The sequence below is a fragment of the Muntiacus reevesi genome, chromosome 1 (genome assembly GCF_963930625.1).
Source record: "Muntiacus reevesi chromosome 1, mMunRee1.1, whole genome shotgun sequence".
Classification (NCBI taxonomy): Eukaryota; Metazoa; Chordata; class Mammalia; order Artiodactyla; family Cervidae; genus Muntiacus; species Muntiacus reevesi.
The window spans coordinates 168,959,416-169,019,817 of NC_089249.1; the positions used below are offsets into that span (position 1 = coordinate 168,959,416).

General features: G+C 40.4%; 1 protein-coding gene across 2 annotated transcripts; it reads left to right on the forward strand.

The window, feature by feature from the left end:
- The first annotated feature begins 23,619 nt into the window (after nt 1–23,619).
- On the forward strand, nt 23,620–39,544 carry SFPQ (splicing factor proline and glutamine rich). 2 transcript variants are annotated; one of them, XR_010660506.1, is made up of 12 exons: nt 23,620–24,555; nt 25,240–25,428; nt 25,727–26,028; nt 26,131–26,226; nt 27,016–27,212; nt 27,310–27,394; nt 27,698–27,815; nt 28,193–28,241; nt 28,322–28,443; nt 37,098–37,146; nt 38,034–38,117; nt 39,460–39,544. XR_010660506.1 is itself a non-coding variant. In XM_065916696.1 (10 exons), exons 1-10 carry the CDS (start codon nt 23,728–23,730, stop codon nt 30,997–30,999), a joined length of 2,124 nt encoding a protein of 707 aa, XP_065772768.1. In that variant the 5' UTR covers nt 23,620–23,727; the 3' UTR covers nt 31,000–31,866. The 2 variants fall into 2 exon arrangements, 1 of the variants encoding a protein (XP_065772768.1); XM_065916696.1 differs by lacking the exons at nt 37,098–37,146; nt 38,034–38,117; nt 39,460–39,544 and adding an exon at nt 30,862–31,866.
- The last annotated feature ends 20,858 nt before the right edge of the window (nt 39,545–60,402 follow it).

The following is a 60,402-nucleotide window of genomic DNA, read 5'->3' on the forward strand; positions in this document are numbered from 1 at the left end:
CTCTAGTTGCAGCGATGGTGGGGGCGACTCTCCGTTGTGATGTGCAGGCTTCTCGCTGTGGTGGTTTCTCTTGTTGCTGGGCGCAGGCACTAACATACAGGCTTCAGTAGTTGCAGAGCAGGGGCTTAGTTGCTCAGCAACACGTGGGGTCTTCCTGGACCAAGCATAGTACCCGTGTCCTTTGCATTGGCAGATGGATTCTAAAACACTAGATCATCAGGGAAGTCCTAAGAGAATTTGTCTATGTTAGCAACTTCTCTGTAATCTAAATCTACTTTAAAATAAAGTTTACTGAAAAAATAATAAAATATAATATGCCTTAAAATGTTTTAAAAAAATTACATGCTACATTTCAGAAAATTTGAAATACAATGAAATTTTAAATTTTAAAAATCATCCCAAATTCCCCAGCTGTCAGGGGTTAGTACTGCACTCTCACTGTGGAGGGCCTGGGTTTAATCCCTTTTTAGGAAACTACAATCCCACAGTCATGCAACACAGCCAAAAGAAAAAAAAAAAAATCCCAAACAACAAGGTCCTACTGTAGAACATAGGGAACCATATTCGGTATCCTCGACTGAATCGTAATGGAAAAGAATGTTTAAAAGAATGTATATATATATATATGTATAACTGAATCACTTTGCTGTACAGGAGAAATTAATGCAAAATTGTAAATCAACTATCATTCAATTAAACAAGAAAATAATCCCCCAAATTTTGCTGTGTCTGTGTCTGTGTGTGTTTTTAATGAAAACTACCATACTGTATACACAGTTTTCTGTCTTGATTATTTTACTTAACATTTATCATTAAGCATTTTTATGCATATTCATTTTCGAGCCCTTCAAGAGCACCAGAAGCAATGACAGTACAAGAACACTGAATATACTTGGAACCAGGAACTCTTAGAGAAATGACTGATCGCTGAAAGAGAATGAGCCTGCAAATGTTTTGTTGTGCCAGAAACTAAGCAGTGCTCAAAGAATGATGTGATATTCAAAAGTACACATGAGCCAGCTTAAAGGAGCTTCCCCTGGTCAAGTCTAGAATAATTTGAAAATCAATACTCATTGATTAGTCAATCATTAGTGACAGCAATGAAAAATAACTCAGGGAATAAAATGAGAAAGCAGTTCTAACAGTTTCCTCTATTTCCCCATTCCCTTGCCAGTACTTGATAGTAGCACTATTTTATGTTTTGCCAACCAAAGGATAAAAAGGAGTAGCTCACTATTATTATAGTTTTAGAAATCACTACTTACTAGCAAGGAATATTTACTGAACATATGTGTTTATTTCTTCGGAGAATTTTTGATCATATTCTTTGCCAATATTTCATTTGGATTATCTGCATTTTTCTTATTGATTTTAGAAACTCTTGCTGTTGTTCAGTTGCTAAGTCATGCATGAGGCTTTGTGATACCATGGACTACAGCACACCAGGTTTCCCTGCCCTTCACTGTCTCCTGGAGCTTGCTTCAAACTCACATCCATTGAGTTGGTGATGCCATCTAACCGTCTCATTCTCTGTCGGCCCCTTCTCATCCTGCCCTCAATCTTTCCCAGCATTAGGGATTTTTCCAATGAGCCGGCTCTTCATATCAGGTGGCCAAAGTATGGGAACTTCAGCTTCATACTACCTGATCAGTCCTTTCAATGAATATTCAGGGTTGATTGCCTTTAAAATTGACTGGTTTGATCTCCTTGCTGTCCAAAGGAGACTCAAGACTCTTCTCCAACACCACAGTTCGAAAGCATCAATTCTTCAGCCCTTAGCCTTCGTCTCAGTCAGTTCAGTGTCTGACTCTTTACGACTCCATGGACTGCAGCACGCCAGGCTTCCCTGTCCATCATCAACTCCTGAGGCTACTCAGACTCATATCCATTGCGTCGGTGATGCCATCCAACCATCTCATCCTCTGTTGTCCCCTTCTCCTCCTGCCTTCAACCTTTCCAGCATCAGGGTCTTATCCAATGAGTTGGTCCGTCACATCAGGCGGCCAAAGTATTAGAATTTCAGCTTCAGCATCAGTCCTTCCAATGAATATTCAGGACTGATTTCCTTTAGGATAGACTGGTTGGATTTCCTTGTAGTCCAAGGGACTCTCAAGAGTCTTCTCCAACACCACAGTTCAAAAGCATCAATTCTTTGACACTCAATTTCCTTTATATTCCAACTCTCACATTCATACGTGACTAATGGAAAAACCATAGCTTTAACTAGACAGACCTTTGTTGGTAAAGTAATGTCTCTGTTTTTTAATATGCTGTCTAGGTTGGTCACAGCTTTTCTTCCAAGGTGCAAGCATCTTTAAATTTCATGGCTGTAGTCACCATCTGCAGTGATTTTGGAGCCCTCCCCCCCAAAATAATCTCTCACTGTTTCCATTGTTTTCTCCATCTATTTGCTATGAAGTGATGGAACCAGATGCCATGATCTTAGTTTTTTGAATGTTGAGTTTTAAGCCAACTTTTTCACTCTCTTCTTTCACTTTCATCAAGGGGCTCTTTAGTTCTTCTTCGCTTTCTGCCATAAGGGTGGTGTCATCTGCATATCTGAGGTTATTGATATTTCTCCCAGCAATCTTGATTCCAGCTTGTGCTGCATCCAGCCCGGCATTTCACATGATGTACTCTGCATATAAGTTAAATAAGCATTTTGAAAATACACAGCCTTGATGCACTTGTTTCCTGATTTGGAACCAGTCTGTTGTTCCATGTCTAGTTCTAACTGTTACTTCTTGACCTGCATACAGATTTCTCAGGAGACAGGTCAGCTGGTCTGGTATTCCCATCTCTTTAAGAATTTTCCACAGTTGTTGTGATCCATACTGTCAAAGGCTTTGGCAAGGTCAATAAATCAAAAGTAGATATTTTTCTTGAAGTCTCTTGCTTTTTCAACGATCCAACGGATGTTGGCAATTTGATCTCTGGTTCCTCTGCCCTTTCTAAATCCAGCTTGAACATCTGAACATTCTAAATCCAGTCTTCCTCTAGAAATTCTTAATTGTTATAAATATTAAGGCTTTGTCTGCTACATATATTGCAAAATTTCTCTCCTAGTCATTTGATTATTTAAAAAAATTTTTTACAGTATTTTTCAAGGGTAACTGTAATACAGTGGTTGAGAACATGGACCCTGGAACTAGGCTGCATGAGATCTAATCTGAGGCTCCACAATTTAGTAGCTGATCTTGAGCAAAGTATTTAATCTTGTTGAGCCTCAGTTTCATTATATGTAAAAGGGAAATGATAATAGTGCCTGCATCATAAGATTATTAGGGTGCATAAATGCATTAAGAGAAATAAAATGCTTAGAACAGAAGCTGGAACAATAAACTGACATATAAGTGCTGGTTATTATTATTTTTCAGGTGGAAAATTCTGTGTGTGTGTGTAGTCAGTCTTGGCTTCTTGATTTTCTTTTTGTATAGAAAGGTTTCATGCCCTCCAAGGATTTAAAGATAAATGTTTTCCAATATTTCCTTGTAATATTTTTATAGATTGTTTTCTATGCTTAAAATCTATAACAACATATTAGGCATTGTGTTGGTTTCCATGGATACAAGGATAAGCCAAGCCTGAAGACCTGTTCCTTGCCCTCCTGGAGCTTATATTGTAGTGGAGTAATGGACGAAACCAAGAAACCAATTACTAAAAAGATAAAGTAGATATGCATCAGGAAAGAAACAAAAACATTATTAACTTTTCTACATATTTGAAATCTGTTACCTCCTCCACAGAAAGGTCTCTCCTCTTTGTAATGTAGTTTATACTTAGCATTAAAGAAAGCAAATAGATGAACAACAAAGACCTACTTTATAGCACAGGGAACTATATTCAATACCTTGAGATAAACCATAAGGTAAAAGAATATGAAAAAATATATAGGTATAACTGAGTCACATTGCTATACAGCAGAAATTAGCACAACATTGTAAGTCAACTATATTTCAATTGACAAACAAACAAGCAGACAAAAAAAGCAAGGACTCCCTGGTGGTCCAGTGGCTAAGACTCCATGCTCTCAATGCAGGAAGCCTAGGTTCGGTCCCTAGTTGGGGAACTAGATCCCACATGCTGCAATGAAGGCCCAGAGCAGCCAAATAAATAAAATAAATTTTTTTAAAAAGCAAATAGAAAAAAAAAGGGGGAGTGGAGAAAATAAGTCTGGCCCAGCAGCTTTTGGTAGACTTCATCCCTTTTGCTCCATCTTTTCTGGCCTATGTATTATCTCCATTGTTTTTTGTTGTAGTAAAGCTTCTTTGTAACCTTAAAAAGATTTTTTTTTCATTGAAATATAATTAACATATAACAGTATATTAATTTCATGTGCACATAATAATTTGATTTTTGTATCTATTGTGAGGTAGTGCTAGTGGTAAAGACCCTGCCTACCACTACAGGAGACATCAGAGACATGAGCTTCATCCCTGGGTTGGGAAGATTCCTTGGAGAAGGAAATAGCGAACCACCCCAGTATTCTTGCCCGGAGAATTTCATGGACAGAAGAGCCTAGCAGACTACAGTCCATGGGGTCACAAAGAGTCAGACAAGAATGAAGTGACTTTGAAAGAAAGTGAAAGTGAAGTCGCTCAGTCATGTCCGACTCTTTTCCATCCCATGGACTGTAGCCTACCATGCTCCTCCGTCCATGGGATTTTCCAGGCAAGAGGACTGGAGTGGGTTGCCATTTCCTTCTTCAGAAGTGACTTTACACACACATTTATTGTGAAATGGCCACCACAATAAGTCTATCTAACATTCATTACCACACTTAGAATTTTTTTTCTTATGATGAGAACTTTTACCTTGTAACCTTTCTTTCTTTTTTTGACCTCACATTGAGGTTAGCTGTCGGGAGCCATTATGGGAGGTCTCGCCCGTGACGAGGTCATGTAGAAAATACTAGGCAGGCAAGGCCGTCTAGGATAGGGACCCTCCAGGTTGGCCTCGGCCTCTACCCCACCCTGTATCCTCCCCCCTTTTCTGCTGTTGTTCTTGTTTGCCCTGTTGCAGATTCTTGTGTTGCTTGCCGAGAGCTCTCCTGCTCCTCTTTCACTGAATGAGGACCAACTTAAAACCCTAATTAATAAATCTCCTGGACGCTGGTACCCTATGAAGGGGCCAGGGATGAAGGAAATGCTTCAATTCAAACCCTTTTGCTGGCATTCTGGCTTGTTTGATAAATATTTGCTCTCATTGCACAAAATGCTCATGATTGTTCTAAACATCCTAAGCACAGTACACTAACAAAAGAAACTATTAAGCATAGGTCCCTCCGCGGGGTGAGAAAAGCCCCACAAATGTTATAGCCACATATACGCCCAATAAAAAATAGTATAGATAGAGATTAGCCCCCTTGCAGGTAATTAACTTTTGGACTAAGAGCCTGTTTTGTGCCATATCTGCTGTTTTTGCAATCCTTTGCATTTCTGTTCTGTGAAAATGTAATCCTATCTAGTTCCCTTGGAGATGACACCTAATAGAAAGAAAATAGATTAACCACAAAAAAGACAGGGTCGGCTACTGAAGTTGCTTAAAGTTGCACCAGGTGCAAACCATAAATTGTCAACAGGCCTGAAAACCAAAAGATATTATACATAGAGATTAACCATTAAAAAGGCCCTAATAGGCACAGAGCCCTTTGGGGGGTGAGGAAGCCCTATTAGAAAATACAAAAAATATTGTTTTAAAAGTGGTTATTAGATCAACGTTTGATTGATGTTAATGTGCTGAGGTTGTGCAGTGGAAACTATTATTAATATAGTTAAAGATGTAGTAAAATAAGAGTTTAGCCCTAGTGTAAAAACAATAAGATAATTGTTAATTTTAACCAAGAGCGCTAAACATGGGCTGCCTCACCAGAGCCGCAGAGTCTTTGTGTGTTAAACTTTTTAGATAAATCTAGCTGAGAATTTCTGCAAAAAAGACTGACTTTTATGTTAACAGGATTGTATTTCTATTATGTTGCAATTTGCTGTACCATGAGACTGCCAATTTTCTGTTTTCTGCTAACCTCAAGGCCAAAAGATAATGTACAAAAAATCTATGGGGAAAACCTCTCATAAACAAAAAAAAATACAGAGCACACCTGGTTTCGTGAAGGACAAGCTGATGTAATGTTAAACTAAGTCTGTATGCTTATCTGTCCCTTAGAAATGTACCAACTTAGGGTATAAAGGCGATGATGAAAAATAAAGCAAATGCCAGACTCTGCCGCACCTTCCTGGTCTGGTCTCTCTCTCTTTTTGTTTCTTTCTCTCTCTCTCTCTCTCCCTAGCAGATTTGGCCTTCTCAAGGCCAGTCCTACGTGTCTCTCTCTCGCCGACGCCGTTCATCCTGAGGGTTCCCCTGGATCCTGCTGGGGCAGGACCCCGGCAGCTAGCCACTGCAGTGAAAACGCTGAGTCCTAACCACTGGACTGCCAAGGAATTCCCCCTTTCTTGTATCCTCTTGCCATTGTCCCATGGCTCGAAGGCTTTGGTGCAGACTCACAAAGAAATTACAAATACTGAAGAAGGATAAGAAGTAAAGAAAGGTGGGGACTGCATCAAAAGGGACATCAGTGACTTTTTCAAAGTACCAGAAGCTGAATTTCAAGGCATTGAAACTCATCTTTTGTTTGTGTGATTATGGATTCTGTGGATGCTTCTAATTCACAGGTCAGTCCTTTGTCTTCCTTTTGAGAGCTGCTTTTCATTCAACTCTGCTAACGATCTCATTTCCATAAATTGAAATCTCTTCAAACCTAGAAATGGAGCCACTTCAGTTTCATCAAAACAGAAGTTCTGACCTGGAGGGGTTCATTTCTCTTCTTTCAAGGGTAGAAGGCACTTGACTCTTGAAAGAACAAGCATTCAGGTGGCCAAGTAGGAGAATGGTAAAAGGTTTGTATGAATTGAGAATGGTGGTTTGTCACAAAGTATCAGAGTGGCTGAGCATTTAAAGATCTAGAATACAAGTCCCAGTTGTCTTCTATATATAATGGAGTTCAAAGTTACTTTCTAGTAAAATCATAGACTATGTCTTTATAGCAGGTCTCATGTACTGTTCTATATGCTTTAAATGTTCCCTTAATCCTCCTAATTCTAAAAATAAGTATCAATACCATTATTATCATCCCTGTATTACAGATAAGGAAATCTCCCTCAAGGCCTGGAGATGTTAAGAGACTTGACAAATGCATATAACTAGTGAGCAGTAGACTCAAGATTCAAACACACAGTCTGGTTTTAGAATTCTGTGTACTGCTTAAAAGCTATGCTGACCTCTCAGGAGTGAGTTTTGTCTGTCCCGAAACATTTTTGGTTTTGTTGTTGTTTTTCTTTTATAAAAAAGGAACCCTCCTCCCCCGCCAAAAAGAAACCGATTTCTTTTAAAAGACATACAAAAGACATCTAGGGTAGACAATTTCTTGTGAATTTTAAGAGAATGAGAAACAAGGGATAGAGCAGTTTTCTTATGGAGTTGGACAAACCTTCCCAAGAAAAGATGCTAATATTTCAGATAAGAATTAAGAGTTTTGAACTTTTCCAAAATCACTCTTTCAGACTTGTGAAACTGAGGTAACTTTCTGAAAAACAACAGCAACAACAAAAAATTGAGTTTTTAAAATGTATTTATTTTGGTTGTGGGTGTGTGGGATCTTAAGATTCCCGACCAGGGATTGAACTCAGGTTCCCTGCATTGGAAACATGGAGTCTTAACCACTGGTCTGCCAGGGAAGTCCCCTGAACATCTTTATAACTTTGTAAAAGACAATAAGGTAGAAGAGGCCATTCTCCCCTGAAGGGCAGTGGGAAGGCGACGGGAATAGGAAAGGGGGGAGTGGACACTGGCAGATGAGTCCCAGAATGATAACCCACAGGGGTTGGGAGAGGGTGACAGATCTAATCCAGTTTTGTGAATAAACTGGTCAGAATTTTAGCCCATTTCCTCCTAGCATCATCTCTTGCGTGACTGCTTCGTTTCCCCCCAAATAAACGGAGCCGATGGTCGAAAACAGAAGAAGGCTGTTCGTGCAGTGGATTCCCCGGCTGCTTCAGAAGCATCCTATTCTCACTCCCGCGAGGATTCTTAAGAGGCAGTTCAGGGTCTAAATTCAGCAGCCGAGAAAAGGCAGTGGGGGAGGGACGGCAGCGGGTAATGCAAGACCCGGGGAGGAGCTACTGAGCAACCTAGGGATCTGGCCTCCATGGGCACTCTGAGGAATCTCTCTCCGTTTGCCTGTCAGGCTTACTTTGCTGCTCATCTTTTATCCTCTGTCCAATAGGATTCGTGTTTATTTAAAGTCCCAGCCCTTGCTGCAGCCATTCACCAGGCCCGATGAATCTTGAGTCATATTGCCAGCCTTTTACTGGTTTAGAGAAGCCCCAGGGGGGAGGAGGACCAGGGTTTATTAAGATATGTGAAGAGATGTTGCTGCCTGAAGTGGGGGAGTGAAGCTCCTGCCCAGGCTTTCCCTCCTGAGAGGAGTGTTCCTTGAATTAACCCCAAGGAGAATGTATTTTCATCCATTATGGTAGAATAGCAGAGAAGACTTAATTAAGCTCAGTAATAACACATCAGACTCTTCTTCAGCTAAACACCCATTGTTTAGCCAGAGACATCATTGCATTACTTTACATTTATCTCATATCTCCTTACTTCATGAGAATTTTACAAATGGGGACTTAAGAGTCCAGATTTGCATTTTCATTTCTTTAGTGTATTAGTGTAAATTCAGTTTACAGTAGGAACTCAGATACTGAGCACCTAAAATTGGCCAGATTTTGGAGGGGGGAGGAATATGTTTTTTCTCACATTATTCTACTTAATCCTCACAGCAATGTTTGGAGGGAGTTACAGGTCACCCTTCTTTTGGGGGTAAGGAAAGGGAACCTGTGAGCAAAGTGACTTACTAGGGACACAGCTTTATTCCCAAGGTTAAGATTCATATCCAGATCTATAAAAATTCCACAATGCATACTTTTTTCAATGTGCTTTGCTTTATTTAACAGTCATGAAACATTCATAATGCATCTAAGATATGATTTCACAGGCTGAATTCACAGATAAAGGATGTAGTCTCAGACTTCTAAGAACTCATAGCCTTGTGGAGGTAATCTGCAAGTCAGCAGACCATAGAAATGCAATGCAGAGTGATCAAGCACAATGACAGACCCAGAACAGAGTGTTTAGGAACAAAAAAGGAGCAAGTGACAGGCCCTGCCTGAGAAAGGCCAGGGAAGATGACCTTTAATCAACCAATGTCTGCTGCATTCCAGGTCGTGGAGCATGGGGATGCACAGGAATAACAGTCAAAATTTTGTAGTGGGCATTGTACTAAATATGTATTATCTATCTCATTTAATCCTTATAGCCTTGAGCCCGAGTTAAACTTTGAAAAACGGCAAAGGGAAGTGGAGGCAGCCTCCTCCTGCTCTCTCCCGCCCATGGTACTAACTCTAGGCTGTTGGGAGAATATGAAAATCTTGAATAGTGGGACTTAACCTAGAGCAAAGGCCACATTCTGGGCCTGTCTGAGGGCAGGCAGATGAGACAAAGGCTCTTTTGCTGCTCCTGCAGTTCCAGTGACTAGCAGGGGAGGGCCAGTACCCAAGCTGGCTTTCACTAGTGTCAAAAGTCCAGGAAGATATTGTGGTCTGAAATATTAAAATTCACTCCAGCTTGCCCCAGATACACCCCGGCAGTGTGTAGCATGCCTGCCAAAAACCAACCAGCCTTGATGATCTTGCCTGCTTTGTCCTACCCTTCTAGATTATTCCTTTGCGTTCTGTTGGGGAAACGTCACTCAAGCTGTGCTTTCACTGTGCTCTTTACTCAATGAAGTACTCAAAGCCGAGAGGTTATTTTCAGAATTGTTCCTGTCTAACCAGGGTCACCACATAAGAGCCCAAGTTGGGTTCCCAGAACTTAGATGTCACATAGATAATAATAACTAACTTCAATTGAGAACTTACCAGAAGCCAGACTCTATGTTAAGACTATGACCCACTTTACTTCATCCCAGGTGGTATTATTACCCTTATCCTTTTATAAATGAGGAAACTGAAGCTCAGAGAAGTTCAGAAACTTGCCTAGGGACAAATGACCTGAGATGGAACTGGAATGGAAACTTGAATCTGCTTCATTCCATAGCTGACCTATGCTACTTTCAGCATCTGAGAATGAAACTAGGAAATGTCAGCACATAATGGATGAGGCATCTACAGCCAATCTTTAACATGAGCTATGGATCTGTAGCCGAGGTGACTTGGAAACACTCAAACCCATGAAAGGGAATTTGATTGGCTCCAGTGTAGTAGTATTCAGACTGGTAAGGTATACCAGTATACCAGGGTCCCTTTTAAGGAGATAATTTAAAATTTGTCCTTTTGTAGTATATGATTTTTTTTTAGGTGACTCGAAGTTACTAAACAATTTATTTTAGATTAACAGATAATTAAAACTAGCACTAAACAGTTGTTTTTATAAATTCTTAATAACACTCATAAAGTATTTTTTACATTTAGCTTCCCCTGTGGCTCAACGGATAAAGAATCCACCTGTAATTTGGGAGACCTGGGTTCAATCCCTGGGTTGGGAAGATCCCCTGGAGAAGGGAAAAGCTACCCACTCCAGTATTCTGGCCTGGAGAATTCCAAGGACTGTATAGCCCATGGGGTCGCAAAGAGTCGGACACGACTGAGCGACTTTCACTTTCGCTTGGTAATGCATATTGTTTAATTCACTTTAAATTAATTAATAATGTAAGAAAAATATTATTTATCCACTGACACTGTTTTTTTTTTTTTTTTGCCACAAGGCATGTGGAGTCTTAGTTTCCTGACCAGGGATTGAGCTGCGCCCCCTACAGTTTAAGTATGGAGTTTTAACCACTGAACCCACCAGAGAAGTTCCTCTACCAACACATTTAAAACAGGTATTTTAATCATGTGTACTTAATGTGTGTTGAAATTTAAATGGAAATACAAATATATATTAAAAAGGACATTCATAACTTTGTGTTTGGGATTCTTACAGTTTATTTATAAATTTTTGCATCTTAAATTTCTAAAAAATCAACTCTTTTACAATGTGTTTCTAATTAGTGTTCTTAGAAAATATTATGTTTCTCAGAAATAAATGGAGACCTTTTGGGGCTATTATTTGTAAGCACTTTTCAAATAACATTTATGTAGGTAGTCGACATTCCTCCATAAATGAAAAACAAGCTCAATTGGATATAGTTGTCCCTTTGGGCAGGATACTGTAGTGTTTAAGGGTATGAAGATAGATTGCTTAGGTATAAATCTTGGTTCCACCACTTGGTAAATTTGTGACTCTAAGTAAGAAATCTCTCAGTATTTCAACTGCCTCATTTCATTGTTTTTTTAAAGATAGAGGGAAAAAAATTATAGGTATATCTTCCCTAGTGACTCAGATGGTAGAGAATCTGCCTGCAATTCAGGGGACCTGGCTTGCATCCCTGGGTTGGGAAGATCTGCTGGAGAAGGGAATGGCAACCTACTCCAGTATTCTTGCCTAGAGAGTCCCAAGGACAGAGGAGCCTGATGGACTACAGTCCTTAGGGTGGAAAAGAGTCAGATGCAACTAGCAATTAAATACAAGCACACCGTGGAGATATTGTGGGCTTGGCTCCAGACCACTGCAATACACACAATACTGCAACAAAGTGAGTCACATGATTTTTCTGGTTTCCCAATGCATCCAAAAGTTATGTTCACACTAGTCTGTTGTCTATCAAATGTGCAGTAGCATTATGTCTAAAATAAAGCACATTTTAATTTAAAAAATGCTAACTATCATCTGACAAGGCAGGGTTGCCACAAACCTTTAATCTGTAAAAAGCATAATAAAGTCAAGCACAATAAAATGAGGTATGCCTTATAAAGTTGAGAAAATTAAATGAGTTAATGCATGTAAAGCCCCATATACATAAAAGATATTTTATCTTTTCATTTTAGAAAATCCAGAAATTATGGAAAAATAGAGGCAACACCAGAAATCACCCTATCTCAGTAACTTGATCGGCAGTGGCTAATCCTAGTGGTGCGTTTGTACAAAGTAAAAAAGCTGACCCTTCCTCAAAATACTTCACTGCCATCAGTCAGGAAGTTGTCTAAATGGGGGCACCATTTAATAATTACTCTGGGACATCAAGCATAAACCAAGAGTGTCAGGAGCAAAACAGGACATTTGGTTACCTTGTCTACAGATGAAAATGTAGGATATTTTCAATCTGAGGCTATTACTGATCATGTTGAGATGAACAAAATTGCACATAAAGTTTTTTACTGTATTTAGAATTTAGGTTAGATTCCAGCGCCTAGCAGACATACAAAGGGTATTTGTTGAATAAAAATGAATAAATGAAAGAGGGGAAGGGAGCTTGGAGGAGAGGGACACTGAGATTGATGGAGGAGAAAGGAGAGGATGAATTTGCTAAATGGTATGCTACATTATTTTCCAAAAGGGTTGTATCAAAAGTGACTGTTTCAATTTGTGTTAATTTTTTAAATTTTAAATTATTTTTTATTTTATTGTTATTTTCAAAATTTTTGGCCATGTTACATGGCTTATGGGATCTTAGATCCCTGACCAGGGGTCAAACCTCTTCCAAACCTGTCAGTGGAAGCATAGAGTCCTAACCACTGAAAAGTCCACAATTTGTGTTAACTTAGATGAGAAATGGTATCTAATTTTTATCTGCATTTTTGAAATTATCAGTGAAGATGAATACTTGCCATATGTTTGTTCATTTATTTTGGGTATTTTTTACTGAGATCTTGGTGATTTTATAAAATTGTATAAATTACTTATAATAACATATTAAAGATATTCACCACTTATAATTTTTCTTTGCAATTAAGTTTTTCAGTTTAACTTTTTTTTTTTTTTAATTTTTGTCTTTTTTTTGCATGGTGATTTCTAACCTTCATGCATGGAAATTTATTGATATTTTGTTTTGTAATTTATTTGTATCATATTAAATCTTAGAAATTTCTCTTCCTAACAAAGATCTGATATTCATATACATTTTTTTCTCATTATTTCTTTCAGGAGTTGATTTAAAAGTATATTTATCTCTTTAATCTACCTATCTAGAATTAGTTTGGTAATTTTTTCATAAACTAGTTATTTTAATACCATTTATTGACTATTCCTTTTTCATTGATCTCTGATGTTCTCTTGTGGTTAAAAATTCATATATATGGAACTGTATCTGAGCTATCTTCCTCCATCTGATAATTCTTTAAACTCTCAATTTTTTTGATGTTTATAATCAATCCAGAAAAATAATATGAAAAATAATATATGTATATTATAACTCAATCATTTTGTTGTACACCAGAAATAACACAACCTTCTAAGTCAGCTATACTTCAGTTTAAAAAAATCAATCCAAGTGGTCAATTTATGGCTTCCCTGATAGCTCAGTTGGTAAAGAATCTGCCTGCAATGCAGGAGACCCTAGTTCGATTCCTGGGTCAGGAAGATCCACTGGAGAAGGGATCAGCTACTCATTTTAGTATTCCTGGGCTTTCCTGGTGGCTCAGCTTAGCTTCAGGGTGATGATACCTTCAAGTACCTGTGTGGAGAGGGCCTGGAAGGACATGAAGTCCACTGTAGGGGTGAGAGGTGATCAAGGTCAGGTAGAACATCATAGTCACTTCAAGCCAAGTCTCCTTCCTCTCCCCCAACCCATAAACAAGTAAACAGAGAGAGAAATAAATAAATAAACGTTCTACCAACACAGCATGTCTTCCCTTAGCAAAGGAAAGCCATACTGAGTGAGACACTTTGGTTAATCCCATGTTTCCCTTATTGAGAGAGGCGATCTAGATTCTGATTAGATCTGCTGGAAGACTTACTCAGGTATTGAAACCAACCCTTACTATAGGATATTTGCTTGAAGGTTCAGTAACAGAGTACTGGAGTTTCTGCAGCTGGCCGCTTTCCAAGGAGATGGAGGAAGTGGCATAGCCACTGAGACACCTAGTGGGGAGTATCTTTACTGCACTGTTAGAATTTGCCATTTGGGCCTACCTAGCTTCCAGTGTTTGGAGAAGGAAATGGCACCCCACTCCAGTGTTCTTGCCTGGAGAATCCCAGGGACAGAGGAGCCTGGTGGGCTGCCGTCTATGGGGTCGCACAGAGTCGGACACGACTGAAGCGACTTAGCAGCAGCAGCAGCAGCAGCTTCCAGTGTAGGAGAAGGCAATGGCACCCCACTCCAGTACTCTTGCCTGGAAAATCCCATGGATGGAGGAGCCTGGCGGGCTGCAGTCCATGGGGTCACTAAGAGTCGGACACGACTGAGCGACTTCACTTTCACTTTTCGCTTTCATGCATTGGAGAAGGAAATGGCAACCCACTCCAGTGTTCTTGCCTGGAGAATCCCAGGGACGGGGGAGCCTGGTGGGCTGCCATCTATGGGGTCGCACAGAGTCGGACACGACTGAAGTAACTTAGCAGCAGCAGCAGCAGCAGCTTCTAATGTTTGGAGAAGGAAATGACATTCAAGTATTCTTGCCTGGAGAATCCCAAGGACAGCGGAGCCTAGTGGACTGCTGTCTACGGGGTCGCACAGAGTCGGACACGACTGAAGCGACTTCGCAGCAGCAGCAGCTTCTCAGGACAGAGGAGCCTGGTGAGCTACAGGCCATCGGGTCGCAAAGAATCAGACACAACTGAATGACTAACATTTTCTTTCACTTAGGAACCCCTTATTACTGGGAAGAGTGGGTTTGGGGACCTCAGGTGCCCTCTTTTCTGCTCCAAAATAACTTGAGGCCTCTATTGCGTTTGTGAAGCTACAGAGATAGATCTGTGCTGATAGATCTGGAAACTGAATAGCCTCTGCAAAGTTGGAACTACAAAGCTAATTAACACAAATTAAGCTGACCAACATGGTAACTCAGGCCTTGGGATACAGTTGAAGATGTAAATTTAGCCAATTCAATTAATATTCTTTCAGTTCAGTTCAGTTCAGTCACTCAGTTGTGTCTGATTCTTTGCGACCCCATGAATCGCAGCATGCCAGGCCTCCCTGTCCATCACAAACTCCCGGAGTTTACTCAAACACACGTCCATCGAGTTGGTGATGCCATCCAGCCATCTCATCCTCTGTCGTCCCCTTCTCCCCCTGCCCCCAACCCCTCCCAGCATCAGGGTCTTTTCCAATGAGTCAACTCTTCGCATCAGGTGGCCAAAGTATTGGAGTTTCAGCTTCAGCATCAGTCCTTCCAATGAACACCCAGGACTGATCTGCTTTAGGATGGACTGGTTGGATCTCCTTGCAGTCCAAGGGAGTCTCAAGAGTCTTCTCCAACATCACAGTTCAAAAGCACCAATTTTTCGGTGCTCAACTTTCTTCACAGTCCAACTCTCACATCCATACATGACCACTGCAAAAACCATAGCCTTGACTAAATGGACCTTTGTTGGCAAAGTAATGTCTTTGCTTTTTAATATGCTATCTAGGTTGGTCATAACTTTCCTTCATTAGGGAGTGGCAATATGTTTTATCAAGCATATTATCTCCACCCCCTACTTTCTATGCCTCATAAAAAGTCAAACCAGAGAATTATTATACTTTTTATTATTGAAATTATAGTTTGAATTATAAGTTCATCCACATTCAGAGTATCATAGACTGAATGTTGTTCTACAGGCCATTCAGCATAATTTTCCTCATATTTGAACTATGGAGTTGTGTTTAATATCAGAAATTAGTCATTTATGACTGGGGCCATTCTTCAATAGCTCAGAAAAGGGAGACTAATGGATTTGTTCATTCATTCATCCAAATATATGTTGAGTATCCACCACCAGGTTGCAAGGATTTGGTGGTTTAAGGAGAATCTCAGTCATTGCCCTCATGATCTTACAGACTAAAGAGTACAATTTAGAAAGTCTGTGTAATAGAGTGGGATGAGTGTTACGAGAGTGAAAGTTCAGGATGCCAATCAAATGAAGCAACTTGGTCTTTCTTTGGGGTCACAGGAGGCCTTCAGGGAAGGGTAGGTAGAAGTTAAGTCTTAAAAGGTGGGTAGGAGCTAACCAAAAAGTGGTAAGAAGGTAGCTAGAGAGAGATTATTTCAGGTGAGAGCAAGTTAAAAGAACTAAAAGGTAGCCAGTATGACTGCAGCAAAGAATGCAAGAGGGAGAGACAACTGGAGAGAAATGTGATGGGAATGGAGGTTCACCTTAGGAATTTAGGAGCTTATATATTTTTTTTCCTATGGGCAATTTGAAGACAACAAGGGGTTTTAAAGAGAAGAGTAAGAGTAAGAAGCATCAGATTTACGTCTTTAAAAGATAATTTTGATTACTACCTGGAAAATAGAAAGAAAGGGCAATAGTGACACCATTTTTAGGGCCCACTGCTTTGGGAGCATGGTAAACAAAGTAAGTCAGAAAGAGAAAGACAAATACCATATGATATCACTTATATGTGGAATCTAAGTATGACACAAATCAACATATCTATGAAACAAAAACAGAGTCAGATATAGAGAACAGACTTGTGGCAATGGGGGTGGGTGGTGGGTAGGGAGGAGGGGAGGGAAGGCATGGGTGTTGAGGATCAACAGAGGCAAAGTATTATATACAGGGAGGAAGAACAACTGTGCACGCTCAGTCTCTCCACCGCGTCCGACTCTGCAACCAGTGAACTGCAGCTTGCCAGGCTCCTCTGTCCATGGGATTTTTCTGGCAAGAATACTCGCGTAGGCTGCTATTTCCTTTTCCAGAGGGATATTCTCATCCCAGGGATTGAACCCACCTTTCCTGTGTCTCCTGCATTGCAGGCGGATTCTTTTCCCACTGAGCTATCAGGGGAGCCCCTACTGTGTAGCAGAAGGAACTATATTCAGTCTTCTGTGACAAACCATGATGGAAAAGAATATGAAAGGGAATAAAATAAGTATATATATGTACAATTGTTGTACAGCAGAAATTAACACAACATTGTAAATAAACTATACATCAATAAAATTTATTTAAAAAATAAGAGCCATTACTAACCTTGCCTCTTTGAAAATACACTAACCAGACATTGGTTACTGAAGTCAATTTGTCTTCTGGCCTATAACATTCAAGAGCTTCTGATTTTTTTCAAAACAATAACTAGTATTTATTGAGCACTTAACAACTATACTAAACACTTCACCTAATCTTCACAACTTCCCTAAGGAGTGTGTCAGAAAAGGATAGAACCTTGGGACGAGGCCCTGGAGATGGAACCAGAGCCTTAAAATGTTATGCTTCATTCATTCATTTAGCATAGTAAGCATTTCTGTGCTCTTGTTTGTTAGGTACCAATGGTACAGACTTAAAGAACTCTGACAGAATCTCAGTGCAACAGAGGAAACAGACAATAAACAAAAGAAATAAACAAGATAAAAACTAGAAATTGTAAAGAGAACTCTCATGTATATTACATCACATATAGAATGGCATTATAGAGAGGGGAGAAGACTTTTGAGGTGACATTCAAACCGACATAGAAGAATGAAGAAGCCATAACTGCTGAAAGTTGGGGGAAGAGCACTTTGAGCTGGGTAAACAGCAAGTCCAAATACCTTGAGGCAAAAACCATGCAGACAAAGTAACTTGATAAATCCTAAGAAAAGATAGGGGCTTCCTGTGGATGGGGTTTGGGAACTAGAAAGATAAGAATGGGGAAGCAGACGTGGGCGGGGGGCGCTTTTAAATCTTGGTAAGGTGTTTGGATTTTATTCTAAGAGCAACGAGAAACCACTGAGGGCCTTTAAATAGGGGAAGGAAAATGACATCTGAATTATTTTTTCCTAAAAGTTTACTGTAGCTGCTGAATGGAAAATGAACCAGGACCCAAGAAGAAAAGGACCCAGAAAGAAAGCAAGGAGAAAAGTTATAAAGTGGTTGCAGTGAGACTTCCCTGGTGGTCCAGTGCCTAAGACTCTACAGGACCAATGCAGGGGGCCAGGATTGGATCCCTGGTCAGAGAACTAGACCCTGCATGCCACAACTAAGAGCCAGCATAGCTAAATAAATAAACATTTTTTTTAAAAAAAGGTGGTTACAGTAATTTAGGTGAGAGATGGAGGTAGAAAAGATTAGGTTGTAGTGATATTTTACATATATTTCAGAGGTAGAAATGACTTTTTAATTTCATGCAGAGGATAAATCCCTGTTATTGTTAACTCTATGATGCCATTTACTATGCTGGGGAAGACTGGCAGGAATATATTAGGTTGATAAAGTCAAGAGCTCCAGATTGGACATACTCAGTCTGATATGTGAGCTAGACCTCTGAATGGAGATGTCTAGTAAGCAGTTGGATATATAAGCTGGGAACTCAGAAGAGAGATCTATCCTATCAAGTAAGTAAAAATGTAAAGATTATTAGTATTTAGAAGGTGTTTGAAGTTTTGAAAAGACTATCTAGATCAAAAGAGAGCCTGGTTATTAAAGTGAGTCAAAAACTGAGATGTGAACCATCTCATCATTTAGAGGTCTGAGGAGGAAGAAGTCAGCAAAGGAGACATCACTGAGGCAAGAGGAAAATCATCTGAGTGTGCTGTCACGGATGTCAGTGAGAAAGTGTTTCATCAAAGACAGAGTACCATCTATGTTGAATGTTTCTAACAGGTAAAAAGAAATAGTATAGAAAATTTTTATTGAACTTGGCAATATGTAGCTCATTGGGGGGCTTCCCTGGTGGCTCCATGGTAAAGAATCGACATACCAGTGTAAGAGATGTAGGTTCCATCCCTGGGTCTGGAAGATGCCCTGGAGAAGGAAAGGGCAACCCACTCCAGTATTCTTGCCTGGGAAATCCCACATGGACAGAGGAGCCTTATGGGCTACAGTCATGGGGTTGCAAAGAGTTGGACATAACTTAGCAATTAAAACAGTAGCAGCTTCTTAAAAACAAAAACAAAAACAGTAGCAGTGGCAACAGCAGGCTCACTGGTATCCTTGGCAAGTTTAGCAGAGGGTGGACCGATTGAGGTGGATTGAAGACCGCAATAGAGGTAAGGAAACGGAGACCTTCAGCACAGACAAGACCTTCTAGAACTAACACCAAAAAAAGATGTCCTTTTCGTCATGGAGAACTGGAATGCAAAAGTAGGAAGTCTAGAGATACTTGGAGTAACAGGCAAGCTTAGCCTTGGAGTACAAAATGAACCAGGGCAAAGGCTAAGAGTTTTGCCAAGAGAACGCACTGGTCATAGCAAACATCCTTTTCCAACAACACAAGAGACAACTCTACATGGACATCACCAGAAGGCCAATATCAAAATCAGATTAATTATACTCTTTGCAGTAGAAGATGGAGAAGCTCTATATAGTCAGCAAAAACAAGACCTGGAGCTGACTGTGGCTCAGATCATGAACTCCTTCTTGCAAAATTAAGACTTAAATTGAAGAAAGTATGGAAAACCACTAGACCATTCAGGTATGTCCTAAATCAAATCCCTTAGGATTATACAGTGGAAGTAACAAATAGATTCAAGGGATTAAATCTGATAGAGTGCCTGAAGAACTATGGAAAGAGTTTCATGACATTGTATAGGAGGCAGTGATCAAGACCATCTCCAAAAATAGGAAATGCAAACAGGCAAAATGGTTGTCTGAGGAGGGCTTACAAATAGCTGTGAAAAGAAGAAAAGCAAAAGGCAAAGGAGAAAAGGAAAGATACACCCATTTGAATGCAGAGTTCCAAAGAATAGCAAGGAGAGATAAGAAAGCCTTCCTTAGTGATCAATGCAAAGAAATAGAGGAAAACAATAGAATGGGAAAGACTAGACATCTCTTCAAGAAAATTAGAGATACCAAGGGAACATTTCATGCAAAGATGGGCACAATAAAAGACAGAAACGGTATGGACCTAACAGAAGCAGAAGATATTAAGAAAAGGTGGAAAGAATACACAGAAAACTATACAAAAAAGATCTTTGTGACCCAGATAACCATGATGGTGTGATCACTCACCTAGAACCTGACACCCTAGAGTCTGAAGTCAAGGGAGCCTTAGGAAGCATCACTATGAACAAAGCTAGTGGAGGTGACAGAATTCCAGCTGCACTACTTCAAATCCTAGGAGAGGATGCTGTTAAAGTGCTGCACTCAATATGCCAGCAAATTTGGAAAACTGAGCAGCAGCCACAGGATTTGAAAAGGTCAGTTTTCATTCCATTCCCAAAGAAAGGCAATGCTAAAGGATGTTCAAACTACTGCACAATTGCACTCATTTCACAATCTAACAACGTAATGTTCAAAATTCTCCAAGCGAGGCTTCTACCGTACGTGAACTGAGAACTTCCAGATGTTCAAGATGAATTCAGAAAAGGCAGAAGAACCACAGATCAAATTGTCAACATCCATTGGATGATAGAAAAAGCAAGAGAATTCCAGAAATACATCTACTTCTGCTTTATTGACTAAACCAAACTCTTTGACTGTGTGGATCACAACTAACTGGAAAATTCTTAAAGAGAAGGGAATACCAGACCACCTTACTGCCTCCTGAGAAATCTGTATGCAGGTCAAGAAGCAACAGTTAGAACTGGACATGGAACAACAGACTGGTTACAAATTGGGAAAGGAGTACATCAAGGCTGTATATTGTCATCCTGCTTAATTAACTTATACTCAGAGTACATCATGCAAAATGCTGGACTGGATGAAGCATAAGCTGGAATCAAGATTGCCAGGAGAAGTATCAGTAACTTTAGATATGCAGATGACACTACCCTTATGGCAGAAAGTGAAGAGAAACTTAAATAAGTGAGTGAAAAAGTTGCCTTAAAATTTAACATTCAAAAAACTAAGATCATGGCACCTGGTCCCATCACTTCACGGCAAATAGATGCAGAAACAATGGAAATAGTGGCAGACTTTATTTTCTTGGACTCCAAAAATCACTGCAGATGGTGACTGCAGCCATGAAATTAAAAGATGCTTGCTCCTTGGAAGAAAAGTTATGGCCAACTTAGACAGCATATTAAAAAGCAGAGACATTACTTTACCAACAAAGGTCCATCTAGTCAAAGCTACGGTTTTTCCAGCAGTCGTGTATGGATGTGAGAGTTGGACCATAAAGAAAGCTGAGCACCGAAGAACTGATGCCTTTGAACTGTGGTGTTGGAGAAGACTCTTGGGAGTCCTTGGACAGCAAGGAGATCCAACCAGTCAATCCTAAAGAAAATCAGTTCTGAATATTCATTAGAAGGACTGATGCTGAAGCTGAAACTTCAATACTTTGGCCACCTGATGTGAAGAACTGACTCTTTGGAAAAGACCCTGATGCTTGGAAAGATTGAAGGCAAGTGGAGAAGGGGACGACGGAGGATGAGATGGTTGGATGGCATCACTGACTCGGTGGACATGAGTTTAAACAAGTTCCACGAGTTGGTGATGGATGGGGAAACCTGGCATGCTGCAGTCTATGGGGTCGCAAAGAGTCAGACACGACTGAGCGACTGAACTGAACTGAGCATAGACAATTTTAGTGCTGTTGCAAAGTAGAGTGGAAGAAATGAAATGATAGGGTAAAGAGAAAGTTTTGTTTAAGATGGAAATGATTCAGTAGAAGTAACTGATGATACAGCAAAGAAAAATCCCTGAGATGGCATGGGGGGTTGCAGCATGGAATCCAAATCATTGGGGCAGGAGTAGCAGGTGGGGGCCTAGGGCTTGCCATTTGGTAGGGGCAGAGACACACTTTTCAGGAAGAAAGTCAGAGATGATGGGTGCAGATTCAAGTAGTTTGGTGGCTTCTAGCTGGATGAGAATGTTCCTATCTAGTGATTTTTATTTTCTCGAAGAAATATGAGAAGTCATTAGTTATGGGGAAATGACAGAAGAGTGTTGGAGTTTGAACAGAGAAAGTGTGAAATACACTATCTCTGGAAGAGAGAAAGTGAACTCACTAGGGAAATTCGGTAAGATTGACAGGAAAAGCCTAATGCCCTTTTGAGATCTGTGGTCAAAATTTAAAGTGAAAGCCTCAGCCCTTGTTAAAGAAGGTGAATTCTTTGGTCCAACCAGAAACAGAATTTTACCAGGTGAGTATAATGGAGAGAGTTATGGCAATCGTAATATCTAAACTAGGTGACACAGTTATGAATGTGAAAGTGAAAATTTTGGAGTTGTTTTTCTTTTTCTGGCTGTATGGCATATGAGATCTTAGTTTCCCAACCTGGGATCAACCCTGTGAACCCTACAGTGGGAGCACGAAAGCCTAACCACTGGACTGCCAGGTAAATCCTGGTTTAGTGGTTCTGATGAAGTCAGACTCAGAAGTTACTATGTTGACTGGGATTCCGAAGTAGAAATTTTTTTATAAGGGATGTTATTCCTGGCAATAACAAACAGGATTAACTACGATGTGGGTGGGGTGGCTAACATAGGATAGAAAGAAAGATGGCTGGAGGTGAGAAGTTAAAGGATTGACAGAGTATTATTGGGTGGTCATCCATTCAGATGGTGAATGATGTACAGAAGTAGAAAAGAAGGAATGATCCACCCAAAGGTCTCTGCAGTTCAGTTCAGTCACTCAGTCGTGTACGACTCTTTGCGACCTCAGGAACTGCAGCACGCCAGGTCTCCCAGTCCATCACCAACTCCTGGAGTTCACCCAAACCTATGTCCATCGAGTCCGTGATGCCATCCAACCATCTCATCCTCTGTCGTCCCCTTCTCCTCCTGCCCTCAATCTTTCCCAGCATCATGGTCTTTTCAAATGAGTCAGCTCTTCTTATCAAGTGGCCAAAGTATTGGAATTTCAGCTTCAACATCAGTCCCTCCAATGAACACCCAGGACAGATCTCTTTTAGGATGGTCTCTAGATGACACTAATTAGGAGAGGTATTAAGGGAAATGGCTCATGCACTTCGAAATAAGAAGGTTGTCCATTGGTTGATTCCATATATATATTTTATATGGTAATTTTACAGTATCTTAATATGTTCATCAAGTGTTTTGTGGTACAATTAAGAAAAATGTTTAATTTCTTCTGTGTTTTGTGTTTGTAAATAGTCTATATATATACCACAAAATCAAGGCCTTTTTGAGTAAAGAGAACACTCACTTAAGCCTATTGAGACATTTATACTGCTAGAACCAGTACTCCAAAGAGGTTCCAAAATCAAATCAGTAAATGCTTTGTACGAAATCTGTAAAATTTTCTTTAATTCCATTGGCCCATCACAAAGCTAATTTATGCTTTTGAACTGGAGACTACTGTTCTTTCTGGGGAAAGATACCAGTAGGCTGCTCATAAGGGCAATAAAGAAAGAAAAGGGTCTTCTAACATCTCTCCCCAGGAGCTGATAGGGCCCTGGCTATTTGCTTTCACGGGAAAATTGCTCTGGCGAACCCTTTCAAATAACTCCCAGCAAATCACGGTGGCCTACAGACAACTCCTTTTCTGCTCATTGGCCGACTGAAATCTTCAACCACTCCATTCCTCCCGCCTCTCATTGAGAGCCAATAGGAGAGATGAGATCTTCGTAACCTAGCGTCACCAAGTACAGTACTTGCAATTGGCTATTGGAGCTACATATCGAGAAGTAGGCGGGGCCACGCCAGCCGCCCTATATAAGAAGAGGACAAAGGCGGCGCGCCGCCTGTGTCATCCGCCATCTTGTGCGAAGCAAGGTGGCATCCACGTTCCCTGAACGTCTTCTCCGCTTTTGCCTCGACCGCCCCTTGATCACAGATATGTCTCGGGACCGGTTCCGAAGCCGGGGCGGTGGCGGTGGTGGCTTCCACCGACGCGGAGGAGGAGGCGGCCGCGGCGGCCTCCACGACTTCCGCTCCCCGCCGCCCGGCATGGGCCTCAATCAGAATCGCGGACCCATGGGGCCCGTGCCGGGCCAAGGTGGCCCCAAGCCTCAGATCCCGCCACCGCCTCCGCACCAGCAACAGCAGCAGCCACCGCCGCAGCAGCCGCCACCGCAGCAGCCGCCGCCGCTTCAGCCCCCGCCGCACCAGCCGCCCCATCAGCAGCCGCCGCACCAGCAGCCGCCGCCGCCGCCACAGGACTCATCTAAGTCTGTCGTTCCTCAAGGACCCGGTTCGGCTCCCGGAGTAGGCAGCGCCCCTCCGGCCACCGGCTCGGCGCCGCCCGCCACACCCCCGACCTCGGGGGCCCCCACGGGGCCAGGCCCCACCCCGACCCCGCCGCCCGCTGTCACCTCGGCGCCCCCAGGTGCGCCTCCACCGGCTCCGCCGAGCAGTGGGGTGCCCAGCACCCCTCCTCAGGCTGGGGGCCCGCCGCCTCCACCACCTGCAGGGGGCCCGGTGCCCGGGCCTAAGCAGGGCCCGGGACCCGGCGGCCCCAAGGGCGGCAAAATGCCAGGCGGGCCGAAGCCTGGCGGCGGCCCGGGCCTAACTACTCCTGGCGGCCACCCTAAGCCGCCGCACCGAGGTGGCGGGGAGCCCCGCGGGGGCCGGCAACACCATCCGCCCTACCACCAGCAGCACCACCAAGGGCCGCCGCCCGGAGGGCCCGGCGGCCGCAGCGAGGAGAAGATTTCGGACTCTGAGGTGAGTATCAACCTGAGCTACGTGTTGGTTTTCCTAAGATGGCGGCGGCCCCCCTCCCCACCCTCCATTTTGTCGGAGACCGGAAAGGGCGCTTGCGCGCGGGAGGCGGGAGTGGGTGGGCGGGGCTGCGGGATTGAGGGGCGGACGGCGCGGGTCCGCAAGCGGCATCCCTGGGGAGGCCTCCGGGATGGCGGAGGGGGGCTTGAGGAAAGTTTGATGGGCCCTGTTAAAGCTAACGGGTTCTGGGTCCAGAGTAAAGAATATAGCGTGAAATTTGGGATTGACGAGATCGGGCGATTTTTTTGTCTTAACGCGTAGCCACAGGTTTCGTCGTTGACAACAGTTTTAGTCGTTTTAATAATACCCTTCCACCCTTTTAATTTTTGTCCCCTGTAGTTTTGATGCTGTCAGGGACGTTAGGTATAAACGGTTGACGAGGTTCCTGATACAGAACCTACTCTCTGGAGAGATTTGTCGTCTCAAGAGTATTCTGATGGTTTAGGCTCTTTGATGTTATGAGTGATTATTTTGGAAGTTCGGTTAGGCATTGTAATACGATCTTTAAATGCAACAGAAGAGCAACCCGATTGGATTGGTAACATATTCAGTTTGGGGAAAGGACTATTGCTTTTTCCTACTTGCAGAGGTACCTTGTATTTGAAAGTTGCCTTTTTTTAATACCAGGGGTTTAAAGCCAACTTGTCACTCCTGAGGAGACCTGGAGAGAAAACTTACACCCAGCGTTGTCGGTTGTTTGTTGGTAATCTACCTGCAGACATCACGGAGGATGAATTCAAAAGACTTTTTGCTAAATATGGAGAACCTGGAGAAGTTTTTATAAACAAAGGCAAAGGATTTGGATTTATTAAGCTTGTGAGTTTGGTTTTTGTGTTTTTCTGGTAGACTTCTCTTTTTACTACTACATAGTGTTTTTTGAACCAACAATTTTATAAAGTTTTCATCTCTCACAGAAAAGATGTAGCTGCTGTGTAGTGCATAATATTTAAAACGGGGGTTTGTGTGGGTAAATGTCAGGGAAGACTTCTTGGAGATAAGTTGAACTGAGGTGGCAGAAGAATAGGGTTGTGGGGTTAGATTTGTGGCAATTTTAGGGTGGGCATTAGGCAGTTTTGAGGTCATTAACTTTGAGTGTATATCTTGATGGTTGCAGGAATCTAGAGCGTTGGCCGAAATAGCTAAAGCTGAACTTGATGATACACCCATGAGAGGCAGACAGCTTCGGGTTCGTTTTGCCACACATGCTGCTGCCCTTTCTGTTCGAAATCTTTCACCTTATGTTTCCAATGAACTGTTGGAAGAAGCCTTTAGCCAGTTTGGTCCTATTGAAAGGGCTGTTGTAATAGTGGATGATCGTGGAAGATCTACAGGGAAAGGCATTGTTGAATTTGCTTCCAAACCAGCAGCAAGAAAAGCATTTGAAAGATGCAGTGAAGGTGTTTTCTTACTGACAACGTAAGTTTTTATGTTTATCTTAGTAACTCTTATTTATTAACATTTCGAAGAAATTGCAATAAAACTGGAACGAAATTAAGATGAAATCATTTTTGTTGCTAGAACTCCTCGTCCAGTCATTGTGGAACCACTTGAACAGTTAGATGATGAAGACGGTCTTCCTGAAAAACTTGCCCAGAAGAATCCAATGTATCAAAAGTAAGAACAATTTCTTAAAGTACAAGGGAGAACTTGTTCTTTTTGTTTGTTTGTTTTAAACTTTCAATTTTGTTTTGGGGTATAGCAGATTGACAGTGTTCAATAGTTCCAGGTGAATGGCATATGGACTCAGCCATACATGCAGATGTATTCATTCTCCCCCAAACTCCCCTCCCATCCTGTTTGCCATATAGCATTGAGCAAAGTTCTCTGTGCTGTACAGTAGGTTCTTGTTGGTTATCTATTTTAAATAATAGGAATGTGTGCTTGTCTTACCCAACTCTTAATTATCCTTTCCCCTTCAGCAACCATAAGTTTGGAAAACTTGATAATTTTTCAGTTTTGTTTAATATGTACAAAAATCTTAGATATGGTTAATGAAAACTTCAGGTTTAGAAAGCTAGAGGTTTTGAAGCAGTCATTCAAATACCTAGTGTTTGCTTCTGTGGTAGGTACATTTCATATGCAATTTTGTTTTGTTCTTAACAGTTGTTAAGATGTGTTGTAGATATCTGGTTTTTCAGAGTTGGAAAAATATTCTTTGAATTGAAACTGTCTTGGGAAGTGGGATTAGGACAGTGAGGAAGGTAGGATTGATCTTCATTGCCCATGTTACTGTCTAGTATCATCCTGGAATGTAAAGAGATACTAAGAATCAAGGTAATTTTTGCCTTCCAGTGTTTCTTAGAAGTGAGAAGCCAGTGGAAGGACCAGTGTTTTTTAGGGGACATCAGATACATATATTTCTTGTGTGCATCCATAAATTGGTTCATATTTAAATATTGTCAGGGAGAGAGAAACCCCTCCTCGTTTTGCCCAGCATGGGACATTTGAGTATGAGTATTCTCAGCGGTGGAAGTCCCTTGATGAAATGGAAAAACAGCAGCGGGAACAAGTTGAAAAAAACATGAAAGATGCAAAAGACAAATTGGAAAGTGAAATGGAAGATGCCTATCATGAGCATCAGGCAAATCTTTTGCGTCAAGGTAAAATACCTTCTGAATTTTGCTAGTAGGATCATTTGCCTTTTGGCTTACTAGAATTTGTTAATGTGAATCTATAACAAAATTTTCCAATGTTCAGATCTAATGAGACGCCAGGAAGAATTAAGACGCATGGAAGAACTGCACAATCAAGAAATGCAGAAACGTAAAGAGATGCAATTGAGGTACAATTTTGTTAAACCTTTAAGTGTTAAGTGTACCTAAACTTTGCAGGTGAGTCGGTTGAGGTACAGAGATGTTAAATACTATGTCAGTGTTGGTTTAATGCTTAAATTGTGAAATAGAGATTTCTGTTATATGGCTCATTTACTTTGCTGGAATACATTTAGGGCTTTTTTTTTGTTAGTCGCTGTCCCAACCTTCCATTTGCTGTAATGCTCTTAAATAAACGACTAGTTTGCTTCGAGTTCAATTTTTTTAATGTGCATAAAAAAACTTTTGTTTTCATACTTGATGAATATTTCCAGGCAAGAGGAAGAACGACGTAGGAGGGAAGAAGAGATGATGATTCGTCAACGTGAGATGGAAGAACAGATGAGACGCCAAAGAGAGGAAAGTTATAGTCGGATGGGCTATATGGATCCAGTAAGTAAACTTTCGCAATGTAGTTGGAGTTTTCTACAGAATTTGTGGATATCTAGGGTGCAGTTTTATTCCGTTAAATATGACTTTCCACATGGTAGCTGTTCTGCCTTTTTTTTTTTTTTTTCTTTTTAACCCAAGTGTTTATGATTGATGTGCCTTGAGTTTTGCCTTCTTGGGTGGGCCAAGAGATTTCATTGGTTAGGAAGAAGCTTGCTTTATAGGTTTTTTGGCGTCTTTTTAAAATTGCCTAATTGGGTTTCTTTCTTTAAGTTGAAAAACAATTTTTGTTAAGCTTTGGAAATTTGGTAGTTAAGAATGCTTGGTATGGGTTTAGTACAAGAGTACTAAAGGATTTTTTTTTTTTTTTTTAATTTCAGAGAGAAAGAGACATGAGAATGGGTGGTGGAGGAGCAATGAACATGGGAGGTAAGAATGAAAATTAAATTAGTAATACTAATGAAGGGCAGTATTTTGATTGAGTGGTAACCAGCATTTTTGTTTCCTAGATCCCTATGGCTCAGGAGGCCAGAAATTTCCACCTCTAGGTGGTGGTGGTGGCATAGGTTATGAAGCTAATCCTGGAGTTCCACCGGCAACAATGAGTGGTTCCATGATGGGAAGCGACATGGTAATGTATCTTGTGGGACATAGTTCAAAAGGAAGTTCTCATTCTCACAACTTACGTGTGTGTGTTTTTTTGTTTTTGTTTTTTAAGTAGGTGACTGGACTTCTTTTAGTTCCCCTATCGTGTAAATCCGTAATATTGATGAATACCTTGGCAACATAGAAGAACTCAATGTGGTAACCTCACCTGATAAGGTTGCCAACAAAAAGTCAATACTGTTAGTAGTATGTTGGGAGTTATCTTTGGCAATAAGTAGACTTAGGTTCTTTCCATTATATTGCTTGTGTACTTCTGCACAATAGCTCATGGCAAATCCAAATTCTAAATGTTAGATACTGATCATTCTACATCCAAGTGAGAGTAATCAAATGGCAAGCTGTCATTCATTAAGCTGGTATTTGCCATAAGTGTGAATCAGGCTTGTTTGTAGCTTGAGGCATGTTTTAGCAATATGTAGGACTTTGACCTACATTTGGTGTGACTTTATCCACGAAAAGGGAATTGTTTAGTCTTCGGACTCGTCGTTTCCCTCCTGTTGGGCCTGTCTTTAGGTGTACTTTCTAAAATAAATGAACATCTCTCTTTTGCTACAGAATAGCAAAAGTCAGTGTTTATTTTTTAGCGTACTAGTTGTGTGCATTTGATCTGAACCTTCTTGATGGGGTCATATTTTAACTGTACAGATAGCCTGTCAGGATCCTTTAGAACAACCAAGAGAATTGGTCTGAATGGTGATATCGGGATTTTACAATCCTTAAAGAAGTGAATTGGCTGTAGAGGTGGGTTTGGAGAAAAGTGCTTTGTCACAACTGAATTGAATCTAATTAGTTCATCTACAGTCTTTTGGCAAAGGGAGAGAAGCTGCAGCATATAGCTCACTAGATTCATTGTGCAGATAACAAGGATTTAGAATGGGGCCTCATCTACTTAAGGCTTTGAAGATTAGAATCATAAGTAGTTGGAGGGTTAAATGTAGCGCTGTTAGCTTCAAAATGAATTTTAAAAATAATGTGGGTTGTATTTTGGTTTATATGCTTCCTAATAGTCAGATGTAGGTTATATATCAAATTTGTAACTAATTTGATACGATGTTCCCACAGTTCAGATTCTACAGTCCTTGTGACATGTAGCTCCTGGATTCTAAGATGATGTGGTAACAAACCCCCAAATTTCCTTTTCACCTTTTAGAGATAATACAATGCGCTGAAAATCTAAAATTGTTAGGATTTTGAAATAGCTTGAAGGATTAGGATTTAGTCTTACGTAGCCCTATAGTATTTTGTAGGAAGCATGTTGAAATTATTTATAGTAACAGTTTTAAACCCTGATGCCTTTTTTAATTTCTGGGGGGTTTTGTTGGATTTTTGTTCTGTATTGGGGTTTTGTTTTGTGTTTTGAGCAATACTCTTAATAATTGGTCTGCTTTATATGAATTTGAAAGATAGTTCAGGCTGCTGTGCTTGCATATCTGTAGGGTTACTCTGTTTGGGATCATAGGTTTCTAGGACTAGAATTAACCTAAAACAAGATGGAATAAAGTCCTGCTTTATTGCAGTCACTTAAGCTTGGTGGTAATGCTGTTTGGGAGACACCCGAAACACGGAATCATAACTGTCGGGACTTTTCACAGACATAAGGGAAAATGAAAAGTTGGGCTGTTATGAGGGTGGGCTGTATGTTCAGTTAATTTGCAACTATAAAGAACAGTACTGTGAACATAATTTCTCTGGTTTTATGTAGTGATGGCTGTGAAGGTGATATACTTGGAGAGAATATGGCAACACTTTTAAATCAAATTACTGTGCCGGTTAAGTGACTAAACCTATTAGTCTTCTATTCTTTTTCTTTTTGTAGTCTGGTAGCATTTTATTAAAAACTTTGAACCTTTTAAGATTTCTGCAACTTAGCAGATGTGTCTTAAGATCTTGAAAAGCACAAGGTTTCTTATGCAGCACATACCACTAACTGGTGAGTAGGTCTTTGTCACTTCATTGAGTGAATTGAATCTGTCTGGTTGGGCTTGTTAGGCTTACTTGGAAATTAAATTTCCTGTTCAGACCTTGAAAGCAAGAAGTTTGTAAGCTTTTCAGTGGGTTAATCTGATGTGAAATTTCTTAAAACTCATTTTGGAATGGGTTTTCACATCTGCACTAATTCTTAAATTTCTTAGCACTACAGGGAAGATCTGTTCTTTGAAACAGGTGTATGAGAATGGCTCAAGTGGGAACATACCACAAGGCATGTGTTACCGTAAACTAATTTTCAAATTACCCTTTTTTCCTTTCTATGTTCCCGGTGCCTGTGGATCGACTCATTGGTGATTGTATCGACGAACGTTGACTACGGAACCTTCTAAAATATTTACTTAACACACATGGACATCAACTACATATAATGAACTGTTGATTACTGTTCCAATAGCGTACTGAGCGCTTTGGGCAGGGAGGTGCGGGACCTGTGGGTGGACAGGGTCCTAGAGGAATGGGGCCTGGAACTCCAGCAGGATATGGTAGAGGGAGAGAAGAGTATGAAGGCCCAAACAAAAAACCCCGATTTTAGATGTGATATCTAGGCTTTCATTCCAGTTTGTTTTTGTCTTTTCTTGTTTAGATACCAATCTTTTAAATTCTTGCATTTTAGTAAGAAAGCAACCTTTTTATGGATGTTAGCAGTTTATTGACCTAATATTTGTAAATGGTCTATTGGGGCAGGTAAAATTATGTAATGCAGTGTTTGCAACAGGGGAATTTTTTTTTTCCTTCTCTTTTTTTTCCTTTTTTTTTTTTTTAAACTGTATAATGTCCCTCAAGTTATGGCAGTGTACCTGTGCCACTGAATTTCCAAAGTGTACCAATTTTTTTTTTACTGTGCTTCAAATAAATAGAAAAAATAGTTATGATATTGATCTTCAACTTTGCCATTCATGCTTCTATGCACATTAGGCTAGGTATTCCACTTGGAAAGCATAAGAGTGTCCAGGCCTTTGAATGGCATATGCCATTTCTGGGAAATGTTATTTGTAGGCTAAGTATTGCTTTCTACTTATAACTACCCCCTTGTTTTAAAAAGAAGAAATGCTTATTGAAGTAGTTTCATGATTTGATTTGTTTGGCAAGGAAGCAAGCTGGTGCTAAGTATTTTTAAATGGCTATGTAAGCAAAGCTGAACTGTAAATCTTCATTCAGGAATGTGTATCAAGATTATGGAATGGGTGTAAGACTATTGATAGGGGGAGAAAGTGGGTATGACTTAAATGGATCTTTTATGGCCCTATGATCTATTCTTTCCTTGAAAGTTTCTGAAGAAAAAGTGGAAAGATCATTTTGTTGCATTCCTCCATTCTTGTTTTTTAAAAAACGAGTCCCAAGCCCTACAAACGGCTTGTATTGAACTTTCACATTTGAATTAAAGATTGTTAAACATGAAGTCTTTTCATGTATTACTTTTAAGTGATTTATAAAGGTGGAGTTTAGTGTGAATAATTCAATTAAAAAATAAGAGGTATAGTTAATCATGAAATAGGTTAGAAGTGTATATACTTGTACTCTTTTACATCTCCTTGTGCTACTTCTATTGGGCAAAATCTGTAGGACTATGGAGAAAACCTATTCTGTTTTCTAAGAGCTTGTAGTGACTGTTAATAACATAGGGTTGCAGAGAACCATTGTTATGAAACATTTTTGTTTTTCATAGTTTCCTTTTGATGTGGCACAAAATCTGGAGAGAGTTGCTTGTGCTACACAGTGCAGATGTTCCTTTCTCCCACCATAAAGCTTTTGGAGTGTTTCGATGGTGTTGTCAGTTTAACGTCAACTTCATTGACTCTCCTTCCATCAGAGACATTTTGACTTACTAATGAAATAGTTTGTTACTGGTGTCTGTTAGTACATTGGGAACACCTGCTTTCCCAGTGTCTATATAAGCAGAGGAATAATTTCCTAAAAGTAGGAAAAGTAATTGAATGGTTTGGCTTTGATTTTCGCTATGTTTCCATTCAAATTTGTACATTATAGAACTCTTACTGTGGAATGTCTTCCTCCTTTTCACCTCTTAGTGTTAATTGGCAAAAGTAAAATTCTAAATCAAGTCTTTGTTTAAATGCTGAAGTAAGTTTAGTATTGTGCCTGAGTACAAAGGGAAACCTATAGTTGAAACAGCTCAGCACTGTGCATAGGGAACCTGTTAATAAATACTAGTGGAGTGTAAAGGCTTGCCACCAAATTCTGGTTGTGTGACTGACAGGTACCTGGTGTGGTAATTAAGGGAGAGAATCTCATTAGAAAATGTTCATTATTTCTGTTCACCAAGACACTTGGAAATGAGTAGTTCTGTCATAATTATATCATAGGAAGTTTTGTCCCAAGTCATTAATTGGTGATAATGTATGAGATTTTCTGTACTGGAAACAAGGGTCTTGATTTGAAAGGAGTCCATTACAATTTGAATTGTATGGTAGGGACTCCCGTTAATGATAAGAAAATAAGGGGTGTTCATGGGACACCCACAGAGGGTGAACTTGAATGTGTGGGTGGGGGCTGGTGGGAAAATGGGAAAATCTGCCTATAAAATTAATGTTTCAGTTTATTTTTCAGATTACATGCCTTTCTTTGTAAGGGATGCTGGCACAGACCCCTAAAATAAGCTTTTTGTAGTACTGTACCTTTGAAGAGTGGTGAAGGATGCTAATGGATTATCTCCTGAAAGTTGTGGTTTTGATAGCCTTACTGTGTAGAATTGCTAAACATTGTTTAGCAAGTAATGTTGCTTAGTTTTAACTAAGTTGACTTTTATCACTGAAATAGCAGTGTATCAAGGGTTGTAAGCTACTCAGACTTTCAACAAGTCTTGCAATGTATATGATAGGCTAATGTGAATTTAAATCATCTTAAAAAGTAGATTCCTAAAAGCTGATTTACGAAACTTGGGGTGGGAAAGGGAAGGTAGTAGTTGAGAGGTATTTTGGCCATTCTTCTCATTTAAAGAAAGCACCTGCCCCCATTTCCTCTTCTCCACTTTCTCTCATAATTTTAAGAGGAACACTTGATTGTTTTAAAACTGCTCCTCTTATTACTCCTTATCTTTAAAAACTGCATTCTTTAAGAGATCCCAGTGTATTTAGTAGGTACTTTAGAAACTTAACCCATTGGCTCATGTTTAGTGAAACCATAATCCTCTTCGCTTAAAACACTAATTAAACTTCTAAGAAGTACTGTAATCCCCACCACTCTTTATTAGATGTATTATATCACTAATATAAATAGACAATAATTTGGGAAATTGTAATGACGCCTGTGCAATTTTTGTAAGTGGCATATCATGGCAGATAAAAATTTAGATACTCGGCTTTTCTTGGGCAAGCCACTACGTTTGTGGCGGAATATTTTCTGGTGTTCTTGGACTGCAATTGTGCACTATTAAAGTAGTGGCCTGCTACATAACTGCATTTAGCCAGCATTTCTGCAGTGCGTAACTGTGAGGAACGTAGTACCGCAAATGGCAATGGACATTAGGACCCGGATGTAGTATTCCTGCTTGCTCCGAGATTCTCATTGCCGACTGCATACAGGTAGGTAACAAGCAATATAATCTAACTTGGTGACTTGCTATGTACTTTTATTCCGTGGGCATTCTGACATCATACCTCTGACAATGAAATTACAGTGCAGCACCTAACACGTGTATGATAAAGCTAGCTTATATCAAAACTGTGTGGGTTTGGGTTTAGAGCTGTAATTTGTCAGGCAGAATTCAGTGCTGTTGCAGTTCTCAGATAAAAAGTGCAAACTTGAGTATTTGGTATGTATCTGATTCAGTTGTGTGGTTTTTAGTTGCATCGTAACTGAAGATAACAAACACATCAGTGGTGTGGGGGAGAGGGGACCATACCATATTTGGAAAGTAGAGTACTTTTAGCATCTTGACACAGACCGTATATAGCATGTGACAATTAGTTTTTGTTATAGCAAACTGACCTCCCCACAGGTCAGCAATATCAATTTCAGAGTGTAATCTTGGCTATTACTCCACAGGGTTGAGTGAATTAAAACTAAAAGTACAGTTATTTTTTTGCAATGTGATTTGAAGATTTTTTAAATGGGCTCCATGGGAACAGCTTTGTTATTAACTGGGGGCATAGATGGGAATCTAACATGAATAGTTCAAGTTCTGTGAATTGTCTAAATATGTCTATACTCTAAACCTGGGGGAAGATGGTGTGGCATGTTGATTTGCCTGTTGAATACATGTTGGGAATCATTTCCCAACTGTAAGACTTCGTCGTTTTCTGTAGGATAACTGCAAATGTTCAGGGTAGCTTTTTGAATTTGGTTCCCTTAGCTTTTTAGCGATGAGATGTTGCAGTCCAAACTGTTCGATTACCAAAATAGTCTTCAAATGCACCCTCTTTGTTGTTCAGGATTTAAGATTTGCATCGACAGTTGTCCCAGACCTCAATTCAACTGAACATTGGTCTATGAACTGACTTTTAGCTAGCATGCATGAGAAATAGCTTTCATGTATAATGTTTTCTGCTCTGTAACTGGAAAGTTTGGCTTACTTCACATAAATGTTGGCAAAACTCTTCACAATTATGAGAATTTCTTTTTGTATCAAGAAAAATGGCTTGCTCTTTGGCAAGCAGTTCACATGGTGGGGACAGACTTGTAATTTTAATATGTAGTCCATTCAACCTAATGACTTGACTTCTGCTAGATGAAAGAACAAATGGTGACTAGTTTAGCTCTGTATCAGTAATACAATGTACATCCAACATAATGCTCAGTGTTAGTGACAATAGTGTCACGAAATTGGCATGCAATTCTGATGGGGTTTTCCTATGGCATAATCCATGAAGTTGGTAGACAACACTTGGCTCCCGTGGCTCAGTGATTGTTTAGAAATAAAAGATCAGGATTATTTCTTAACAGTCAATAGCACTTTTGACAGAATGTACTTGATATATGGACATCATCGGGTTGGGGGGTAATTTTGCTTCATTCTGCTTATTTCAAGATGAATAGGCTTTTGCACTTTCAATGAGAAACCTGTGACTTAAGTTGATTCTTACTAGTTTTGATTTGTATGTAGCTGTAATTTGTGAATTTTAGTGCAGAGGGTCTTTTTAAAAATCAGTCAAAATGGGATAAACGGGTTTCAATAGTAACTATACCCCAGGTGCTTGCATTGTATTTCATAGTCTTTTCTTATTACAAACAAAAATTGTTTTTAATGACAGTGGTCGAAAGTTCAGAGGTGTGATGCCAGAATGCATTTTCGTACTGTTAGGCCCTTGGGAATAGATAACCGGTGCTTTATGAAAGATGAAAGAAATGCAATGGGTGCTCTTCATATAAGGTTGTGAAACCTACAAAGAATGCATAATAGTCTCATTTTTCCCGATAAAGAGATGCGTGTGACTAGTTTTGGACTTTTAACCTTAATGGGGGTTGCATGTTTCTTATTGTTAATCATTGTCAGCTGCAGTGACATGATCCACAGTCCTGCATTTACTGCTTTAACAGTAATGATTTTGGATAGGTTTTAGAGAGCTGGGTTGTTTGTTCTGGGCCTTTATTTGGTTTGGGCTTTAGCTGATAACGTTTCAGTGCTCTGTCAGCTAGTGCAGTTCTCAAATGGCTGCCTGTTAGGGAAAGAATTCAGAGGATTTGGCTGCTCCTAATCATCTGTCATTGCTGCTAGATAATGATTGGCAATTTCTAAGACTCAACTGTGGAAATCACACAGTTGTTGGTAAACCATCAAACATAAATGTTGCTTTTGAACACCAGTGCTGAAAAGATTTTATTCAGAGGGTGAAAGGGGGGCTGGATGCAGAATAGGATAATCTGGAGAATGGAGGAAGAATGCAAAACGATATAGTATCCCTTATGGATGGTACATGTGCAACAGGGAACTATTTCATAAACCCTTGGCAGTCTCTGATAATCAGGGAGGAAGAAAAACCTGGAATTTGGATTAAGGCTGATCTTTCTGGTTTTTGTGCACTGTGGCTCTGCCAGGCATATATAGTGAAGGTGAATGTCTTCTCCCTCAGAAAAACTCAGGTTCCTTGCTGTCCTGCTAAGGCATAGCTTCCCTGCCATAACTTAAAACTCAGTGAGGACTTAAGAGGGAAAGAATGAGGCAAATACATAGGATTGCAGGATAACAACTGCATTGTTGTGTACTGTGGAACGGGGAGGGCACTCTTGGAGGACTCCTGCTGAAGGTGGTCAGTTCACCTGAGAATGGAAGACATACTTGGTGGGGAGCAGGGTATGTGCTTTTCTATGAAAAGAGCCGATGTTAAAACTCATTTGGTAAGGTAAACGTTGTCACATACCTTCACATAAGGGATAGTATATTTTGGGTTGCAGTCAAACTTCATTGTGCTCAGACTGGTGAAAATGCAGTTAGGCTTTTGTAAATACAAAGAAGATACAGTTCTCATTCTAATTCAGGTGTCTACTGCTACTTCAGAATGATTTTAGATTCCACCCCCACCCCACCCCCCCATGAAGTTTCTTCCTATTTTTTATGCTGTAACTTGCCCCCAATCTTTGTTTCTGGAATTTTACTCTTTGAATTTTGAAATTAACTAGCATTTCAAATCTTCATGCCCTTGTCTTTTATATTAACTATTTCCTATTATTCTTTAGGTAAGAATGATTGATGTTGGCTGATAACTGGAGTGCTCATTCACTTGAAGTAAGCTTCCTTGAAAGTCTGCCTATTAAGGATTTGGGGGTTTGGTTTCTGTTTAATGGTTAAGTGATTTAACTGTGTGGGGTGAAAGCTATTTGATTTTTAAGATGTTCACCTCTTCATACCCCTGTACTTTTGTTTTTTTTAAATAGATGTGTGTGGGTGTATATGAGTTGGAAAGAGAAGCAGCTGGGAATATTTATTACAAAAATGTTAAACAATAGAAGAAAAAGATGGTGTTAGATCAGAAAAGGCTTGAATTTGTGGAGAAATGCTATATTTTATGGTACTCTAAAATCAACTAAAATCAACTTCAGACTAATTAAAAAACCTCCTTGAGATTCCTTTTACATTATAAATTGTGAATAACAATTGTTTCATTAGTGGTAGGGAGAATTCCTTAAGTACATTTGACCCTTGAACAACACGGGTTTGTGCTTTAGGGGCTCACTAAACGATGCAGATTTTTTCCAGTAGATGCACACTACAATGCTAGGTCTTCACAGTAACAGTGAAAGGGAAAGGTGCTTAGTTGTGTCCAACTCTTGGCAACCCCATGGACAGCATCTGCCAGGCTGCTTTGTCCCTGGAATTATCCAGGCAAGAGTACTGAAGTGGGTAGCCGTTCCCTTCTCTAGGACATTTTTCCAACCCTATGATCGAGCTCAGGTCTTCTCCCTTGCAGGTGGATTCTTTTGACTGTCTGAGCTACAAGAGAAGCCCATAGCCAAAACAACAACAACAACAAAAAAACCACTGTTGAAATCCAAACCTATGCTAAAATATATATACCTATTGATGTCAGAATAAGGTGTACATGTTAAAAATCAGTTCAAAAGTTTAAGATATGCCAAATATGTTATCATAACAAAGTTTTATTTTAATGATAGGTGGATATAAGTTCTCAAGACGTCACACAGCATGAGCTGATCAAGAAGGAAAGCCACAACTTGTTAGACTGATGCAGTATTGAGGTTAGTTGAGATTCCTAACTCTATAAACTGTCCTCAGGGACTTCCCTGTCAGTCCAGTGGTTAAGACTTTCCAATGCAGGTGGTGAGGTTTCAGTCCCTGGCAGGGAATTAAGATCCCACATGCCTTGGGGCCAAAAAACTAAAGCATAAAACAGAAGCAGTTTTGTAACAGATTCAATAAAGACTTTAAAAATGGTCCACATCAAAAAACATCTTAAAAATTGTCTTCAGCGGGAATCTTGGGTAGTGTGAGATAACTACTTATGTGGATATCATTTTAATTTCTTCTATGTTAGAACTTTTTTGTAGCAAGTATGTTTTTATAACATTTACTTAAATATTTAATCTTTTTTTTTTTTTTTAAGTCTTCTGAGGTGTGGTAGGTCTTGACTTTAGTCTTGTTTGGCTAAAATCTCAGGAAAGACAGGCACTTAAGTTTTTAATAAAAATGTCTATAGCTATATTTACCTTTGCATCCATACAACAATGCAGAGGAAGATTCAGAAGATTTGAACTTCTATTTTTCATTCAGATAGTTAAATGGTGGAGTCACTGATAGAATAAATAGAAAACAAAATCCTAGAGGGTTGGCAATTTTAAAGGGGCAATTCAACTCTGCTTTTCTGGCTATAAAGCAGTCATAGACATTATATAGACAAATGGACAATGACTGTGTTCCAGTAAAGCTTTTTTTAGAAAATGGTCTGTAGCTTACCTGTCTCATGTAATAAAAATTGCATTTGTTCATGGTATCACATAGGAATAAAGGGCTATCATAATCAGTTGAATTTTATTTTAATTCAGTTGAATTTTAAGCAGAAATGGGAGAATTGAGAGCTGTGTCTTAAACCTTTGAAAAGTATTAGTTGCTCAGTTGTGTCTGATTCTTTGCAACCCCATGGACTGTAGCCCGCCAGGCTCCTTTGTCCATGGGATTTCTCAGGCCAGGAATACTGGAGTGGGTTGCTATTGCCTTCTCCAGGGGATCTTCCTGACCCAGGGGTCAAACTTGGGTCTCCTGCATTGGGGGTGGATTCTTTAGTGCCCGAGCCACCAGAGGGTGCCAGTTAATGGGAGTGTCTTGAAGAGATCTTCCTTTTAAGAGTTTGGTTGTAACTAGAAGTTCCTGTAGAAGATGGAAATAAAATTTAATAAACTTGCTAGGTGAGTCTGGAATTAAAATTACTTGTGCTGCTTAACCCTTACTTGTCTAAAGATAATCCAATACTTCTGCTATCACATTCTGTGATTAACATTTACTTGATTGTTGCTGATAAATATTTGAGACCTTGATACCTAATTGTTATGATTTTTGGAATAATTGTTTCCTTTTAATTGGCAGGATCACGTGAACTGTCCTGAAAACCAGTGAGGAAAAGAGCAAAGAGAGGAATCAACCTGTTGAATAAAAATGTTTCAAGATGGGATTTTGTTTTGGTTTTGTTTATTTTAAGTAGGATTCTTCTATTAGAATTTTCCATAAGTGTCAGCAACTTATTTCTCGGTGGCATTGAAGAAGTCATTTCATATTATAAGTTTAAAACAAATTGCATAATTCAGGACTTATATTTCTTAAGGAACACTTGTGTATTACAAAAATTATCAAATTATGGTTATGAATAATTGGGTGTTATTTCACTCACAGACACTGAATTGCATGTTGCCAAATATTTTGGTTGTCCTGAATAGCAATTTCTGTAAAATAGAGTTGAATTTTATATACAGGGTAATGGGCAAATTTCTCAGATTACCTATAAGTGTAAGGGAAATACTGCTGTAATTTACATTTTTGAACCTCATTACAATTTGACAAGCTGTTAAAGGACTCTTTCACACCAAATTAATGTGAGGTATATATTCAAAAATAATTTTTTAACTTCTTTTGACAAGTTACATATTCTTGTTAAGTCATGTCCCAACTCTGCAGCCCATGGGCTGCGGCACACCAGGCTTCTCTGTCCTTCACTGTTTCCTGAAGTTTGCTCAAAAAACTCATGTTGATGCCATCCAACCGTCTCATTTTCTTGCCCCCTCTACCCTCTTAGCTTCCTAGCATCAGGGTCTTTCCCAGTGAGTTGACTCTTCGTATCAGGTGGCCACAGTATTAGAGCTTCAGCATCAGTCCTTTCAATGAATATTCAGGGTTTATTTCCTTTAGGATTGACTGGTTAAATCTTGTTGTCCAAGAGACTCAAGAGTCTACAGCACCACAGTTTGAAAGAATCAATTCATCAGCACGGTTCAACTCACATTCATATATGACTACTAGAAAAAGAGCTTTGACTGTATGAACCTTTGTGAAGTGTCTGCTTTTTAATATGCTATTGTATTTGACATGTTTAACTTCATGCTATAAAAGGGTTCAATAAGAATCCCTGCCTTGCAAGGTGTACTGATAGGTTGCTATTTTTAAGTGTGTATGTAGGGAAGTGAGGGGGAGCTCAAGTTTAGAACAAGTCAGTGAGGTATTTAACAAATTGTGTATGAGGCATGTAATATTTTGCACGCCTTCCATCTTCGATGTTAAAATGAATTGGGAGACTTCCCTGGTGATCCAGGGTCTTAATCCATCTTCCAATGCAGGGAATGTAGTTTCAACCCCTGGTGGTTGAAATTGATTCCATATGAGTGACTACCTGTGAGTTGTAGCACCCATGTGCAGCAACAAGGGAAGCTCATAGCTGTGCCACAGTGGAGACCCAACAGCCAAATTTTAAAAACTTCCAGACATACTTGAGGTCAGAATGGGAGGAGAAAAAGAGTTCAATTGCTCAGTTGTGTCTGACTGCAATCCCGTGGACTGTAGCACGCCATGCTTCCCTGTCCATCACCAACTCCCAGAGCCTACTTAAACATATGTACACAGAATCGGTGATGCCATCCAATCATCTCATCCTCTGTCTTCCCTCTGTCCTACCTTCAATTTTCCCCAGCATCAGGATCTTTTTAGATGAGTCAGTTCTTCGCATCAGGAGGCCAAAGTATTGGGAGTTTCAGCTTCGTCATCAGTCCTTCCAATGAATACTTGGGATGGACCTCCTTTAGGACGGACTGGTTGGATCTTGCAGTCCAAGAGTCTTCACCACCACAACTCAAAAGCATCAATTCTTTGGCACGCAGCTTGCTTTATAGTTCAACTCTCATATCCATACAGGACTGCTGGAAAAACTACAGCTTTGACTAGATGGACTTCTGTTGGTTGAGTAATGTCTGCTTTTTAATATGCTATCTAAGTTGGTCATAGCTTTTTTCCCCAAGGAGCTAGCATCTTTTAATTTCATGACTTGCAGTCACCATCTGCAGTGATTTTGGAGCCCCCAGAAATAGTCTCATTGTTTCCCCATCTGTTTGCCAGAAAGTAATGGGGCTGATGCTGAAGCTGAAGCTTCCAATACTTTGGCCACCTCATGTGAAGAGTTAACTCATTGGAAAAGACCCTGGTGCTGGGAGGGATTGGGGGCAGGAGGAGAAGGGGACGACAGAGGATGAGATGGCTGGATGGCATCACCAACTCGATGGACATGAGTTTGAGTAAACTCTGAGTTGGTGATGGAGAGGGAGGCCTGGCATGCTGTGATTCACCGGGTTGCAAAGAGTCGGACACGACTGAGCGGCTGAACTGAACTGAATGGGACTGAATGCTATGATCTCAAATTTTCTGAATGTTGAGTTTTAAGCCAGCTTTTTCACTCTCCTCTCACTTTCAACAAGAGACTTTAGTTCTTTGCCTTCTTCCATAAGGGTGGTGTCATCTGCATAACTGAGGTTACTGATACTTCAATCTTGGTTCCAACTTGTGCTTCATCCAGGCCAGCATTTCTTACGATGTACTCTGCGTATAAGTTAACTAAGGGTGAATATATGCAGCGTTGATGTATTCCTTTCCCGATTTGGAACCAGTCTGTTCTATGTCCAGTTCTAACTTGTTTCTTGACCTGTGTACAGATTTCTCAAGAGGCAGGTTGGGTGGTCTGGTATTCCCATCTGAAGAGTTTTCCACAGTTCATAGTCAAAGGCTTTGGCATAGTCAATAATGCAGATGTTTTTCTGGAACTCTTGCTTAATTGATGATCCAGTGGATGTTGGCAATTTGATCTCTGGTTCCTCTGCCTTTTCTAAATCCGGCTTGAACATCTGAAAGTTCACGGCTCACGTACTGTTGAAGCCTGGCTTGGAGAATTTTGAGCATCAGTTGGCTAGCGTGTGAGATGAGCGCAATCGTGTGGTCTGGGGAGAGACTCGAGAATACGAAATGCCAAATATGAAAACATCCTGTTTTTAAGAATTTAAAAGATTTAGCATGGTATTCCCCAAATTAGTTTACTTAACAACTCAAGTGTTGAACACCTAAATGTACGAGTAAAATTACACTTAGAAAATGGGTAAATGTCTATGACTTTGAGTTGGGCAAGAAATTATTAAATATGACACCAAAAATGTGTTCAAAAAATGGGCATATTGGGTTAATCACTTTTCTTCAGAGGACATGGCAGTCCGGAGATTAGAACTCCACACTTCCAATGCAGGGGCCCAGCTTCCATCGCAGGTTGTGCAGCTTGACCATGAAAAAAATATATATATACCCTGAGATACCACTTCACACTTTCAACTATAGAGTATCTGAAGATAATATGGTGTTCAGTTCAGTTGCTCAGTCATGTCCGACACTGTGTCCCCATGAACCGCAGCACGCCAGGCCTGCCTGTCCATCACCAACTCCCGGAGATTACTCAAACTCAGGTCCATCGAGTCGGTGATGCCATCCAGCCATCTCATCCTCTGTCGTCCTCTTCTCCTGCCCTCAATCTTTCCGAGCATCAGGGTCTTTTTAAATGAGTCATCTCTGCATCAGGTGGCCAAAGTATTGGAGTTTAAGCTTCAACGTGAGTCCTTCCAGTGAACACCCAGGACTGATCTCCTTTAGGATGGACTGGTTGGATCTCCTTGCAGTCCAGGGGACTCTCAAGAGTCTTCTCCAACACCACAGTTCAGAACCATCAATTCTTCATAATATGATGACTAGTTCATAAACACTGCATTATAGAGTTGATATTTGCTAAGAGAGTAGAACTTAAAATGTTTTCAAACAAAGAAGCACTTGATGGGTGCTTTCATAATTTATCCAGTCACAACGTACACTTAACTATACAATTATATCTGTCAATAATACCTCAATAAGAGTTGGGGAAGGAAAAAAAGATACCACTTCACAACTACTAGATTGTCGGCAGAAATGTGGAGAAATCAGAGCCCTTGTACACTATTGGGAGTGTAAAATTGTGTAGCCATCTTGGAAGACGGTAGCAGTTCCTCAGTTACCATATGACCCAGCAAGTCTAATAGCCTGAGAGAAAAAAAACATGCTCACAAAAATTTGTACATGAAGGTTTATAGAATCATTCATAACAGCCAAAATGTGGAAATAAAAGTCATGGAAGCAACCTAGATGCCCATCAGCAGACGAATGGATAAGGAAGCTATGGTACATATACACCATGGAATATTACTCAGCCGTTAAAAAGAATTCATTTGAATCAGTTCTAATGAGATGGATGAAACTGGAGCCCATTATACAGAGTGAAGTAAGCCAGAAAGATAAAGACCAATACAGTATACTAACGCATATGTATGGAATTTAGAAAGATGGTAATGATAACCCTATATGTAAAACAGAAAAAGAGACACAGATGTACAGAACAGAATTTTGGACTCTGTGGGAGAAAGTGAGGGTGGGATGTTTTGAGAGAACAACATTGAAACATGTATATTATCTAGGGTGAAACAGATCACCAGCCCAGGTTGGGTGGATGAGACAAGTGCTCGGGCCTGGTGCACTGGGAAGACCCAGAGGAATCGGGTGGAGAGGGAGGTGGGAAGGGGGATCGGGATGGGGAACACATGTAAATCCATGGCTGATTCATGTCAATGTATGACAAAAACCATTACAATATTGTAAAGTAATTAGCCTCCAAATAATAAAAATAAATGAAAAAAAAAGTCATGGATGAATGGATAAACAAATAGTGATACATCCATACTATGGGATATTAGCCATAAAAAAAATGAAATAGTGATATGTGCTACAACAGAAGTGAAGCCAGTCACAAAAGACCACATTTGTATAAAGTGGCCAGAGCAGGGAAATCTATAAAGTAGGTAAGTGGTTGCTTAGGATTGGGGGAAAGGTGTTGAGAAATGGGAAAGTAGGAACAAGGTTGTAATTGCTAAAGGATACAGAATTCCTTTTTGAGGTAATGAAAATATTCTAAGGTAACTAGTAATGGATGCATGTATCTGTGAATATACTAAAAACTATTAAATCATATACTTTGGAGGAAATTGGGTGGTATGTGAATTACATCCCAATAAAATGGTTTTTAAAAAAAGACTGCTGTGTAAGAAGAGACCTGAGCAGTAGGCAGAGGTAAGATCATTTGTAGGCCGTTATTAAGGATTTTGATCATAACACTTTTCTTCTGTTCTTTGCAAGCAGCTTGAGCAAGAGACACTGAGATGACCCAGATTATTAAAATTGCCTCCTAAATTGTCTGACCCCTTGCCCACTGTTGTCCATTTCAGCAGTTTCCATTATCTAGTGTGTCATAACAGTTCAGTTCAGTTGGTCAGTCGTGTCCGACTCTTTGCGACCCCATGAATTGCAGCACGCCAGGCCTCCCTGTCCATCACCAACTCCCGGAGATTACTCAAATTCATGTCCATCGAGTTGGTGATGCCCTCCATCCATCTCATCCTCTGTCGTCCCCTTCTCCTCCTGCCCTCAATCCCTCCCAGCATCAGGGACTTTTCCAGTGAGTCAACTCTTCGCATGAGGTGGCCAAAGTACTGGTGTTTCAGCTTCAGCATGAGTCCTTCCAGTGAACACCCAGGACTGATCTCCTTCAGGATGGACTGGTTGGATCTCCTTGCAGTCCAAGCAAGGGGCTCTCACCACCCCTGAATGTAGTGACTTGGGACAACAGATTATCATGGTGTTGAGAGTTGACGGGCCTCAGCAAGGTGGACAGACACTGGAGCCTTTTGTCTTCTGAAGACTTGGACCAAGATGGCTGTTTCACTCATGCATCTGATGCCTCCGCTGAGGTGGTTGGAACTTTGTATTTGTTTCCACAAAATAATTAAATATGTCTCAGTTCCTAAAAGCAAAAGGGACTGGTGTATGTTTTGAGGCCAGTGGGAAAGAGGGACTTTAGAAAATGTTCAACTCTGAGCCTGTGGTGTGGAGAGACATTTAAATGACATTCTGTGGTAGCAATTCCAACAGACTAGAAAGCCAGTCTGTGTCTGAGAAAAGCGTTTTGGATCGGGCGGTAGAATAACACTTTGCCCTTAGCTGTAATAGACAAAAAGGAAAAGTTTTGCATGTGAGGATTCATTGATATTTTACTTTGTGTCTTAGGGAAACCAGCTCTTCATTTATATATTTATTTGGAATCAGGGATTTATTTTCATCAAATAATGAAATGGTGAATTTAACAAGGATATGCTAGCACCACAAGGACTGCTGGATAAATTATGAGTTAACCCAACAGGGTTCAGCTAGACAGCTTATCCTGTTCTCTTTCTGGTTTCAAACTTTAAATTCTAGGGACTTCCCTGGTGGTCCAGTGGTTAAGGCTCCAAGCTTCCAATGCAAGGGGTGTGGGTTTGATCCCTGGTTGGGGAAGTAAGATCCCACATGCCACACTGAAATAAGTAATAGTGTAATTTTTCCATTAGAGAGTCAAACCAAATTTTTCTATTCTGGGCAAAACCAGATGAAAGTAGCAATACAGTTCCCTTTTATATGGAACCAAGTAATAGATATTATAGGCTTTTCTGGTGGCTCAGTGGTAAAGAATCCGCCTGCTAATTCAGGAGACAAGGGTTCAATCCTGCATCGGGAAGATCCCCTGGAGAAGAAAATGGCAACCCACTCCAGTATTCTTGCCTGGAAAATACCTTGGACAGAGGAGCCTGGTGGGCTACAGTCCATGGGGTCACAAAGAGTCAGATACTGCTTAGCAACTAAACAGCAACATACAGATGTTACTCATTTTTCTTTCCTTCATTTTATACTTTATAGGTTCTCTGATATATGGTTGTATTATAGACTTGTATACTCTTGCCATTCCTTGTTTTTTAATTTTTTTGGTGGAATTTTATTTAATATTTTACATGAGAAATTAAAAAATAAACCAAAGCAAATGTTATTTTTTTTCTCACAACTTTATGGTAGAATTTAAAATAGTATTATTTTACATTCCCCTCCCCTTTTCTCAGGCAATTGTTCTTTAAGTACTGTAGATTATACTTCCTAAATATCTGATTCAAGCCCCTTTTGCATCTGCCAAAACCATCCTAATTCAGTGTTTCAGTATATGCCACTTGGGCTCTGCTACGCTTTACCAGTCTCCCTGCCTCCACTGGCACTTTCACTGCTGTCAGTTTTTTCCCCAGAACTCTAATTTTATTTATCCTGTGTTCAGAATCCCTTTCTCTTTTACTGTGTTGGCCAAAAAGGAAAATCTGAACGAACTTTTTGGCCAACTCAAGGTGAAGCTGAAACTCCTTACCAGGTCACATAAATCTATTAATAGCTCTTTCTTTAGTTACACCTTTTATTAAAATGCCTTTGAAACAATTGTTCAATCAAAGCAAACTATTTGTACTTCCCCAAGTGTATCCTGGGTTTTCTACCTCTTTGCCTCTGTACACACTGTTCCAGCTTCCTAGAAAGAACTTTGGTTTGTCAGACTGTTACCAAATGGCGTGTAGTGGGTCTGGCGGCTCACCAGTCAAAAGCCAATAAGCAGGCCGGGTTGGTGGAAAAGAAAGGTTGCTTTATTTCAGATGCCAGCAACTGAGGCGGCAGGGAGGGTGGCAGATGTCTGTCCAAAGGCCAACTCACTCCCCCTCTGACAAGCAGGGAGTGAGAGCTTTTCTAGACCAAAGAAGAGGGGGCAGCTCCATGCAGAAACTGCACAGTCATCTCCAACAGTCATCTCCAGATTGGTCGTCGGTGGCCTGACTAGCATCATTTAGGTTGTTTCAGGTACAGATAATGTTTGTTTCCAGGGTCCATTTGTTCCTACTTCTTTGCAGCCAATTCTCGAAATTGTGGCAGCTCATGTCCAGGGTAGATTCTGATCATCATGTAATTAACTTCTCTACTTAGTGTTGTATCTATAAGACAGCTCACAGGATGTGGCTCAGAATATTATCTATAGCCCTTGGGAAAAAACTAAAGGTCCTTGACTATGTTTAATGACTATAATTATTTAGTCTCCTTTGACTGTTTTCCTTTGTTTCAGCATTTCTCACTTCTCTGATTAAACTTGTTCTTTGACTAAAGTTATCCACAGACAAAAGGCAGGCAGAGGGCATGGTGGGGGTAGTGGCAAGGACCATAGGGTCCTGCTCCATTTCAAGACTAGCAAATATCAACTTTCAAGGTACTTACTTTTCTTTTTCTTATAAAACAAAGTTGTTGTTTTTTTTTTTTTTTCTAATTTCCACAGCTCAGAGGTACACACACACATGCAGACACACAAAGAAAAATGGCTATTCCTTTGGGGTTCCTTTATTGTTCCCCACTAGATTTATTTGTCTACAGTTCTGTTTCACCCACTAGACCTCTGAGTGGCAGGGAGCATGTCTTACTGGACTTTGAATCCTCTGTGAGAATCCTGCTGTAAAATAAATTTAAAATAACTGTATAATTACTTTATATATTATATTAGAAATAATTCCTATTTTCCCAAGGAGACTGAGCCTAAGACAACATGGCTTATCCAAATAGCAGAGCTGACACTCAGATACAAAATTTTTTATTCCAGATTTGGTGTCTTATCCACTATATCTAGGGCTTCCCTGGTGGGTCAGCAGTAGGAATCCACCTGCAATACAGGAGTTGCAGGAGACATGGGTTCAATCCCTGGGTCAGAAGGATCACCTGGAGGAGGGCATGGCAATCAACTTGAGTGTTCTTGCTTGGAGAATCCCATGGGCAGAAGAGCCTGGTGGGCTACAGTCCGCAGGGTTGCAAAGAGACAGACACGACTGAGCACGCATGCACACATGCCTCTATAACTAAGATATTAATGATATCTTACACTTTACTCAGTCAGGGAACATTTTTTTATGGTCTACTAAAGTGAAGAATGGTTTGCCTTGGAAACAAACAGAGATCATTCTATCGTTTTTGAGACTGCATCCAAGTACTGCATTTCAGACTCTTTTGTTGACCATGATGGCTACTCCATTTCTTCTAAGGGATTCCTGCCCACAGTAGTAGATATAATGGTCATCTGAGTTAAATTCACCCAATCCAGTCCATTTTAGTTCGCTGATTCCTAGAATGTCAACATTCACTCTTGCCATCTCCTGTTTGACCACTTCCAATTTGCCTTGATTCATGGACCCAACATTCCAGGTTCCTATGCAATATTGCTCTTTACAGCATCAGACCTTTCTTCTATCACCAGACACATCCACAACTGGGTATTGTTTTTGCTTTGGCTCCATCCCTTCATTCTTTCTGGAGTTATTTCTCTACTGATCTCCAGTAGCATATTGGGCACCTACCAACCAGGGGAGTTCCTCTTTCAGTATCCTATCATTTGCCTTTTCATACTGTTCATGGGGTTCTCAAGGCAAGAATACTGAAGTGGTTTGCCATTCCCTTCTCCAGTGGACTGCATTCTGTCAGAGTAGCCATCATGGTCAACAAAAGAGCCCAAAATGCAGTACTTGGATGCAATCTCAAAAATGACAGAATGATCTCTGTTCATTTCCAAGGCAAACCATTCAATATCACGGTAATCCAAGCCTATGCCCCAACCAGTAACACTGAAGAAGCTGAAGTTGAATGGTTCTATGAAGACCTACAAGACCTTTTAGAACTAACACCCAAAAAAGATGTCCTTTTCATTATAGGGAACTGGAATGCAAAAGTTGGAAGTCAAGAAACACTTGGAGTAACAGGTAAATTTGGCCTTGGAGTACAGAATGAAGCAGGACAAAGGCTAATAAGAGTTTTGCCAAGAGAACATACTGGTCATAGCAAACACCCTCTTCCACCAACACAAGAGAAGACTCTACACATGGACATCACCAGATGGTCAACACCGAAATCAGATTGATTATATTCTTTGCAGCCAAAGATGGAGAAGCTCTATACAATCAGCAAAAACAAGACCGGGAGCTGACTGTGGCTCAGATCATGAACTCCTTATTGCCAAATTCAGACTTAAATTGAAGAAAGTAGGGAAAACCACTAGACCATTCAGGTATGACCTAAATCAAATCCCTTATGACTATAAAGTGGAAGTGAGAAATAGATTTAAGGGACTAGATCTGATAGAGTAACTGATGAACTATGGATGGAGGTTTGTAACACTGTACAGAAGAGAGGGATCAAGACCATCCCCATGGGAAAGAAATGCAAAAAGGCAAAATGGTTGTCAGAGGAGGCCTTAGAAATAGTTGTGAAAAGAAGAGAAGTGAAAAGCAAAGGAGAAAAGGAAAGGTATTCCCATTCAATTCAATGCAGAGTTCCAAAGAATAGCAAGGAGAAATAAGAAAGCCTTCCTCAGTGACCAATGCAAAGAAATAGAGGAAAACAACAGAATGGGAGACTAGAGATCTCTTCAAGAAAACTAGAGATACCAAGGGAACATTTCATGCAAAGATGGGTTCGATAAAGAACAGAAATGGTATGGACCTAACAGAAGCAGAAGGTATTAAGAAGAGGTGGCAAGAATACACAGAAGAACTGTACAAAAAAGATCTTCACAACCCAGATAATCACAATGGTGTGATTCACTCACCTAGAGTCAGACATGCTGGAATGTGAAGTCAGTTGGGCCTTAGAAAGCATCACTACGAACAAAGCTAATGGAGGTGATGGAATTCCAGTTGAGCTATTTCAAATCCTGAACGATGATGCCGTGAAAGTGATGCACTCAATATGCCAGCAAATTTGGAAAACTCAGCAGTGGCCACAGGACTAGAAAAGGTCAGTTTTCATTCCAATCCCAAAGAAAGGCAATGCCAAAGAATGCTCAATCTACAGTACAATTGCACTCATCTCACATGCTAGTCAAGTAATGTTCAAAATTCTCCAAGCCAGGCTTCAGCAATACATGAACCGTGAACTTCCAGATGTTCAAGCTGGTTTTTAGAAAAGGCAAACGAACCAGAGATCAAATTGCCAACATCCGCTGGATCATTGGAAAAGCAAGAGAATTCCAGAAAATTATCTATTTCTGCTTTATTGACTATGCCAAAGCCTTCGACTGCATGGATCACAATAAACTGGAAAATTCAGAAAGAGATGGGAATACCAGACCACCTGACCTGCCTCTTGAGAAACCTTTATGCAGGTCACGAAGTGATAGTTAGAACTGGACATGGAACAACAGACTGGTTCCAAATAAGAAAAGGAGTACATCAAGGCTGTATATTGTCACCCTACTTATTTAACTTATATGTGGAGTACATCATGAGAAACGTTGGGTTGGAGGAAGCACAAGCTGGAATCAAGATTGTCGGGAGAAATATCAATAACCTCAGATATGCAGATGATACCACCCTTATCGCAGAAAGTGAAGATGAACTGAAAAGCCTCTTGATGAAAGTGAAAGAGGAGAGTGAAAAAGTTGGTTTAAAGCTCAACATTCAGATTTGATCATGGCATCTGGTCCCATCACTTCATGGGAAATAGATGGGGAAACAGTGGAAGCAGTGTCAGACTTTATTTTTTTGGGCTCCAAAATCACTGCAGATGGTGATTGTAGCCATGAAATTAAAAGACGCTTACTCCTTGGAAGGAAAGTTATGACCAACCTAGATAGTATATTAAAAAGCAGAGACATTACTTTGCCAAGAAAGGTCCGTCTAGTCAAGGCTATGGGTTTTCCAGTGGTCATGTATGGATGTGAGAGTTGGACTGTGAAGAAAGCTGAACGCCAAAAAATTGATGATTTTGAACTGTGGTGTTGAAGACTCTTGAGAGTCCCTTGGACTGCAAGGAGATCCAACCAGTGCATCCTAAAGGAGATCAGTCCTGGGTGTTCATTGGAAGGACTGATGCTGAAGCTGAAACTCCAATACTTTGGCCACCTGATGCGAAGAGTTGACTCACTGGAAAAGACCCTGATGCTGGGAGGGATTGGGGGCAGGAGGAGAAGGGGATGGCAGAGGATGAGATGGCTGGAAGGCATCACCGACTCGACGGACATGAGTTTGAGTAAACTCAGGGAGCTGGTGATGGACAGGGAGGCCTGGCATGCTGCGATTCATGGGGTCGCAGAGTCGGACACAACTGAGTGACTGAACTGAACTGAACTGAACTGAGTGGGTATGAACGCAGAGAGTCGGACACGACTGAGCGACTTCATTTCATTTCCGTGGGTATGAAATGGTGCTTCACTGTGGTTTTTTTTGTTTTTGGCTACCCTGTCTTTTGATTGGAGAGTTAAAACCATTTTTATTTAAAGTAATTACTGGTAAAGAGGGACTTACTTCTGTCATTTTCCTATTTTCTGTATGCCTTCTACATCCCTCATTTCCTGCGTTACTGGCTTCTTTTGTGTTAATTTTTTTGTAGTTAAATATTTAGATTCCTTTATTTTCTTCTTTTGGGGGGTATATTCTCTATTTTCTCCAATCTACCTTTTCTGTTCTTTATGTCAATTATTATACATTTTTGTACCCAGTATTAAGTTTCCCTTCGTAACTATTCTTGCTTCACACTTTCAATTGACTTCCCAGGTGGCTTACTGGTAAAGAGTCTACCTGCTAATGCAGAAGCTGGAGTGCCGGGTTCGATCCCTGTATTGGAAAGATCCCGTGGAGGAAAGCATGGCAACCTACTCCAGTATTCTTGCCTGGATAATCCCATGGCTAGTGGAACCTGCTGGGCTACAGTCCATGGAACTGTAAAGAGTTGGACATGACTGAGCAACTGTGCACAAATGCATGGATGTTTTCAATACTATCCCTTCTCTCTTTGAGGCTATTGCTAATGTATGTTTAAATTTTTTGTTCTGTATATTTCTTTATATCTTCTTTTTGTACTGTAATTTAGTCAGTTTGTTGTATTTCTTCAATAGTTTATGCTTAACTGTGTAATCTTTTCCTGAGTTCCTATTTCTCTGGGACTGTCAGCTCTGCTGACTAGGTAATGGCACCACGGAGAAAGGCAAAAGGCCAGGCTTGGTATTGGTCATCTTCTATCTACCTCAGAGAGAACTCCTTGAAGATGAAACCAATATAGAACAAAGAGTAAAAGCTTAATGATAAAAAGGAGCAGCTGTGGTAACATTATTTTCATGGCTTCCAGTTCTACCTGAATTCAGCTTCACAATTCACCGAAGTAATGTTTCCTTAAGCTAGGTTGAGTTACTTCTGTCTCTTGATAATCAAAATAGCCTTCACTAGTTCAGCTGCCTTTATCGTATACTAAATTTCATTATATATCTGGTCCAGTGAGCTATCTATTCCTACACAAATATCATATTTTAAATTTAATTGTTTTAGATATGAGTTCTAGTAGTCTTTTTTTTTTTTTCCCCAAGAAAAGATTGTCTGGTTTTCCACGCACTCATTTTTTTTTAACATCCTTAATTTCTTATTTGGCTGCACTGGGTCTTCATTACTGTGCATGGCTTTTCTCTAGTTGTGGTGAGCGGGGGCTACTCTCTAGTTGTGGGGTACACTCTGGCTTCAGCAGTTGTGGTTCGTGGGTTCTAGAGCACAGGCTCAGCAGTTGTGGTACATGGGCTTAGTTGCTCCACGGCATGTGGAATCTTCGCAGACCAGGGATGGAACCTCTGGCTCCTGAACTGACAGGCAGATTCTTAACCACTGGACCACCAGGGAAGTTCTGCACTCATTTTCCTTAGTGGAATGGTTATATACATCTTAGTGTTCTTCAGAGAAACAGAACACACACACACACACACACATTTTTGAGGGCAGAGGGGCACACTTTTGATTAAAAAGGAAAATAAAGCTTCCACATAATTGGAAGAAAACAAAATATGGTTATAACTGCTATTAAGGAAGAATTGAGCAGACACCAGTACAAGGTAGTTAAACAAGATGAATGTAAAAGAGTAAGTCTATTTGAGGCAGGAAAGTGGGTAGTCCATGGAGTTGATATAGACTTCTTCAAGGGACATACTGGTAGAAACTCAGGTGGAGTCTAACAAGAGAACAAGAAGAGAGGGCTTTTTCGTTTCATATGCATATATAAATTTAAACATGCATGTTGGAGACCTTTCAGGGTGCTGCTTCTCCTGAAGATTCTTGTAATGTCACTGTAAGTAATAAATAAGATAAATTTTTATCCATCTTGGTTTAATGGCTATTTTGTAAGTTTGCATGAACTAAAAAAAAAAAGGCAAGGAGGCTCATAGGGAGACTCACTTGAACAGTGTTCCATATGAGCTGGCCTGGGACTGTAGTAATCTAGGACCATATATATATATTTTTTTTAAATCATATTTTATATATATAAGTGAAAGAAAAGTGTTAGTTGCTCAGTTGTGTCCGACTCTTTGCAACCCCATGGACTGTAGCCCGCCAGGCTCCTCCATCCATGGGATTTTCCAGACAAGACTGGAGTGGGTTGCCATTTCCTTCTCCAGAAACATTTTTCAACTTGCTTATTGCCCTTGCCATCTCCCTAGAAAATTTGGCCTGCCTAGAGAGGAAGTAGAATAACTTTAACATCATTTCCTAGATATAACAATGGATGAGATAAGATGTTTACTTTTTACTTTCCTAATTTTTAATGTTTCTAATAGATGGTAAGTACTCAGTAAAATGGTAGATAATACATACTGATAATTTTAATTTGGTATTGCATATTTAACTTATATGCAGAGTACATCATGAGAAATGTTGGACTGGATGAAGCACAAGCTGGAATCAAGATTGCCGGGAGAAATATCAATAACCTCACATATGCAGATGACACCACACTTACGGCAGAAAGCGAACTAAAGAGCCTCTTGATGAAAGTGAAAGAGGAGAGTGAAAAAGTTGGTTTAAACCCCAACATTCCGAAAACTAAAATCATGGCATCTGGTCCCATCACTTCATGGCAAATAGATAGGGAAACAACGGAAAAGAGTGACAGACTTTATTTTTTGGGGCTCCAAAATCACTGCAGATGGTGACTGCAGCCATGAAATTAAAAGACGCTTGCTCCTTGGAAGAAAAGCTATGACCAACCTAGACAGCATGTTAAAAAACAGAGACATTACTTTGCCGACAAAGGTCTGTCTAGTCAAAGCTATGGTTTTTCCAGTAGTCATGTATGGATGTGACAGCTGGGCCATAAAGAAAGCTGAGCACTGAAGAATTGATCCTTTTGAACTGTGGTATTGGAGAAGAATCTTGAGAGTGCCTTGGACTGCAAGGAGGTCCAACCAGTCCATCCTAAAGGAAATCAGTCCTGAATATTCATTGGAAGGACTGATGCTGAAGTTGAAACTCCAATACTTTGGCCACCTGATGTGAAGAACTGACTCATTTGAAAAGACCCTGATGCTGGGAAAGATTGAAGGTGGGAGGAGAAAGCGACAACAGAGGATGAGATGGTTGGATGGCATCACCAACTCGATGGACATGAGTTTGGGCAAGCTCTGGAAGTTGGTGATGGACAGGGAAGCCTGGCATGCTGCAGTTCATGGGGTCACAGAGACGGATATGACTTGAGCGACTGAACTGATAATGTTATACATACTATTGTCTAGGTCTTTATGTACCTACTAATAAATATATTACCAATAATTTATTGCTAACAGAAAATATCTTTTATTCTAATTTTACCAAAGTTTTAAAAATCAGGCACAAAAGTTAAAGCTTTAGCAATGCTATAGTATTTGATATTTTCTTAATTTGATATATTATTCTGTTGCATTTCATAAATTTCCTAGTATTAAAACACCTTTACATTCCTGGCATGAATTCCAATGGGAAGTAGTTCATCATTTAGTAACATTCTACAATAGAAAACTTCACATGTAAAAACTGAGTTAACAATACAATGAGTCCCTACGTACCCATCACCTAGACTTAACAACTATGAAATCATGGAAAGTTTTTCATCTTGATCCTCTCATACTCCCTCTCTTCTATGATTATTTTGAAGCCCCAGATTACATGTTGGTAATTTCATGACTAACGGCTTAAGTATTTTTCTCTAAAAGTGAATTTTAAAAAAACACATAACCACAATGTCGTTATAAATATCCATTTTTTACAGCTGCTTAAAGATCTAAACATGGTCTACACAATGATATATGATATACATGATATATGGCTCCTACTTCTATTTTTAAAATAACAGCTTTATCAAAATATAATTCATGTATCATAAAATTCTCTTTTGAAAAAGTATTTCCTCTTTGGCTACACTAGGTCTTCATTGCTGCACTTGGGTTTCCTCTAGTTACGTGGGGTGCGGGCTTCTTAAGTGCGCTGGCCTCTCGTTGCAGAGCATGGGCTCTGGGCACATGGGTTTTAGCAGGTGCGGCTCATGGGCTCTAGAGTGCGGGCTCAGTAGTTGTCGTGCATGGACTCAGTTGCCCCGCAGCATGGGGATCTTCCCAGGCCAGGAATTTAATTGTGTACCCTTTTAAACCACTGGGCCACCAGGGAAGGCCCTCAATCCCCTCATTTTAAAGTGTACAATCCAGTGACATTACCCCCAGGACTGTAATACAAATTTTTTTTTTTCAGTTATACACATACATGTATTCTTTCTCAAATCCCACTGCTCTGTTAGAGGATCCTCTGCCATTTTTTCCTTGTCAGTTTTTGTTAGAAGTCTTTATCCTGTGCAGTTTCCCAGGATTTGGACTTTGCTGGTTAATCCCATTGATGTTAGTATGTTCCTCTGACCCCCTACATTTCCAGTAAACAACCAGCTAGCTCTCGGGTTTTGACAAGATTCCAGATTGAATTATTTGGCAAGATTCATAGCTAGTGTTATATCAGGCAACATCCAGTCAGGAGACCGGAACCACACGAGTTATCTGAACTGTATGACTAGGAAGGCTGAGAGCACCGAGGAGGCACTACAGCAGCAGCAACTGCAACAAGTGCTAAGACTGGGAGAAAAAAAAAAAGAGTTGAAATTAATACTTAGCAGCCTGAGAGTCCTATGGAACGGAAGTTCAGATCTCTGAGAAGAATGCCTTTCTTAACTAGTGCTAATACCAATTAGGAAGTACACAATGTCTGACTGTATTATTGGTATTAGCATAGGTTGTCATTAATATACTAATTTTACTCATTTAATACTTGCAAAGCTTTATCACCTCTTATGTTAATGCCTCTCCTATTAATCTGGTTATCTGAACCTTATTCTAATAGATTCCTCATGTAGGGTTCATGGAAATAATGTTCTATGAGTTAGAACATTATTTTTCTAACTATTGATGATAGCCTGTGGCTTGCTATGCTTGAAAGTCCATTTGGTTGGATATAAAATCCTGTTTGGGGACTTCCCTGGTTGTCCCATGGTTAAGATTCTGGGCTTCTAATGCAGCGGTGTGTGATTGATCCCTGGTCAGGAAATGAAGATCTCACGTGGTGTGACCAAAAAAAAAAAGAAAAATCCTAAGTTCATGTTACTTCATTATCTTTTACCATAGTGTCACTATCAGAAAGTATGAAAATGATCAGATTTATCTTCCCTATAAGTGACCTACCCCCTTGCTTTTTTTTGAGGGCCTGTACTCCCAAGGACTTTTTCTTTTAAAAAACCCTTTCAAAATTGTTTCATTCTCTTTTTTAGGCCATGACTCGACACTGACCACTCTGGGTCAATGTTCCTAGGTGTACAATGTGTCTTACCAATATATAAAGTATTTCTAATTTCAAGCAAGTACTCTTGGTTCAGTGTATCAGAGTTCAGTCAGAACAGAAGCCATACTAGTTATCTGAACAGAATATAATTTGCAACCTCGTGGACTGTAGCCCACCAGGCTCCTCTGTCTATGGAATTCTCCAGGTAAGAATACTGGAGTGGGAGTCCAAGGTTATTTCCGGAAGTGGAGCGGCTCTCTCTTCCTCTGTGTCCGCGAAGGGGCCCAGGAAGGGGTCGACGGCCGGGTTGGCCATGAGCGCAGAGTCCGAGCCGGTAGTTTCTGGACCTCCCCACGGCGAGACGGAGAGGACGTGGCTGCCTCACACCATGGAAGGAGATGACCGGGACCCCGCCCCCGGCAGCGCGGGCCGCAGCCTGCGACAGCGCGTGCAGAATTGACCGGGCTCCAGACAGACGCCAGGCTGGGCTTCAGATCTAATTAGCCGGGTGCGTTCTGGCCCCAGGGCTGAACGAATGATCCCGTTTTAATAGAGGATAAGGGACTCGCGGAAAGGAAAAGTGAAACCCAGATCAACACTCCCAACTCTTGTGATTCTGACTTCATGGCTTAGAAAACTGCACTTATGCAAAAGAGAGTTTTCTTTATTTAAAAAAAAAAAAAAAAAAAAGGCAAAAGAGAATCAGGCCGTGCCTGATAGGGGATCTTTGGCGGGGCAGAAGGCGGCCCTCCAACTTTTGGTGGGGAGAAGGAGCCAGGTGCTGTCTTGCCCTCCGCAGCCCTCGTTGGGTCCTCCCTGCCGAAGCCCATTGGCCAGTCCTTGGCCAGACCTTGTAGATGGTCTTGATGACATGCTCTGAAACGCCAATGGGCAGGAGTTTTACTACCTTCCACTCCTGGTGCACGTCCCAGAGCAGACGCGCAAGAGTGCACGTGTGTGTTGGGTTCGGTTTGGTTTGTCGTCACAGCTGTCTTGTAAACAAGCCCACCTACGGACATACAAACCCATGTGTTCTGTGTTTCCCTGCAGATTTCTATAAACTTGATGGAAACATTGAGCTGTTCCAGGGCAGTTTTGTGGGTTTTTTTTTTTTTTTTTTGATATTCCGGTATTTGACACCGGTACTACCTACCTAGCTGGCACTAAATAAACACCACTATTAATAATTCTGTTAATGCCAATCAATCATACAGCAGGTTTTCTGACTATCTGTAGAGAGAAATCAGTCATTTAAGCCTCCTTCAAAGGAACTGTTATTATCCTGAACTTAGCAATGGGAAATAGAGGCTCAGAGGAGATAGATGGACTGTGTCACTCTTAAAACGGTACTATTTCAATTATACTAACGTCTCCAGGTTAATCATAGTCTAGGAGAAGAGAAAACATGCACAAATGAAAGTTACATTAGTGGACAGAGGCAGGAAGGGTTAATTTGAGCTATGAGGAACGTTAGTCATTAAAGATTTTCGAGTGATGGTTGATTTGGGTCTTGTCAGTTGGACATTTTTCACCCAGAGATGGTGTGGAGCTGTGTTACAGACAGAACAGTGTGGGGAAAGTGCAGGAATTAACAGGTGGGACTAGAGTATCACCTCTGAGTAGGTGAGTAGCAGCAGGTGATCAGGATAATGGTAAAAACTAACACTTAACTTTGCACTTACTGTGTGCCAGGCACTATTCTGAGTGCTGTGAGTGCATTAGTTCATTTAATCCTGTCAACAACCCTATCAGGGAGTTACTATCCATATCCCCACTTTACAGATTAAGAAACTGAGGCACAGACAGGTTAAGTAACTTGCCTGAAGTCACACATCTAATAATTGGAGTCATTGGGATTTGGCACTAGTCATTCTGGCCCCAGAGTTTGTGCTCTTAGTTTAAAAATTCTGTTAATTGCAGCTGGGCCATAAAGATTCTTAAATGACCATGGGTTTTATACTATCACAGTTGGAAAGGTTTTGAGTAAAGGAAGGACTAGATCAGGATTTTGCTCCAGGAGGATGATTACGACTGGAGAGAGGAGGGATTGGAGAGGAAAGGAAATGAAATTGGAAATATTATTTAAACTTGATTTTGTTACTGTCTTGCCTCAACCTTGTATGAAACATATACTTAGGATTGTAAGTGTTTATTTTTATGTAACAGCTCTCAGTTCCTAAACATCCATGTAAGTAAGATCTGTGACAACCTAGAGGGGCGGGATAGGGTGAGCAGTGGGAGGGAGGTTTAAGAAGGAGGAAACATATGTATGTCTATGGTTGATTAATGTTGATGTATGGCAGAAACCAACACAATATTGTAAAGCAATTATCCTTCAATTAAAAATAACTTTTTTTTTTTTTTTGTAAAAAAAAAAAAGAATACTGGAGTGGGTTGCCATTTTCTTCTCCAGGGGATTTTCCCAACACAGGGACTGAATCTGTGTCCCCTGCTTGGCAGGCAGATTCTTTATCACTGAGCCATCAGGGAAACCCAAGGAGAGAGCAGCTAATATCCTGAGATGAGAGAACAAAGAAAGGAGTGGAATTAGAACAGCCTCGTGGAGCTGAAAGTTAAGGCACTGTGGAGGGATGATGCTTGCGCTGGTCTCTGAGCTTGGATCTAAGACCAAGATCCCTGAAAAGCAGCCGCTTGTATCTCTGACAGTAGGCATGATGAATAGTGCTTCTTCAAGTGTTATAAAAACTGCAACCTTATTCAGCTGAGGCTAGGGAAGGAAGTGCTGGATCTAACAGCACTGGCTGGAATAATGCTCACAAGAATCACAAGCAGACATAAAGCCCACAGAAAGTAGACAGGATGAAACATAATCCTGTTTCCTTCAGACCCGCCTTCTCCCTCTAGTGACCCCCTATTGGCAGAGGCTAATATAAATACAGCCAGAGCAGAAATGGGGTCACAGAGTCGGACACAACTGAAATGACTGAGCATGCACTTGCGCAGAGCAGAAACGTGCAGGGTTCCAGCGTCACCACAAGACTGAGGACAGAAGGGTGGCTGTATAGCCAACAGCATAACAACCTGCACCGAGTTTTTACTATTTGCTCTTTTCCATTGCTTTGGATTTCTTCGCAGACTCCTTTTTTTAATGGATATCAGGTTTTCAATGACATATCAGTTTTCTCGATTTAAAACATTTTCCTTCTTTCCATCTACTTCTCTTAGGAATTATCAATTGTTTATTCACGTTTGAGTTCCTTCTAGGTTTCACTTTGACTTTTATTCCTTTTTTTAAAAATTTTTTATTTTTCAGTGGGTTTTGTCATACTACTTTCCTGAATTCTTTGCATTTATTTTTACACCTTTTATCCACTCATCTGAGCATTTCTAATTCTAGTTTACACTGTTCTTTTACAATTTTACCATCTAACCTTGGTTTGAAACAGTAGGTTGTTTTGTAAGGATTGAGTTTTATATTCTTATAATTTTCTCACATTCC

Coding starts and splice junctions, on each gene's coding strand:
- SFPQ (XM_065916696.1), top strand. CDS start 23,728: ATGTCTCGGGACCGGTTCCGAAGCCGGGGCGGTGGCGGTGGTGGCTTC. Junction 26,227..27,015: donor AAGAATCCAATGTATCAAAA/GTAAGAACAATT, acceptor AAATATTGTCAG/GGAGAGAGAAACCCCTCCTC. Junction 27,213..27,309: donor GGCAAATCTTTTGCGTCAAG/GTAAAATACCTT, acceptor TCCAATGTTCAG/ATCTAATGAGACGCCAGGAA.